Below are 72,089 nucleotides of genomic sequence, written 5' to 3' on the forward strand. Positions count from 1 at the left end.
TAATATGAGGTCAAACCTTAGGAGTTTCAATTTGTATGCAATCAGGCAGGTCCTTGCACTACATGGTTTTGGTAAATCTGAAGACAAAAATCAGCAGAAAATTTGATAGTGTGTATGGGGCTTTAGTCTACGTTTGTACATATAAGAAGTAGCAGCATACTGCAGCATCACTCTTCCGCTTTTCGGACTAAGTTTTTTAGTGCGGCAAATGACAGGATGCTGATATAAAAACAAATTCCAGCTCTGTATAAAAATACATTTCTTATAAATACATACCCAGATTGAAATGGTGGCTTTTAACATCTTCCTGGGATTAAACCTAAATTCCACAGGAAAAAACCCAGTTTTAAATAATGAGGCCATAATCAACTCTGCAGCTAGGTTTGCTTCTTCTCCATAATATAGCATTCCTTTGCTTAACACAGTGACACAGGCTACTTATTTGTTCTCTGAATTTAAAGGCTTAGTTCACATTTACAGAAAAACTCTAAAAAGGGCAACATAACATGATGGCACTATTCAGAATCCATCTGGTCCATCCTGGCAGCACAGAATGAGGAAGAGAGAACAACATGAATTTCAAATCCCCAGACCGGTGGAGTGGGTGCAAAAGCCCTGACAGCTGAGGATTGTGGGCAGAAAGTACAGCGGAGACCGGAGGGGGGAATGGTAATTTGTAGGAGTCGGGCTGTATTTAAGCCCCCCTCTAGCCTCCATTTCCTGTCGACATTTCTTTATTGGACGGTCGATAGGCGTCATTTCCAGACGACTTGCTGACATCACTTCCGGGTTTTCAGATCAACATGAAGGTCGTGCGGCTGCAGCAGGCGTCACTTCTCACCACTTTTTCGCTCAGGGTTACAGGTATCGGGTGTGGGGGGGAATACAGGCAGGGGAGGGGCCGCAGTATCTTGGTGTGCCATGGGGGGGGCCGGGGGGGCAGAGCAAGGTCTGCTTTGTATGGCATCAGGTGGGTACTGTTGGGGGTTTCTCTGTCGGTGGGTGGTTTGTGGCAACTGAATGTCACACACCTTGTCTCCATGAGGGATGGTGTCATCTGACGCACGCTTCCTCCACTGTGACCGTCATAGACAGGTAGGGAGAGGACACTGGGTACTCATGTGAAGTTGGTCAGTCGGGGGTTTGTGTTATTCTTGGCCACGGGTGGCTGTGGTGACCACCTCACACTGGCCATTGGTGGTCCCTGGTACAATGGCCATGTTGCTGGTGCGGGGGTCTCTGTTGGACCCTGGCCCCTCGGTAGGTTTTTGGGCTCAGATCGGCTTTCTTCCGATGAGAGGTGATCAGTTCTTACACATATTTCTTTGGTTTATGTTGGGCGTTTATTTCTTCTGGGCATTGGTTAAGTCAAGTCATCGGGCAGCTCTATGTTACCACCTTGTTTTACTTGTACCAGGACGAGCACTGCTATCGGGGCACGACTCAGGAGCAGCCCACATCCGGCCACGGGATACCTGGGGGTGGGTAAGCTAGGGTACCTCCCAGTACTTGGCCCCACACACCTAGAATGGCTCAGGGGGTCACATGTGCACGCACTGCATCCGGATCATCCCAATCCAAGCTCACGCCATCTACCACTTCTCCTTGTTCATCGGTGGTTTAAAAAAAATATCCTCACACTGTAGGTAGGTTGTTTTAGGTGTTAGGTGAGGAGTCATGCAATTAGCCTCATACGGTCTATATCCCCCTGTATCGGGTACTTTTACCGCAGGTCATGGCTCTAAGTGGTATCTAAGCGTCTTACAAGGCTGCATCTCACACATATATGTTTATTTTTGCAGGTTTCTGGTTGGAGTGTGTATGTGATCAGACAATCAATGTTCAGTTTAGTGAGCTCAGTGAGTGTCATGTATTCAGTCATACACAGTTTGGGTTTCAGAGCCACATTTCTTGTGTGTTCATGTTAGAGCACACGCTTCTGCACGGTGATGGTCGCATGGGTGTTAGGGGGAGGCAGGACACTGGCATGGTTTGGTATGGGTCATTGGAGGTTGTTGTGGGTTTGTGTTGATAGAGCCTTATTGGGTCACAGTGTCTAGTGTGATGAACGCGGGTGTCAGGTCCCTGCCCTCCTCGCTAACTCGCGACAAAGGATCGACCAACCTCACACCACGATGTCACTTACGTAACAATGCCACTCTCAGCTGCGCCCAGCACAAAGATTTTCTAGCTTGTGGGACCAAAATCTAGGTGCCAGCAACCTGAGAGCAATTGTCACTGGACTAATTATGCAATTAACCCTTTAACTGCCACCACTCCCATTTAGACCAAGCCGGGGAAGACTCGTGATTTTAGAAATACCAATTATATTTTTAGAATAAGCGTCTGCAACACACACTGCCACCACAGACAGGTCTGCTCAGAGGCCTTACTCTACAACAGTAGCACTCTTCAAGAGGCAGGTTTGTTTACAGCTTGCATTAAGAGCTTTAGAGACAAGGTTAACACTTTTCAATAGAAGGGTTTATTATGAAAAGGTCAAAGTTGGTGCAAATAAACATTTACAGAAAAAAGAGGTTTCAAAGAGATAAAGACAATATACAGCCACAAAGAAATAAAGGTAGAATCGGGGAAGAAGAGTACTTGCAATTAATATCCGAGGGTTGATCAGAGTTTGATCGATGAGCTGGGTAATCAGTTCTCAAACTTGGTAGATGTTCCTGCTTGGATGGTAAAAGGAGAATTGACCATTGTCTTGGCATCTCCTCTTTTCTGTCAGATCAAAGGGGTGTTGACAGTGACCAATCGTCTGGTCATCTTGTTTAGGGGTTGGTTGCTGGGACGTGTCTACACTCATGACCATGTCCCAGGTACACTTTGTGATACATATTCATATCTCTGCATCTCTACTGTTTACAGACTGCAAATATCCATATTATTGTTTAGCGTGAGATTTCCTTCAAAACAGTTTTAAACGTGCCATGTCTCCAATGTCTAGTTTACCTAGGAGGAATAAGAGGTACCAGTGGTTTCCCATAGGACCTGACATAGGGGCGTCCGGACTTGAAATGTTACAAATTATCTGAGGAAAGTAAATATGTCCATATTATGGCTGTGCTATTATTACTTTGAAAGTTATGAAACATGCTGAAATTTCATACTTATTCCACTGTTTAAGGTTTATGTGCATTCATGTATTTACGACCGGTATCTACTGGTTCTCCGAATTGAGAAGGTGACAGTTTTACGATAGGCCTGGACATCCTGCCAGGCCAACATTAGCTGTTTTTACAGACCTCTCCTGAGTCTGCTTCTCTATGTTGAGTATAGTATAGAAGTATAAAGCCTATGAATTCCTGAACATAAAGGAGGAGGGAGGGAGTTCAGATTTACTGTAATGTTAAACAGTTAGCCAAGCTGTCATGGCTGCCCTAAGGTTCTCAAAATAACATGGCCACTAGCTACAGCTTTTCGTGTGTCCAGTACGTGATATTGTTATATCTAGGTCCACATGACGTGGTCCTCAGCACATAGCTCGTTGCCGCAGTTATTGGTCGGTTGATTGAGCCTCAGTTTAGCATGTGGGATTTTGGGGCAGCACGGCCTACCACCTTGTTTCTACTGTCGGCACAGCTCACATCCCGCTACGTCACTGGGGAGTAGCTAGTAAGGGCACCTGCCAGTTGTACCTAGGCATCTCACAGGTTGGTTGGCAGGGGTCCCATAGTGAGTGACCTCTGAGCGAAGGAGATCCAGATAAAACATGAACTGTGTCCACTAGTCATGTGATGGTTCATTACGATGATGATTTTGTGTTCAAACCTGATTTCGACAATCCATGCATCGTTCGGGTGATAGCTTTGTTCCGCTCAGGTAGGTTTTGTTCGTTTCACCTTATGCCGGTTTCTAAGCTCATACATATCACGTGATCATTTCTTCATGTTTTAGGCCTTACAAAGTTCTACCACTGCGGGGTCACCCATCAGGTTTATGGGTGCTAATGGATTAAGATGTTAGTTTTTAATTGGCTTGTGCGATGGCAAGTCTTATCAGTTTCTCATACGGTTCATGTTACGTTTTCATGCATAATAACATTTCACCACTCATATAGGTGCTTGACACGTCTTCAGGTTTTCCTTAGGGCAGAGCTACGTTTTAATTTGCCTTCCGTGCTTCAGGTTGCTTGGCCCCTGTATTTCAGCGGGTTGACACGTTTCCAGTCCTACTCATACGTTGTATTTCAGGGTTGGCCTCGGTCACCAGGTGCCGGCCTTAAAGGATAATAGAGGAAATCTAGGTCGAAGGCAAGTTATGGTTCCTTTTGATGTACTATTCAGATATCGGTACTTTTGGTTCGCCGCTTACCGGTGTCTCGTTGCCATTTTCATACTTGGCACATGTTTTGCCTTCACGTTTTAGGTCACGGCTTTCACCACTGCAGGTTTACCCATCATGTCTATAGGTACTAACGGATTGAGATGATCGTTTCTAATTGACTTGTGCGGTGGCAAGTCTACTCATCCGTTTCTCATATGACTTACGTTTCATACATCATGACATCTCACTACTCATATCACTTGCCTGAAACGTCTTCAGGTTTCATAGGCCTGAGTATATATTTTTAATTTGCCTGATACGCCTCAGGTAACTTGGCCTTGGTCGTTCTTGAGACTGATACGTTTTCAGTCATGCAAAATGTATTCTTTGTCATTAACCACGATCACTATTAGGAGGTTGTAGAAAAAAAAAGTAAAGAGATTTTCCTTTCCTTAGAGTAAGTTGTGGTACATTAGGTTATAACTCTTGTTTACGACAGTTTATTCTCGGTTGCGTAGGTCTTGTCACAGGCAGAGGATATCAAAGACTTTGCCTCCATCACCGGCCAGGGGTTTGAAACAAGGTAGTACGCCCTCCTTAATGAACCTGGACCCTCCCGAGACTCATGGCGGAACTGTGATGTAGGGGTAGTTGGTATCCATTTTCAGCTCTCAAATTGGAACTATTAAGATTATTATTTCCCTGTACTTCAGGCTCTCATGCTGAGCAGGTTACCCCAAGGACTGTCGCCTCATCCTTTTCACAGATTCATGCCACCCTGAGCTTACTGGCAACCTCCTGTCAGGAATTGCGGGCCAGGGTTGAGGCTTTGGAGAGCCATCTGGGATCCTGCCGTTCCAGGCACATCAGCAGGTTACAGGACCCCCTTGGTACCAAGCCCCGGGCCTTTAGCTTTAGGTAAAAGCACAAGTGCTCCCTCCATTCCCTGGCTCACTTCATTCCTGGGAATATAAAAAAATAAAAAGATTATTTCAGACGGGAAAGACGTTAACTTAGTGTCCCTCTTAACCACTTCAATACTGGGCCTATTCTGGCACTCCTCTCCTACATGTAAGAATCATCATTTTTTTGCTAGAAAATTACTCAGAACCCCCAAACATTATCTGTTTTTTTAGCAGACGCCCTAGGAAATAAAATGGTGGTCATTGCAACTTTTTATCCTGCATGGTATTTGCACAATCATTTTTCAAACTTTTTTTTGGGAAAAAAACGGTTTCATGAATTAAAAAATAACAAAAAACAGTAAAGTTAGCCCAATTTTTTTGTAAAATGTGAAAGATGTTGTTACGCCGAGTAAATATATACCTAACATGTCACGCTTTAAAATTGCGCACACTCATGGAATGGCGCCAAACTTCGGTACTTAAAAATTTCCATAGGCAACGCTTTGAAAATTTTTACAGGTTACCAGTTTAGAGAATACAGAAGAACAAATTGACTCCTGCGCACAAGTGGTCGACCAGATAGATAGAAGAACAACACAGGCCTTGCTGCCCTCAAGGATGGGGAGTCCTACCAGACAAGGAAATAAAAAGAAAGAGGGGCGCACCAGCCATGTGCATTATCTTTTGTAAAACATTTATTGAAATAAAATGATAAAGGAATTACTCACAAGCAGTAGTAAAATCTGGTATCATAGACTCGAACGACAACAAGCAGCTTGGTGAGGATGATGAGCGAAGCCTACCAAAGGTCTTAGAGGAATATGTAAGCTTCACTACTAGTTGACGCGTTTCGAAGGGCACGTCCCTTCTTCATCAGAGCACAGCAGTGAGCCCTCCTTCGACACTCCCTGTATATATATATAGTGTATGTACCAGAAAGCCCAATCAATAGAGTGGGGCGGACTTGTGGGGCCCCTCCCCCTTTGAAGAGTCCCTCCCTCAAGGGCAGCTCACTTTGACAAGTGAAAAGATGGTGATGAATAAAGTATAATAAAATTAAATATAGAAGGTTAAATAATAAATAATAAATAAAGAATAACAAATACATAGTGGATGACTGTAAGTAAAAAATTGCGAATGATGTAGGATATAAATGTATAAATGTATAATCTATAATAAATAATAATAATAATAAAAATAAAGACGAGTGTCAATGTGGTTGAAAATGTCAATGACAACCAACCACAGCAGTATACATTGCATACAGTGGTAGCGGCATAGTGTCCAGAACGCGAAGCCTATTGGATCTTCACCCTCGGGAGTATGACCCCCGGGGGCCTGAATGAGGACCCTGAGGTCCACAAAATCACGTGATCTCGCAGTGCCCACTCATGGTGTCACCATATGCCACCACCATTCTCTCCACACACACTTATACATACACACCTTCCCGTGCCCTTTCTGCCTTTTAGACCAGGTCGGTATTGTCTGTTGTTATAGACTAGGTTTGTACCAGTGTATTATATTGCTCATGTTTCAGCGATGTACGACCAGTGTACTACCATTAGTGTGTTCTAGTTCTCAGCTAAATTTCACCATTAATATTACACCATTGTTGTATTACCATTAGTGATATGTGTAGCATAAATAGGATAAAGGTATTCTTTCTTTAGTGACAAGTTTGTCACTCCGCACATGATGCACACAGTGGCGAGGAAGGGACCGCTTGATACTTTGCCCCCCCCCCCCCAAAACCCCCCCCACCCCCCCCCCTTCCCTGTCCCTGTGGTGATTACTAGCACTATCACCTGCACACTTTCACCAAGCGGTCTTCATGCCAGCCCCTGGTTGTGCCACATGTGTCCACTCCTTCGACACCACCCCTGTGTACATATATACCCATTTCCCCTAATTTACACAACCTCCTCTTAAACCCGGGGTTGGTTCACGATATGTCAGTGATATGGGCATGCATGTGTGCTGATTGGCATATGGAATGTGCACCTACAGCAACTAATATTTAATATCTGATCTATCTATGCACATTACATGTGTGCGTTTTTTATTTGCGTTTTTTATTAGCGTTTTTTATTTATTAATTGTGTTTTTAAATATGGATGTACACTTACATGTGTTTAATATTGACTATGCTATGTGTGATACAATCTAGCTTTTATTCACTTTCCTACTCCCCGTCAGGTGCATAATCTGCACTACACAAGAGAATGAATTATGCACAGTGGATTTTTTTTTTTTTTTTTTTTTTTTTTTTTTTTTTTTTTGTCATCTTTGAATGATAGTAACGTCTTCCATCTCACGAGTATCTCTAGAGTTTGTATGTTACACTTTTAGCAGTGGTTAGCGCAGTTACAGCCAGCGGGGCGGACCCATGGTTGCGCTGGCGTTGGGTCAACTTTACGCTGTGTCAGCCCCCCTCTTTCCACTGAGCTTTTGCCCCCAGTGACATGGCGCCGAACGACTCACTGCCGCTTACGTCACTGGCAGGCGACAGCAGGCGCGGAGGAAGTGACGCGCACTGCCTCTTCCTCCCGTCTGGAACGCAAGCACATTGGCGTGCGTTCCAACACAGAAGAACACGCGGAAATGATCGGAGAGCGGCCCTCATACACAGAGCCGCTCACACAGAGATCTGGATTTGACATAAAAGGTACAGCATTTTGCTACAGTACGCTAGCCTGCTATCTACAATGATTATTTCCCCTGTTAAAGGTGCACCTCCCCCGTGCCATTCTGGACACTATGCCGCTACCACTGTATGCAATGTATACTGCTGTGGTTGGTTGTCATTGACATTTTCAACCACATTGACACTCGTCTTTATTTTTATTATTATTATTATTTATTATAGATTATACATTTATACATTTATATCCTACATCATTCGCAATTTTTTACTTACAGTCATCCACTATGTATTTGTTATTCTTTATTTATTATTTAACCTTCTATATTTAATTTTATTATACTTTATTCATCACCATCTTTTCACTTGTCAAAGTGAGCTGCCCTTGAGGGAGGGACTCTTCAAAGGGGGAGGGGCCCCACAAGTCCGCCCCACTCTATTGATTGGGCTTTCTGGTACATACACTATATATATATACAGGGAGTGTCGAAGGAGGGCTCACTGCTGTGCTCTGATGAAGAAGGGACGTGCCCTTCGAAACGCGTCAACTAGTAGTGAAGCTTACATATTCCTCTAAGACCTTTGGTAGGCTTCGCTCATCATCCTCACCAAGCTGCTTGTTGTCGTTCGAGTCTATGATACCAGATTTTACTACTGCTTGTGAGTAATTCCTTTATCATTTTATTTCAATAAATGTTTTACAAAAGATAATGCACATGGCTGGTGCGCCCCTCTTTCTTTTTATTTCCTTACCAGTTTAGAGAGTTACAGAGGAGGTCTAGTGCTAGAATTGTTGCACACGCTCTAACGCACTCGACGATACCTCACATGTGTGGTTTGAACGGCGTTTACATATGTGGGTGGGACTTACATGTGCGTTCGTTTCTGAACATGAGCTACCGGGGACAGGGGCGTTTTTGTTTTTTTTACTTAATTTTTACACTTTTTTTTAAATATATATTTTTTTTGATCAATTTTATTCCTATAGGAATCTATTGAGACAGGTCCTCTTTATGGAGAGAGGGCACGAGAGAGCCTGGAGAAGCACCGCATGGCGGCGGGAGGGGGGGTGTCTATAAGAACGATCGAAACTGCCGCTATGATCATTCTCATCGTGCACAGAATCACCGGCTGGAAAGAATGATATCTGAATGATGCCTGTAGCTGCAGGTATCACTCAGATATCCCCTCACAAAGTCAAGGACGTCATATCACGCCCTAAGGTATTGAAGTGGTTAATTGCCACCCACGATGTAGCCGACAAGTCATACGCTTGCAGTGACGTTTCCGTGGATGTAAAGACCAGGGGCCACAGGCTCAACCACAAGCTTTCCGTCCCAGAGTTTTATCTGGCCCTTACTCAGACTCTCGGGTCAAGTTAGATTCTGTGGCTCTGACTTGCGTATGTAGGACAAGTTCGCCATGTTCATCCTTGCAGAGTGGGTTTTTCTCCTCAAGTGATGCAGCAGCCACTAAAGGCTATGCGGCTATTTTTTGGCACTCACTGGCAGCTGGGCCATGGCCAGACAAGATCTTGGATATTCCAGGGTTTGCAGAGATATCAGCTTTATTTAAGAGTTACCCCATAATGTTGGCAGCGCAGGCTTGGGGTCGCTTTTGGATAGATGAAACAGTGATTTTCTCCATGGATAATTAGGCTACCTCAGAATTGTTTACAAGGCAGATCCAGGTCTTTACCCATTATGTCTTTCATACGTAGGCTGATTTGGCTATCCCTTCAGTTCCATTTACACATTCACTGTAGGTTCATCTGTGGTGTAGAGCATACAGCAGTGGATGCTCTGTCTCGTTTGAACTACCCTCTATTTTCCGACAGGTCCCAGACTCAGACACCTGTGTCACACTGTCCCCGCTAGCAATGGACTAGATTCCAACTGGGCCGGCGCAGCAGTTTTGATCAACAAGTCATTGTCAGTTAACGTCAGGTAGGCTCATGACACGGCCCGGAATACCTTCCAGGCTTTCTAGTCTAGGTATCCTAGGTGTGATTGTCACAAAATTCTATAGCTACTTGCGTAGATAGAAGAGTAGCCCCCCTACCACGGTTAGCAGACTCCCCATTACAGGGCATTTTTTCCCGGGGAATGTTCGCTTTACTCTCCAGGGCTCCTTTTCAGGCTGCTACCCAGCTTGGTTCTCAAGGTGGCCATGTATCTGGCTTTCTTTGGTTCCTCAGGCCAGGTAAGTTCATTCGTACTGGACGAGATCCCGCATACTCTTGATCTACCAGTTAGTTAGGTACACCTATCATTTCTGGTTGCATCTGGACGCTTGCAAGACACAGCAGACAGGAGCCGGTACTGACGTTAGAGTTTGAGACCAGAGATGCCTAGTGCCCAGTCAGTTTTAGATCAGCTCATGGTGATCACTGCGGATAAACGCAGGGATAGTCCACTTTTACCTTACCCTAGTACTCCCCTCTCCATGGCACAGTTCATGAAACATTGCCGCACCCTGCTGTCAAACCTAGGTAGGTTCCCAAAGCTTATTCCTCCCATTAAATAAGGGTAGGGGCGGTTTCTGCTGTTTCTTGTCAAGGTGTCCCTGTTCACTTAATTAAGAAGTTAAATAGGTGGCATGCAGCATATATCTCTCTCTATATCTATACCTATCCCGGTTCCACATGTGGAGATGTCACAGGCATTTCATGCATTTGGCTGATTTATGTTGCATACGGTGACTTTCAATAAATCTGTTTTGCTAGCTCATCCTACTGTTGTTATTTTTGCCCCCTTTGGGCATACTGACCACGTGACTATGGCATACCCCAGGTCACTTCCTGTTTTCCCTTCATACCCTTCCTAATACAGTCTACTAGAGACTCCGAGTACAAGTGGGAAGGCTGACTGCAGGTCAGCCTGAATTTGTAGGAGTCGGGCTGTATTTAAGCCTGCCCTCTAGCCTCCATTTTCTGTCATTGTTTCTTTCGTGTCCCACCCACCCTTTCCCATTTCTTTCTATTTCTTCTCTTTTACTTATACTTGGGTATGCCCCCTTTAGACATAATGACCAGGGCACACCCCAGGTCACTTCCTGTTTTCCCTTCATAACTTTCCTAATACGGTCTACTAGAGACTCCGAGTACAAATTAGGAGGTCTATGTAACCCCTCCAACTTCTAGCTGAACTCTAGGTACATATAAAAGACACAAATTATTGTGGCTATGTGTTTTTTAAACGTGAGCAGAGTAAATGCCTGAATTTGACTTGGAATCAACCTCATTTAGTCCCTATACAACAGAACTTAGTTCATATGCTGACAAGGAGCATGCAGACCACTGTGCTACACTTCCAGTCAGAGCAAGGATGTTGAATGATACTGATTGTCTTTCAAATCAGAAGACTGAATACCTCTAATGGAGGAAGAGAAAAAGCACTGTGGCAGATGGCTCTGGACTGAAAAAATAAAAGCTACATTTTTTTTTAATTCACCTTTTAATTGGACATTCTGTCGCTTTAATTTGGACTGGGGTTCTGATTCAAATGTTTGATTTTACTTTATAGGACACAATTTTCAGCTGTAGAGAACATTAATAAAAGGTTTTATTTTTGTTGTAAATACTACAAGTCCAATGCCATAGTTATGTGCAAAAATCCGCAAAGTGTGGAAAAGGTAAAGCACCAAGCATTTTGACTACAGATGGTTGTTGCAACTGATCTTCTGGAGTAAACCAGTACAAGAAAGACCTGGGTTGAAATATATTCCCAGTACAGTTCTGTTCACTGCAGAAGCCATAAACAAAGTTCTGCACCCACATAAGACTGCATGCAGTCATTTGCTTAGGAGCGTTCACAAAAGGAGGCAGCTCCACGTTCAAGTGAATACCACTTCATGTACACAGCCTGAAGGTCCAAGTAATCTTTAGTCTGTGGGGTCCTGACACTCTTCACAATCTCTCATATCTTCTGAATAATTTTCTATCTGGATTGTAGTCGTGTGGAAGTGGAATTTACTCTGAAGGCGAGAACTGGCCTCTTTCAGTACCATCTGAGAGTCTGCATCTTCATCTGGAATATAAGGAAAAGAGGAAAGCAATAAGCCATCAAGTATAGAGAGAAAAGTCATCCTAAACCAATGACACACTAAAAAGGGATCCAACTGGACAGGCAATGTCTCTATATAAATTTTATACATGTTCCCAAATCCACCAACATAATGCACTGTACAAAACTGAAACAAGAGAAATGAATAGGGACAGTTGCACTAGGCTACAGCACAATGTCTCTGCATTCTGCTCCTTTTAATATGTTACACAGCACTAGGGGAAGCACTTTCCAAATTAATCATCTGAAATGTCCATTGCATTTTCTACCAAGAAACTATATTTTAGAGTACTAAGCCTTCACATACAGCTTACATGGTAAATAGAAAAAAAAAAAAAAAAAGGGTTTTCTTAATTGGGGCAGCACAGTGGCTAAGTAGTTAAAAATTCCACCTAGCAGCACTAGGGTCATTGGTTCAGATCCCAACCACGGCATTGCCCACATGAAGCTTGAATGTTATCCCTGTGCCTGCATGGGTTTCTGCTGGGTACTCGGTTTTCTTCTCACACTCCAAAGATATGCTTGTAGGTTTATTAGCTTGTCCAAATTGGCCCTAGTATGTGTATGTATGAATGCGAGTTAGGGGTTAGATTGAATGCTCCTTGGGGGCAGGTAACGATTTGAATGTATAATAAAGATGTAAAACTCTGCATAAATTGATGGTGCTATACAAGAACCTGTAATAAATACATTGCACATACTTCTTTTTGAAGCAATATATAAAACAAAAAAAATACAGAGTCACATTTTAGTTTTATTGGCCATCAGTTTCATTGTGTACATTTTTCCTCCAAGTAGTTCATGTTATTTCCAGTGGTATGACCATACTGTCACTCAATCCTTTTCTTAGAGAGTGGAGTACAGTGCAATCTGAGTTTCTCAGACAAAAGGTCTGCTTTTTTAGGACATTACCAGAGGTTTAAACATATTTTCAAAAACCAATATCACCCAACTAATTCAGATCACCATTTACCATTGTACACATTAGCCTGGGAGGGGGGCTGCAGGTGGTCATGGAGGAACATCCAAAAAGAATCCCAAATCCCCATGCAGCCCGTTCTTTTCTCAAACAAGGGATTTTCCCATAGTGCTATCAGTTATCAACAAAGCTGCCTACAAAAACCTCAAATAATCTCCTGAAGCTGACAAAATTCAGAAATCATCCCCCCCTTCTCTACTCAACTGTGTTTGTGTCTTAGAAATATGTTGTGGGTATTGATAAAACGGGATGTTGGTACCTAGAAAGCTGGCAATACATATAATAAGCAATCTAAATAATAATCTAAAATCGCAGGTATGACAGGAATACACAAGCAGTGTTGCGTTTAGGTTGTTTCATTTTTTTTTATTATTTAATTTTATCCACATACACAAACAAATTCCATAGATTCCAACTTGATTACATTTAATGTATACATTTTAAATCCCCCCCCCCCCCATGCATCCTCCTTCAAATCTGTCTTGTGTTTTAATTCTTGAAATGTGCATATTTCCCCTCATCTATTATATCCTTTAATTGTGCATTTCAATTTTTTTATCCAGGCTCCAAATAATTTCCCTTTTCCCGGTGTAAAGTCATTTATTTCAGTGATATGAATGGAGAATTATATTTCCAGTTACCTTGTTTATGGATTAGATCCCAAATTCTAAGTACATTTTGTGTCTTTGTGTGTTTATTTTCACCTAGTGCTCTATATTGAGGTGGAATCCAAATGATTCTACTTAACCGTGTATCACTCAGTCTCAATTTGTACCCATTTTTTAAAAATTTTTTGCCCTTGTCCACTTCATTACTCATGAAATTAACACCGCTTTATAATATTTTTTAACGTCTGATACGTTTAGCCCACCTTCCGTTTTATCTATCCTTAATACCGAGAATAAAATTCTCGGTTTCCTATTCTACCAAATGAATTTAGTTAATTTTTTTAATGTTTTAAAATATGTCTGAGGAAGGGAAATAGGCAACATTTGAAATTTGTACATCATTTTTGGTACTATTACCATCTTTATGGTATTTATTTGTCCTATCCATGAGAGGGACCTTGTTGCTATTTTTCTTATTTCCATTTTTATTTCATGTAATAGTGGGATACAATTTACCTGGTATATATTTCCTAGAGATGCTGTTAATCTTATTCCTAAATAATTTAATTCTGTCTTCCATGTAAATTGAAATTCTTGCTGTAGGAACGATCCTTCCTGTTTATTTATGTTTAGGATCTCTGATTTAGAAAGATTTTTAAGTTTTTTAGTTCCCTGTAATATTTCAGAGTCTTTATCAAGTTGGGCATCCTAGTGTTTGAAATAGAAAATACATAATCAGCGTAAGCTGCTATTTTATGTGCCTCCTCTTCTATCTTAATCTCTCCTATATCTGGGTTGTTCCTTATTGCTGCCAGCAGGGGTTCTAATGATAATACAAATAACAGGGGTGATAGGGGACACCCCTGTCTCATTCCATTGAACAGTTCCAAAGGGGAGGACAAAGTCCCATTAACCTTCACATTTGCAGTAGGATGCTTATATAATACTTTAATCCATTGGACCATCATTGGGCCCATCCCCATGGCTTCCAAGGTATTCATCATGAATCCCCAGTCTACCCTGTCGAATTCTTTTTCTGCATCAATCAACAGGAGTAGGCCTGGGGTATTTGCCCCTCTGATTTTCTGAAGCAAGAGCAATGTTCTCACCCCATTGTCTCTCCCTTCTCTGCCGGGGATGAATCCCACTTGATCCGTGTGTACCAAATTGGACATCAGACCTTTCATTCTAGCGGCTAAAACTTTTGCGAATAATTTTGTGTCTGCATTCAACAGAGATATTGGTCTGTAACTTGAGCATAGGGTACCATCTTTTTCCTCCTTTGAAATATTTGTAATTGAGGCCGACAGGGCTTCTTTTCCCATCTCATAATTTGTTCCCAGCCCATTCATATATGACAGTCTAGGTAACAAATTTTCTTAAAATTTTTTATAAATAGTAAAATCGTGAACCCATCAGAACCTGGACTTTTTCCCCGAAGCCGTTTCTTTTAGAGCTGTATTAAGCTCCTCTTCCGTTACGGGTTTTTCTAATGTAGATAGCTTGTTCTTGGTTACTTGAGGTAATCTTGCACTTTAAGAACCCTTATCTTTTCCAGTCTTGCTATTTCTTGTCGACCCTTTTGTTATATTGAATATAAATGACCCATAATAATTCTGGAACACTTTTGCTATTTGTTGTTGAGAATACCATCTTACCAGTACCATTCTGTATTTTTTCTTCCTCAATACTCTTGCTAGGCGTTTCCCCGTTTTATTTCCGCATAAATATCTTTCTTTTGCAATTCTACTGAAGTCCCTTCTCATCTCCTGATCCAGTAGGTCTTTTTGTTTGTTTCTTTTTATCACTAGTGCCTATAGCCACTACCCTTTTTTTTATGCCCCTGTTCTAATTAATGGATTTCTTACATAAATACTTCCATATTTTTTTCCCTTTCCTTTTTTTCCCCTTGATTCTATCTATCAGGATACCCCTAATATAGGCCTTATAGGCCTCCCAAAGGGTGGCCTCCATTATCTCCTTTGTATCATTTTAAAATATTGTTCCATTTCCTTTTCCTCTTCTATGCCCTTTATTAGTTCTTCATTTAATCTCCATGAAATTAATTGTCTTTGGGCACCTTGTATCATTTACATGCTCACCAGGGAATGGTCTGACAATGTTATTTCAATATTTGTCCTAGTCGCCAATTCTAGTAACCTATGTTTGACCATTATATAGTCGATCCTTGAGTAAGTTGCGTGCACAGGGGAGTAGAATGTATAATCCTGTAGGATTAGGATGCTGCACTCTCCATATATCCAGCAATTGACACTGATACAATTTCTTTTTTATTATTTTCAACTGTACATTCCTAGTCCCCTGTGCCTGCGACGTACTATCATTTCTTGGTTCCAAACAGAAATTTAGATCTCCTGTCATAATCACACTTCCCTTTTTAAAGTCCATTAACTTCCCCAAGACCTGCCTCAGATAATTTGTTGGGTTCTTATTGGGGCCCATAGATGTTTGCCAGGGTACATTCCATTTCATATAGTTTCCCTTTAGGAAGAGGTATCGACCTTCAGGGTCTATCATCCTTTCCTCCAATATGAACCGCACCCCTCTGGCCACCTCGATAGCTACTCCCTTTGCTCCTCTTGTTGCAGAATCCCCATAAAACCATAATGGGTAATCTCTTGTAAACAGCTTTACATTGGCATCATGGGAGATATGTCTCCTGAAGGAACACTACCCCAGCTTTATACCGTTTAACTTCCTTTAATCACTTACTGACCGGCTCCTGTACATATACGTCGGCACTTTAAAGATGGATGTCTCGGTAACGGCAGCAGCTGCTGCCACAACCGAGGTAGCCATCTTTTTCAGGAGCCGGTCGTGTTTACAATAATGGTGGTCTCTGCGCCAGATTTGCCACAAGATCACCCTTATGGGAGAGGTGCCACCTCCTCCCGCTGCTCTTCCGCGCCCTCTGCAGCTTACTGGAGCCGTCGGTAGCGGCGGAGCCGATTGGGACCTGTCATGTCTGTGGTATGGAGACAAGTGAGGGGAAGATGGCCCCCACCCGTCTCAATACCATAGGAGGGCGGAAGCGACGTCATAACGTCAGCTCCGTCCATACGTCTTAAAGGGCCATTTTTTTGTCATTTTTTCAATTTTTTTTTTTTTTTTTTTGCATCTAAGTCCAAATATGAGATCTGAGGACTTTGACCCCAGATCTCATATTTAAGAGGACCTGTCATGCTTTTTTCTATTACAAAGGGATGTTTACATTCCTTGTAATAGGAATAAAAGTGATCCAATTGTTTTTTTTTTTTTAAAACAGTGAAAAAATAAAGTAAAATAAATAAGAAAAAAAAAGTTTTAAAGCGCGCCGTCCCGACGAACTCGCGCGCAGAAGCGAACGCACATGTGAGTAGCGCCCACATATAAAAACGGTGGTGAAACCACACGTGAGGTATCACCGCAATCGTTAGTGAGCAATTCTTCTAGCCCTAGACCTCCTCTTTAACTCAAAACATGCAACCTGTAGAATTTTTTTAAACGTCGCCTATGGAGATTTTTAAGGGTAAAAGTTTGATGCCATTCCACAAGCGGGTGCAATTTTGAAACGTGACATGTTGGGTATCAATTTACTTGGCGTAACATTAGCTTTCACAATATAAAAAGGAAAAAAAATTGGGCTAACTTTACTGTTGTCATATTTATTTAAAAAAGTGATTTTTTTCCAAAAAAAGTGCGCTTGTAAGAACGCTGCGCAAAAACGGTGCGAAAAAAAGTTTTGCAATGACCGCCATTTTATTCTCTAGGGTGTTAGAAAAAAAAACAATATTATAATGTTTGGGGGTTCCAAGTAATTTTCTAGCAAAAAACAGTTTTAAACTTGTAAACACCCAAATCTCAAAACGAGGCTAGTCCTTAAGTGGTTAACCGCTTCCCAACCAGCTGCTGCAGTTATACTGTGGCAGGTTGGCTCCCCTGCGCGAGCCATCGTAGCTATACGTCGGTTCGCTGGGTTGGGATAGCAGGCACTCACGCGCCCGCTGCGAGGGTGCCAATGCTTGTGGCAGACAGTCGCGATGACCGCTGGCCACGAACGATCGTGAGCAGGAGACACAGAACGGGGACAAGCGTTTGTAAACTCACACTTCCCTGTTCTGACAGATCGTGTGTTCCTATTAGCTAGGAACCACGACCCATCACTTCTCTAGTCAGTCACCTCCCCCTTCAGTTAGAATCACCTCCCAGGGAACACAGGTTAACCCCTTCACTGCCAGTGACATTTTTACAGTAATCAATGCATTTTTATAGCATCGATCACTGTATTAATGCCAATGGTCCCAAAAATGTGTCAAAATTGTCCGATGTGTCCACGGTGTCGCAGAGAAAAAAAAAAAAAAATTATTATTAAAAATGCTATAAATCTATCCCCTTTTTTGTAGACGCTATAACTTTTGCGCAAACCAATCAATATACTCTTATTGCGTTTTTTTTTTACCAAAAATATGAAGAACTATACATATTACATATTGGCCTAAATGGAGAAAAAAAAAAAAAGCAAAGGGGATATTATAGCAAAAAGTACAAAATATTGTGTTTTTCAAAATTGTCCCTCTTTGTTTATAGCGCAAAATAAAAACCTTGGAGGCTATCAAATACCACCAAAAGAAAGCTCTATTTGTGGGGGAAAAAAAAGCACATCAATTTTGTTTGGGTGCAACGTCGCACAACCGCGCAATTGTCAGTTAAAGCGGCGCAGTGCCGGATCGCAAAAAGTGCTCTGGTCAGGAAGGTGGTAAATTCTTCCGGGGCTGAAGTGGTTAAAATTTTATGCCTCTTTGCTGGCGTATGCCCGTGATCATTATACAATATACATTTTATTGATGTCATCTTAGATCACAGCACTCTCTTTTTGACCTGTCTGGGAGAAAAATAATCTGATTGATGTAACCCACGTAGATGGAGATCGTCGGGACCCTCTCCCTCCCTCTCCGCCTAGCCAGAGTTTCTGGCGCTAGGTCTGTAAATACTAGGTCTACTCCATCATATTTTAGCAGTGGTCGTTCTTTCATGTTCCCCCATATTTTTGCTTTTTCTTCATATAGTTGAAATCTCACTATAATGTCTCGGGGTAGATCTGTTGATATACTTTGAGGTTTTCTGATCCTGTGAAACTCTCTTGAGTCCACCCTCTACTATATTATCCAAGAGAGGGTTAAATATTTTGTTTATTATTTTTCTTAGGTCTTCTCTTTCTTCTGGTAAGGCACAGATCCCCAAATTCTTCTGTTTTGGTTCCCCTGGTTCTCTGTATATAATATTCTCCTCTGCTCTAATTGCATGTCCTTAACTTGTTCTTTTAGTTTCATTACTTCTTGAGCTTGTTTATCCGTTTTTTTCTTCTGTCTCCTCTACCAGTGTCAGTAACTGACCTAGATGAAACCCGTAATGTAGAGATTTCTGTTTTAATAGAGTTCTCTAGTCTTATGACCTTTTTTTCCCTAGGGTCTTATTCTTATTTTTAGTCCCTTGTTGCTGTTTATCTGGTCCTGTACTCCTGTCCTTTGTCAGATATTTGTTGATCATACTTGTGTTTGCATTTTCTTTTGGAGTTTGTTTCGTTGCCTTTTATAGTTCTGCCTCTCATCATGGTTTTTTCCTTGTAATTCATAGTTTCCCCAGGTTTATTTTCAATTTGATGTATCTTCCACACCTTCCTAAAAGCTGTATAATATATGGTCTCAAATATTAATAAAGAATTTCAAAACTGTGCCTATAGTGGTTCATGGAGCCCTTTACCACTGGCCCTCCTTTTTTTTATTCTGACTAAGTAGTTACTTGTAGCAAGGTTCAATAAGGGGTATATAATGTTTATTCGGGGAATGCCTTTCCTTAAACCCTTCTTAGGAAGTTCATAGGCCTTTCATACACAATTTCGAATGCAGTTCAGAAGCAGTTTCATAGAGATAGTTCATCTGCAATTTCATCCGCTGTTTATATGTGGTTTCATGTGAGGTTTATAAACTGCTTATATGCCGTTCAGCTGTTGCTTCAAACGGATGTAAAGCCACTATTAACACAATTCAGTAAGAAGTATATAGTACTATTCAAAAAATACCTTATCCCATACCAATCATAGACAGACCGTTCATAGACAGATCATAGACAGATCATAGACATGTGTGGTTTCATGGGTAATTTATGAGCAGTTTTATAGTCAATTTATAAGCAGTTTCAGACATAATTCATGCATTCATATATTGTTTCACCTGCCAATCATTTGCAATTTCCTGCTGAATATCTATGCTCTTTTCATATGCGATTCATAAGCAATTTCATGGGCAGTTCATATACCATTTTCCTAGGCATTTCAAGGGTAGTTTCATAAGCAAGTTAGACATTTTCATGACACATCAAAGCGGTTTCATAGGCAGTTCATTCTTGAGTAAAGCATTAAAATGTGTTACTTTAGGTGGAACTTGTCACTCACCCCTTCTTCTCCGCTTGCTTCCTTCCAGTTTCTCCAGAAACTACGCACCTATAGAATGTCTCTGCCTCTCTCCTCTCGCCCCTCCAAAATCTTCAATGAGAGGGGTAGAGAGGTTAAACGAAAAGATGGGGGGGGGGGGGGGGACAAGGAGTACTGCAAAGAGCAGTGGCACCCGTAAAAGCACTCCAGGGGTGCAAGGCTGTGTGTACTTCAGGCCGTTTGCCTTGCCTGGGCTTCTTCCCCTCTACTCAGGCTCCACGTCTATCACGTCACATTGCTCACTGTTCTCTCCTCTCCCTCATTCAATAACGTGCAAGCCGGCTCTGGTGTTGCCTTACAGTTCGTTCACACAGCACTTAACTTTCAGTCCCCCTGACTGTTCCTCCTCCTCCGTCACGACAACCGGCCAAGCCCCGTGTCTCCCCACTCCACTGACAGGAAGTTCCGGGCTGACCGTCCGCCGACTCACTCCTTCGTCTGATTCCCCAGCATGGCTCCCTTTCTCCCAGCCGGTCAGTACAATTCCGTGCAAGCAGGGGCTGTTGCTTTGCTTTTCAGCTGCTCAGCACACTTTCCCATGGATACAGCACAGCAGTGCAGGAGGTTTTTTTTCGCCACAAGCCAGCTTCCAGTATGGGGGGGGGGGGGTAGTGTCCAGCAGGGATCAGCGAGAGCCAGGACTATCCGAAGTGGGGGGCAATGCAGCCTCTCACAGCATGGCTCTCCCACGATCTTCCTCGGATCACCTTCTCATACTCCCTCTCGGCGCCATGTTCAGACCCCGCCCCCCAGCCAAGGATTGTCACGTCACATCCTCATCCTAAAACAGGTCTTGTTTCTGTAAGTTTGTGGAGTCACTGCATATACCATGGGCAGGGAATTATATAATACCATACAGAATCAGTCTAAAACTAGGGGTGGGTGGTAGTGACCCCCCGCCCCCCCTAAATGCACAGGGTTTCCAGTATCTTGTAAAGCTGACAAAGCTTGGACAATAACATGAACATTAGCATATTGTTAAAGTGCAGGGTAACCTCTATTTGCTGCCTTTTGTTCCATTTATTATACCGTTGGATGGATTTTGTTAAACTTCCTGCGTGATCTCAAACAGGCATCCTAGTTCTCATCGTCTACTACAGAATTATTAGCCTCTATGTTGTAAAATTCTGAATGTAGGAGTAGATTATTAGTTTAGCAAAAGGCAAAAATGGGAAGGCCGACAACACTCAAAAATGCAGCGTGTTAGCCCTTAATAGGGCTTAAGAGCATAGTATATTGTCCAGGCCAATTTTCAGCTTTCAGGCCTGTCACACTTTCAATTAAAATTGTGGTCATGTAACACTGTACCCAAATGACCCACGCTGACAGCGCGAGGAGAAAAAAAAAAAAAGCTGATCACCGGCTCATGTTAAAAAAGGGACATCGGTCCTGAAGAGGAAGGAGGCACATATGCCTCATCTGTGCCTGACAGTGCCACCTATCGATGCCCATCAGTGGTGCCAATCAGTGCCACCTAGCAGTGCTACCATCACTGCCGCCTCATCAGCGTACATCAATGAAGGAGAAAAATTACTTGTTTGCAAAATTTTATAACAAAATCTCTCTCTCTCTCTCTCTATATATATATATATATATATATATATATATATATATATATATATATATATATATATATATATATATATATATATATATATATATATATATATATATATATATATATATATATATATATATATATATATATATATATCTGGTCTTTCATTTTTTTTTTTATAAAAACTACAGAGGTGATCAAATACCACCAAAAGAAAGCTCTATTTGTGGGGAAAAAAAAATGATAAAAATTTCATTTGAGTTCAGTGTTGTATGACCGCGCAATTGTCATTCAAAGTGCGACAGCGCTAAAAGCTGAAAATTGGTCTGGACAGGAGGGGGGGTTTAAGTGCCCAGTAAGCAAGTGGTTAAGCTTCCGTTATAAAATTTTGCAAGTAATTTTTCTTCTTCACTGACGAGGCTGCACTGATGATCAGTGTACTGTAAGTGCTGTGCTCACTGAGCCCTGTCAGAACGGCTCTCTTTTCCTCACACTCCGTCTGTGTGAGGAAAGGAGAATCATTAAATTATCAACGCTGTTTACATATGACCAGCTATGATTGGGCACAGTTGATCGCATGGTAAAGGGCCACTGTGATTGGCCCTTTATTCAGATCTGTGAGCCACAGTGTTCAAGGGACACAGCGATAATAGACACTTCCTGACGCGTGCCCCAGGGAGCATCCTTCCAGAACTTGAGAGCCCTGCTGTAGCCTTATTATGGCAACAGCGCGGTGTGCAAGTGGTTAAAGGAGTAAAACATGGGGAAATGTGCATGCATTACAGAGATGTACTATACAAGTTTAACATACACTGTAAGCTCTTAAATAAGTCAGTGACACACTGTGAACAATGTTTAAATCAAATAAATAAAAAAAATCAAATCTAAAAATACAAACATTCATTATAATCACGTTCTCATGCAAACCTCATTACACTACCATTCAATGAATAGCATAAAGGCACAGTAACCATACCCACCAATTACAACATTCCATCTAATAATAGTTTGGGGGGGGATACACACTGCACTTTTTGAATGAATGGTTCCCACAAATTGTGGCACTATGCTTTTTGCATTTATCAAACAAACCTGTCAACCTACACCAGTGTTTCTCAACTCCAGTTCTCAAGGCGCCCCAACAGGTCATGTTTTCAGGATTTCCCTCAGATGAAATGGCTGTGGTAATTACTAAGGCAGTGAAACTGCTCAAATCACCTGTGCAAAATAATGGAAAGTCTGAAAACATGACCTGTTGGGGCACCTTGAGGACTGGAGTTGAGAAACACTGATCTACACAGACCAAGAATCACACACATACATACATATATTAGTGCTGGATTGTCAGATAACTTACTTATTGCTATGTGAACAGAAAGGACAGGCTGAGATACTGTAAGAGCCCAAATATGTAGACTGTGAAGAGCCTTTACGCCACTTATAGAAAGCAGGGTATCCTTTACCATGTTGAAGTCCACACCTTTGGGAGTGCCTGTATGCAAAAGAAAAATGACTAATTTCTTACAGGATCGCACATACTGTATCAGGTTCTTGGTTCTGTTGTTGGGATTCCATTAGCAACACTTACCCTCCATGAGTACAAGCAGGACATCTCTGAGAATAGTCAAGGTTGTTGCCAAAACAAGGACAGAGAACAAAAACGTGCAAATAGGGTCAATAATTTTATACTCTGGCTGAAAAAAAAAAAAAAAAAAAAAAAAAGGAAAGATCAATATTATGAAATTAGCATGGATTACCTTAATGGTGTACTCTCTGTATCATCTATAATAGAAGAGTACTACATCTAAATATCAAAAGACATTGTTACTGCTCCCTTTATCCCAAGCCTCATTCATAAAACATACACTACAAACAGGTTGTTATGCAAGCAGAAATAAAAGTGTATTGTTCAACCAAAACAGTTTTTTGGTCCAGTCAACTAAGGGGGATGTTGAAACTTCGTTAAATACAGTGATACAAATGGTTGGAGAGTTTGGGCGATTTTCTGGTCTGGTTATCAATTGGGAGAAGTCGGCTCTACTACCGATAGACCCACTTGATAACCAGATACCGTCTGGAAGTCCCCACCTGAAAGTAGTTGCCAAGCTGAAATATCTGGGTGTTTGGATTACGAGTGACATAAATCAGTACGTTAATAATCTAGCCCCATTACTACTTAAATTAAAGCAAAAAGGAGACATTTGGAGCCGACTCCCTCTATCTGTAGCAGGGTGTTGTAATCTAATAAAGATGATATGGCTACCACAGATACTATACTTGTTTCACAATTCTCTGACTTGGATAGGACAAAAGTGGTTTAAAAAAATAGAATCCCTTTTTAGGAAATTAATATGGAAGAAGGGCCAATCTAGGATTAGTTTGCAAACCATGCAATTACCGATTAAAGAAGGGGGCATGGCGGTTCCGCACCAGAGATCATATTTCCTGGCATCCCAGTTGCAACATCTAGCGGGCTGTGGAACCCTAGGAGGTGGGAATTCCAGCAATAGAATGATGATAATGGGGGCCCCGCACAGTATACTAGTGGAGGTATTAGAGGCTGACTCATTTGTTCATAGATGCCCGACAATAAAACTAGTTATTAAAGTATGGCAGACAATGAAGGCACTAATGGGGTACAATGGGGTAACACAATATATCCCCTTATGGAATAATAAAAACTTGGCGGAAGTAAGGGGTATAGAGAGGCCCAGGGAATGGGAAAGACAGGGCATTAACTGATTAATTCAACTATATGAGGGTAATTTCATGAAGACCTTCTTAGATTTAAGATGGGAATACAATATACCAAACAAAGCGTTCTACAAATACCTGCAGATTAGACATGCTATTCAAGCACAGTTTAGGTCAAATTATTGAATGGACCCAGATCCCCATACTCCTAAAAATAATTAAACCAGCCTCAACCAGAGGACTAATTTCTGAGCTATATGCCAGATTGGGGGCTAGAATAATAAGTGGAGTAGGACCTTCCAAGCGCAGAGAGGGGTAGGAGAGAGACATGGGGGCAATGACTTCGGAACAATGGGACAAGATCATAGAACAAGGAGTATTGGTCTTGATTTCCCCCTCGCAGAGAGTATCTCATTTGTTTCTTATACACAGAGTTTACTATACCCCCCAAAAAAAGGTTTAAAACTTTGTTGGACAAAATGACAAGTGTCCCAGGTGTAAGGCGACAGGAGATTTTATCCACATAGTGTGGAAATGCCCGAAGCAATTTTTTTTTTTTTTAAAAAGGTACTGGGCGGAGATAGTAGATAGGATAAAATAAAACTTAGGACCACATTAGACCGGAGGCCAAGACATGCCTATTAGGGAGCTTGGAGGAAGGTAGAGTTCTGACTGGTGCTACTGAAGTAGTGTCGAGGTGCCTGTACCAGGCGAGAAAACTAATAGCACAGAAATGGCAGGGACAGATCCCCCCCAACTGTGAAGAATTGGGTTAAGACTATCAATTCAATAGTTTAGAGCAAGAGAGTGGCATGCATTAGGCAAGGTAACCATGGAAAGCTTGAAAGAATGTGGAGGCCTTGGTTGGACGAGATGGGGTGTCCCCTATGAGGAGATGGTGGGGAGCGGATGAGGGTTTCTCCCTCGTTCTCCGCCCCCCCCCCCTCACTTTTGCCTTTCTCACCTACGAGACCCTAGATGTTCTTCTCTTTTACACTTCTTCTACCCCTAGAGGTGGCTTTATCCTTCCCAAAGCCCCCCGCCCCCCCCCCCAAGCCTAAGCAACTAATAGAAGTACATGTACAATTAACGATTGGGTGGTGTGGGTGAGTGCAGGTAGGGAGGGAAGATAAAGTAATAATAGTTCTATGTACTATAAGACATTACATGAAATTTTATGGTGTTGTATGCGCTTTATCTGCTTTTTGAAAAACAATAAAAAGAAAATAATATAAAAGCATAAACTAAGGTGAAAGACAAAATTTCTTGAGTTAAGACTATAAATGACACTATGTTGAGGATATTTAGTCTGCACATTAAATTAGCAAGCTACCAACTCATTTTTTGCTTGCCTATTAACACTTCACACTCATGCTTTCATTAGATAAATTTCCACAACCTGTCAATTTTACCTCTAACATATTCAACTAGTTGTGAAACAGATAGAATATCATAATGGTCTATCAATAGAAATGTTGGCCATCTGTCTATTTTCATCCACTCAGTGATGCACCTGTCAGGAAGATGGCAAAGGTCAACATGCAAACACTAGATCAGACAGGTGACACAAGCTTGATCCCTACATTTAAAGCTAATCAATTCATGTGAGTGGCATAGATGAGTATGCAAACCTCAATACTGAACCCATTTGCTCCCTTTAGGTCTTTTTAATATACTATTGGAAGCATTTTGTTTGAATTTTTTTTTTTTTTTTTTTGCGTGTCCCTTTTGAAGAGATTTCTCATCAATTTGTGTCATTAACAAAGCCAAGGAAAAATCCCCAATAGGAACACAGACAGCAGTAAAAATCTGACAAACACACACTATTCAAAATTAAATCAAGTTTTGCCTGGAGCTGGCCTTTAAAAGGATAAGTTCACATTTTGGAACATGTTACATGCTCCACCTGTATTAAGGGTGGAACATGTAACATGTTCCAGCAGCTGCAGCCTCTCCCCACCCATCTCCAGTGACATTGAGCAGGTATCTTCTCCGCGCGCCCGCTGATGCGGTTTGAAAAATAAATAAATAAATAGAGAAGGAGGGGCCGTGCGGGGCTCTGCCCACCTGGCCAGGTCATTGATTCACAGTCCTCTGTGAATAGGAAACTACAAGTCCTGACAGCCTTTGTGGCTGTCGGCTTGTAGTTTCAATGAGCTACCATAGCACTGTTGAGCGCTCTGGTAGTTCATTCATTCTTCCTGTATGCCCGTATGATGTATGAGCAGACAGATACAGGGACAAGTCTGCAGGAGTCCTGCATGGCATCCACGATCTGCTGATTACGGGTGCAATGCTTTCCAGGCTCCTAGTGAAAAAAAAAAAAAAAAAAAAAAAAAAAAAAAAAAAAAACGCACTTTTTTTTTTTCAACTGCAAAAAAGATGTGCATTTAAGAAAAAAAAAAAAAAAAAAAAAAAAAAATGGACTAATCCTTTAATGTCAGAGTGTACATTCAAAATGATACGAATATATGAAGATTTAAAAGTTAGTAGTAGTTTACCTTGAAATAAATTACATAGGCAGCAACAAGGACACCAAGACTTTGTAGTAAATCTCCTACAACATGAATAAAGGCGGCTCGGACACTAGGGTTATTTAGCTCTCCATGGCTGTGTTTGTGAGAACCGGAATTTCCATGACTGTGTCCATGTCCAGTTTGATGCAATGTCAACCCCATTCTGCAAAAATTTAAAAATATATTATTTTAGATTATGCAAAAATAAACATAATACATATTAGTCTTTCCAAAATAATAAAAATGCAATTCAAGCACTGATAAAAGAGGCGTTTAAAGCTATATTAAATCAGGTGTATCAAAACGAAGGGTATTAAAAGGGACTTCTAGTTTAAAAAAGTACTAGTTACTTACCGGTAACTGTCTTTCTGGGAAATCTTCCAGGACGGCACACCTGAGAGATGAGAGGCTCCTCCCCACAGGAAACACAATCAATCAACAGCTGTTTTAAGACACACCCTTCCCCCTGATCCTCAGTTTGTAGAGAAGTAACTCCTGAACCTGGTTCACAAGGGAAATCATTCCTCATAGGCACTCACCTTCTAGTGTTCTAAAATTTTCCCTCCTCCAATGGGTGGGAAGTAGGCCTGCCGTCCTGGAAGATTTCCCAGAAAGACAGTTACCGGTAAGTAACTAGTACTTTTCTCAAGTCATCTTCCAGGACGGCACACCTGAGAAGATAATCAAGTACCTCAGGCCTACCTTAGGGTGGGACCACTGCAAGACCCTCTTGGTGAACCTCGGTTCTGCAGTAAGCTTTACCTTTACTCCATATGCTTGATGAAGGTATCTTAGCTGGATCATGCGGCTGATCTGCCGGTCTACTCCACCGGTGTCCCTGCCTTCTCGGTTTCGGATGCAGGATCTAGGTGGAGTGGGCTCTTAAAGATGGAATCAGAAAACATGTTAAACTTGTAGGTTATCAATGTTGCCTGTCACACATCTACCAACAATGGCCTATTCTGCCTATAGGTGCTGTTTAGAACCACTAAAAAGATTAATCGGAGACCTGTGTTTTAAGACAAGGACACTACATTGATCCATAAGGGGGCCTGTCTTAACACAACCCTGTCCAGGGAAATAAAACTGCCAAAAAAGGGGGGCCCCTGACAGACAACCCCTTTTTGTTCATTTTTATCTTTACGTCAGCAAAGACTGAAGGGAAACCTACTTAAGGGAAATAGATTAACAAAAACTTAATCCCTGGGTTTAAGGCATGCCCAATCTATAGTTTTACTTACGCCTGAGAGCCTACTCAGGAGTCTAACATCTATAGCAGGAGAAGAACACTCATATTGCTACATCTAGTTTTGCTAGAAGGGCAAAATGAAGGCCATGCACCGAGCTGTAACCTATTTGGTCGGGTATACATGTTTATACTTCATCTTCAGGCCATAAAACTCCTCTGAACCGAACTTCCTAAGTTCTTATTAAACAGGGCGATTCATTATCGCCTTCCTCCAGTGACCCATAACTCTACTGGGCTTCAACCCTAGCAAATGGCTCTGGCATCCCTGAATGTAAGGGGTCGAGGCTTTCTGACATGTGACATCTGCAACCAGAACTCCTGGCCCTTCCACAGAAGAGAAGGCTGAAATACAAAAAGGTGATACATGTATTATTAATATCACAAATAAAAAAAAAAAAAAAAAAAAATCATAGATTGTGGACATAGCACAATAGATTTAGACAGAAAGGACACAAGCATAGACAACAATGTTGTGTATCTGAGTGTGACTAGCTAAACCAAAATATCAAATATGGGAAGAGACCCAAAATCTGAACCTCACAGTCTGGTTTTCTGATGTGCGGCCAATATGTAAGCATTAAGACACAAACACACCTTAAATGCTGCGCATTTCTGAAGTGCAGCTAGCTAGGTCATAACTGGTAAATACAGAAAGGACGGGAACCCCCTTTTATAGTGGTGTTTTACTGATGTACAGTAAAACAAGGCCATAAAGAGAAGACAGAAAGACCCAAACTTCTATGTTGCGTATTTATGACGAACCACCAAGTACAGTTATAAGACAATCCTTCCTGTTATGCAGTTCTGTAGTGCAGTTACATAGAACCAACAGAGAAAGAACACAAGCAACCTACAACATTGTGTTTTTCTGAAGTGCCATAAGGTAAGGCAATATGAAACAGAAAGCACCAACAAGCTTCAATGTTGAGTACTTCTGCTGTGCAGCAACATAAAAAACAAACAAACAAACAAACAACAGACAGCCTTTACAGCTGCGATCTTTCTGGTCTACTGCAAAATAAGGCAATAACTCCACAATGAGTATTCCTGCTGCGTTGCAAAACCTGAACCAGAAGGGACAGATAACTTTAGGGTTCCCACACCCGTGCGACCCAACCTGCCACTTGGGACTGCAAGACGCATGAGAAGTCATATACTATGGCTTCCAAAGGGTACCATTCGTGACTGTGCGACTCCAGGTCGCAGCATCTCCAGCAGTCCCTGCTTACGGAACCACAGACCTCAAGATTACACAGGTCGCAGGAAAAGCAGTTTTCGGGTCGAACAAACAAGGGGTCCCCATGCTGTGGCTCCCTGGAGGAGTGCAGCCAACAACCCCCTACTGTGTATACCCAAGAAGCAGCAAGGAAGATCAATGAGAAACACCACTTACTGCTGTGCCTTTCTGATATACGGACGATAAGGCAGTAAATATAGGACATACAGGACACAATGTTCAATCTTTGTGTATGTCTGATGTGTAGCATATACCAATACTCAGCAGAGATGTCATCACCCTCAATGTATCTCCCTGCTGAGCAGCAAAAACAAATCAGAAAAAGACAAACAACCTTCACTGTTGTGTCCTTTCTGATATGCAGCCAATAAGGCAGTAAATGAAAGTCATAAAGGACAGACAACCTTCAATATTGCATGTGTCTGATGTGCAACAACAATTTTGAATAGAGATAGCACATCCATATTCAAGTGATTTGGCATGTGACTCAACATGTCAAATCGCATGCCTAAAATTGGCAGCCATTGCCATTAATAGCACTGTCTGAATCAGCACTGGCCACTTTGTGGTGCTGCACTGATTACCAATGGCAGTATGTGTACTACCCCTGGCACAGGTTCAATTTTGTATTTTCCAACAAAATCAGGATCATTCATCATCACTGCTGCCTTTCCGATAAGCAACCAATAAGGCAGTAATACAGGACCCACAGACAGACCTCAATCTTGTATATCTCTGATGTGCAACAATCTAACAATTCTGAATAGAGATAGCACATCCATATTGAAGCGATTTGGCATGTGACTCAACATGTCAAATCGCATGCCTAAAATCGGCAGCTATTGCCGTTAATAGCACTGTCTGAATCAGCACGACGCCACGTTGAGGTGCTGTACCGATTACCAAAGGCAGTATATGTACTACCCCTGCCATCAATCTTTCCTGCTGCCTTTCTGATAAGCAACCAATAAGGCAATAATACAGGACACAAAAACCCCACAGACAGACCCCAATCTTGTGTAGGTCTGATGTGCAGCAATAGAACAATTATGAGCAGAAATGTCATCACCAGACTCAATGATGTGCGTTTCTGGCGTGCGGCACAAAACCAGAAAGTACAGACCACCTTCCCTGTTGTATTTTCTGATCTGTAGCCAAACAAAGCAGTACCTTTAGGATATAAAGGACACCCAACAAGCTTCAGCAGAGATGTCACAAATCTCAATGTGTACTTTAGTTGTGCCAAACACCCCAGCAAGGACAAACCTTCACTACTGAGGTCTACTGGTGAGCAGCCAAGAAGGAGTCATGGTGTATCCCTTTATGAAATAACCAAACAGGGGCAATTTATTTCATAGGCATAGCCTGGGCTGTAGATACTAATCCTTCACCACCAGTGAAGGAACCAATCCTAAAATGGTTGGACACCTTACTATAGTAGCTGTTGTCCTACCTTACCTCCGTAGATTGAGCAAACGCTAGCCAGCTCATACACGGGTGGGGCTGATCAGTAACTATAGTCTCAATGAGCCCAGCCCTAGAGACCAATATAAGACCTCTAAAAAGGGTGGTTACCAATTTAGCCTGGAGGTAAATAGCCACCTGCAGCCCTTAAAGAAGCAATCATATAGCCATCTAGCTCTTGCATATGTTGTTTGCACAGAAAATCCTTAATCAAAGGATATAGGAAAAACGATTTATGGTAAATCGCTTTTAGATCTGTCACTGAGTGGACTGTAGCCCAAACCAACAAAAAGGTTTTTCTTACCCCCTGCATTAAAATATAACCACAATGTAAGAGTGGAGTGGGAGGTTGGAGCTTATGAAAAGTTACCCATAGCAAGCAACCCCCAAAAGGAGGCTCTGTCACAAGGGAACCCCTACTGTGCCACACAGAAGCTTGGTCCCTGCCACATTGTTGAAAGTTAGGTCAGCTTTTAAGCATCTTGGAGCAACTTTAAGCAGATTCCTAGCAGCAGGGCTAATAGGGCCAGATAACCTAGTGCACCTGCTGAGCAAGGGAGCTTACTCCTGAATCCTTCAACCATTGCACCATTAATAACTTGTTCAGTGGTATACCTGGCCAGTAAGGAACTCTTTGTTCTACCAGGTCACCCTCTTTGCTGTATTCACCCCTACTAATGTACCACAACCGGGTATGTAGGGAGAGGCTGGCAACCTACTGTTGTGATAACCACAGTGTCTCTGCTATAAGAGGAAGCTGTGGCTGGTGGTTTTTAGCAGTAGCTTCTGGGCTATTTTGTTATGGAGACCCCCGGTCCTGCACTGCACCACTCAGTAAATACAGGTGGAAGAGGAAAAAATGCCTTACCTACCTCTTTCCCATCTGAGGTGGTTTAGGCACACAAGCTCCTCTGCACCACTTGTCCACCATACAGCATCTCTGATGTAGGAGGGAGCTGTGGCTGGTGTCTTTAGCAAAAGCTTCTTGGCCATTTGAATCCAGACCCCAGGGGAGATTATCTCAAATGCCCAGAAACTATCTGGCTGGGATTGGGGATTTTTGACTAACCGTTGTCGTCTTCCCCTTTTGCCACAGCCACCGGGCTTGCTTTTCCATCCTTATGGTCCACACGCAAGGAGGATAGCCGGCAAAGTGCCCCCCCCCCCCCCCAACTGCTGTCCCTTTAGGGAGCTGCAAGGTTAGGCTGTGTCCTGCACTGTCCAGTCAGTATATACACATGGTAGGGGGGGGGGGCAATGCCGTACGTTCCTCATTCCCATCTGAGGTTGTTTAGGCAGACATTCACCATAGTGAACTGGTGCCTCCTCGAAAGGAGGATGTGGGCGCCTGCTCCTGCTGACTCTCAGCCTTCCCTTCTGGGTAAGAACGCGGGTCGTTCAGGCGGTGCCCTCCCCAGCAGCCCACGCGAGCTACCAGGGACCCAGGAGTCAGGGGATACGATCCCCCTGGAAAGAACCGACGGCCAGCACCCCCGTCTGAACGGACGTCCGGACAGGTAAGGGCGGGGGGGGGGGGGGGGGGAGACAGGATAAAGGCCCCTGAAGTTCTGGGGACACCACTGTACCCAGGGGCCTTCAGCTCTCAGGGGGGCTTTCCCAGTTTCTGCTGCCCCCCTGAGGAAAGGATAGGGGAACCCCCCAGGAAGGATAAATATATCCTGCCAGACCCAGAGGCTTCCCAGGCATTTGGTCCGGCTCCCAGGGGGAGACCACCAGCCCCAGGCTTCGGTCATTTGGAAAAAAACAAACAGTTTCGCCGTGTGGGGAGAAACATAATCAAAAACTGAGGATCAGGGGGAAGGGTGTGGACTTAAAACAGCTGTTGATTGATTGTGTTTCCTGTGGGGAGGAGCCTCTCATCTCTCAGGTGTGCCGTCCTGGAAGATGACTTGAGAAATTTCAATTCAGCTTATACATATTCTTCTCTTGGTTAAAGAGGAAGTAAACCCCAATGGGTTTTACTTCCCTTTTGCTCCCCGCAAGGCCTGCAAGTTAAAAGCATTATAGGCCAGTATGCATTGCATACTAGCCCATTATATGACATTTACCTGCAAACGAAGCCCGCGCTGTCCCCTGTGCAGGCCGCGTCCATCTTCGCCCCTCTTCCTTCCGGGGCCGTGGACTACGGCTTTGTGACTGGCCGGAGCCACGGACCCTGGCTCTGCGACTGGCCAGAGCCGCGTGAGGTCACTCGTTTCTTCACAGCGCATGCACTGTGCACATTTAGGAGATATTTCCACTACCTATAGGTAAGCCTAGAATAAGGCTTACCCTATAGGTAAAAGTCAAACAAAAGGGTTTACAACCACTTTAAGTTTTCAAAAAAGCTGTCGCAAGTTCCAAAATGGAGCCTGTTGGCTGGATTTTGCAAAATCTTTACTTCAAGTGACGCTAAACAATATCCTTATTCTCTAAAAATAATCTATAAATACACTCACTACTTAAGGCTATGTCATTGTTTTTATTTCTTACTGTGCTTTTTTGACTTCTTGTATTGTCCTCTGAGCACCCAAAACCTCTCTTTTCCCCCTTACTTACTGGAGAGAAAAAGGGGGGGGGGGGGGGTTCAGGGAGAAAAAGCTGCTACCTTCCCAAGGGCTGGACTCCAAAATAATCATTCCCCGAGTATGGCCTTGTTCACTTGGGCCACACTAAAGCGTTCATCCATTCAGGGTCGTGTTCTGTGCATCTCTATACAGGCAGACCCATTGATGTCAATTGCGACACAGTGGCTGCACAGACACAGCTGTTGCTCCCAATATGACTTCCGTGTGGGTGCACGGTACAACTGTACATCCATGTGCAGGTGAACATGCTCCTGCACAGGTGTACACCATAGTATGCTCCATGTGAATCAGGCCTATGACACACTGGCGCTCTGTCTCAGGCGATGCAGTCCAGTCAATCAAAATAGGCTCTAACAGGCAAATTGTGCTATTTGTGGGGCCACATGTTTGTTTTTACTCAATCACAATCAGATATGCAGCCTCAAAATTGGGAGAGCTGCATTTCTTTTGTTAATAGTGTGGCCTCTATAGTAAAATAATGAGGTAAGCAAGGTTACATGTACCATCATCCAGGAATGAATAATTAGGCAAAATTGGGAGCCTGATCCCCAGTCAGGCGACCAAGAAAATGGGGGGCGTATTGGACTATTACGGTGCAGTACACAAAACAATATAGAGAATATATCAATAATATAAAAATGTAATCGATTTTATTGATGCAAAGGACAAATCATAGGTAATACGTTGAAGCACAAAAAAATAAAAAAATAACAAAGACAATAGGGTCACGAGTTTGCAGTAAGACAATTAATCTCAGAAATATTCCTCGACTAGTTTCGCGGATGAAACCGCTTCGTCAGGAGGGAATCTGAAGATAGCAAGTTCTGACTAAACAGTCTAAACCTAACAATACAGAAAAAGTACAATGAGATTACACAGAAAAAATATAAAATTGAAAATTGATAATAATATTGCAGCATCAGAGTTAAACAATGTAATAAATTGGGGGGGGGGGGAAGGGACAAGTCTGCTTACCCATGTCCCAACAGACCCCGAGCGCAGGGCTCCTTCCCCCCCCCCCCCCCTTTTTTCCTCCCTTTCTTTCCCCCCCTTTCCTCCCCCCCCCCTTCCCCCCTCCCCCCTCATTTCCCCCCCCCCCCTTTTTTCCCCTCCCCCCCTCCCCTTTCCCTCTCTTTCCTTTCCCCCCCCCCCCCCCTTTTCCCTTCTCCCCTTTCCCCTCCCTTGTTTACCCTTTCCCCAGGTTCTTCTTTCCCACGTCTCACTTCCACCCTTGGTTTTAATTTCATCACTCTTTTGCCCTATTCACCCCCCTTCACCTTATCCAACACTATCTCACCTGCCTACCAGTTTCTTCTGTTGTTGTCTCACATTCCCATGCACTACTTTCACCCAATGTGTGCATTACGTAATTCACCCTATCACTCTGTACACTTTCACCTAAGTATCAATTCTTTCTACCATTTATATCACCAGCTCCCCCTGGCAAGCTTACATACCTAACTACCTTATTATTATTTTTATTCTTACTATCCCCGTCATTTTTTCAGCTCCCCCGGGTCGCCGTGGGAGATTACCTGGGGTGGAGGAGCCCTGCGCTCGGGGTCTGTTGGGACATGGGTAAGCAGACTTGTCCCTTCCCCCCCCCCCCAATTTATTACATTGTTTAACTCTGATGCTGCAATATTATTATCAATTTTCAATTTTATATTTTTTCTGTGTAATCTCATTGTACTTTTTCTGTATTGTTAGGTTTAGACTGTTTAGTCAGAACTTGCTATCTTCAGATTCCCTCCTGACGAAGCGGTTTCATCCGCGAAACTAGTCGAGGAATATTTCTGAGATTAATTGTCTTACTGCAAACTCGTGACCCTATTGTCTTTGTTATTTTTTTATTTTTTTGTGCTTCAACGTATTACCTATGATTTGTCCTTTGCATCAATAAAATCGATTACATTTTTATATTATTGATATATTCTCTATATTGTTTTGTGTACTGTACCGTAATAGTCCAATACGCCCCCCATTTTCTTGGTCGCCTGACTGGGGATCAGGCTCCCAATTTTGCATTTCTTTTGTGATTGGTAGCAGCAGCTACTATAGATTTTGGATAAGACAATGGTCAAGATCACAACGTCCTAGTAAAAGTACTAGTTTACAAGCATGTTTAGTGTTTGTGACTATCACTACTTATGACTATAGAACTGTTATTGGTTTACACACATGAGATTAACAGCTACTGCACATCCAGAGGTGATCAGCATTGCGTCGCCTTCAATTTCATAGTCTCCTGAAATGATTCGTTCCACGGCTAAATACACCAAGACTCCAGTTACTACCCAAATGGAAAGGACCGATACCAGGGCTCCCAGGATTTCTAAAAATGAAATGAAATGAAATGAAATGAAATAAATACAATTTAAGCAAGCACAGCAATCAGTTCAATGCAGTCTACACAAGGACAGAAAGAACTGCATTCCTAGTATCCCCACCATCAGCTTCACTTTATATAGTGGTTCAGTACCCAAATGCCGACCTAAAGCCTTATTTGCACACGATTAGTGCCAACTGCGGCAAGAATCCAGCGTACTCCTGTGGCTAGATTCACAGGTAGTTGTAGACAGTTGCGACTGTCTGCAACCGCAGGTAATCGTGCCATGTGCAATTACATTCAAACAGTCTGAGACAGCTAACGTCGCTGTCATATGAACAAAAAATCCCCACTAGAGAGTGGAGAAGGATTGACCATATGAGTGACACAGCATACAGTGTTTGTTTAATAAAATATACCTATTAATCCAATCATTTAAAAAGATCATGTATCATATCCTCCAAATGAAGGAAGATCATATAGCAACAGGCTGGATGTATACCTGAAGGCAGTGTGGCCAATGGATATGGCAACTAAAACAAAAACAGGAGTAAAACATGTAACATATAAAACAATCATCCGGAAGCCAGATGGTCTATGCACAGGTGGCCATGCCACAGCACATCGCCGTATGGTGAGTAAAAATAAAGGCTGGTATATGGCTTGATCCCCTGTGCAGAGGTCCCTGGGTGCTTGTGCCACTTGAGGGTAAAGATGGGGGTGGATAAATAGGAAGGGATGGGGAGAAAAGGGCTAGATGGACAGTCACTATAGCTGCATATATTGGTAGAAGGAGGGAAACTAGGAAGGCGTGCTGAAGGCATTCACCAAATGGAGAACAGCTCTCCTTTACTGAAGGATATGTCTTGCTATCCTGCGGTGCACAATAATAGTGCATATAAGACAATCTGTAAAGGATCTCAAAGTGACTCTCGCTGTGGACATACGGTGACACAATAACTGGTTCCTATCGAGGAGGATGACCGAGAACTGATATTATGGGCAAACCAAACATATTATGCGATCACCTTATATCAGCTGACTTGCCTTTTAAATGAGAAGGGAGTAGAGCCCATATTACAGTCTATGATTTTGGGGTAATGAGCCATACCTCTTGTCCATGTGGTTCATTGATAAAGATTATCCCTGTATGGATCCAGTCTGTAGGGACAATAACCAGCTGTACATTACCCTTTAATGGTTGATTAAATTGGACAGTTCACTCCTCAAAGCTCTTGATTCTGTGAGTGGGTCCTCCCAAAGCAGTTCCATCAGATATGCCGATGCTAGGCGGCCCGTGTGTTCCTCGATCTCAGTTTCCCCCTCCCTGGCTTACATGGGCTCCCTTGCGGGACATGCTGGGAGAGGCGTCAGTGATGTGTTTCGTAATTAGATTGCGTAGCTTTGTCTGGATGATCAATGATCCACATGGACAAAAAGGTATGATTCATTACCCCAACACTATAGACTGTAATATGGGCTCCACTCCCTCCCCCTTTTTGGCAAGTCAGCCGATATAAGGTGATCGCATAATATGTTTGGTTTGCCCATAATATAATTTCTCGGTCATTCTCCTCGATAGGAACCAGTTATTGTATCACCGTTTGTCCACAGCGAGAGTCACTTTGAGATCCTTTACAGATGGTCTTATATGCACTATTCTCATGCACTGCAGGATCGCAAGACATATCCTTCAGTAAAGGAGAACTATTCTCCAGTTGGTGATCACCCTTCTTCAGCACGCCTTACTGGTTTCCCTCCTACCAATATATACAGCTATAGTGACTGTCCATCTAGCCATTTTCTCCCCATCCATTCCCCATTTACCCACCCCCATCTTTACCATCAAGTGGCTCGACCACCCAGGGACCTCTGCACGGGGGATCAAGCCATGCACCATATTTTTACTTACCATACGGCAATGTGCCGTGGCATGGCCACCTGTGCACAGACCATCTTGTCCGGACGATTGTTTTATATATTACATGTTTTAGTCCCATTTTTGTTGGATGTCAACCTTTTGTTTGAGTTGCCATATCCATTGGCCATGCTGCCCAGTGGCATTCGGGTAAATATCCAGCCTGCTGCTATATGATCTTCCTCCATTTGGAGGACATGACTTTTAATTGATTGTTTAATAAATAATATACCTATTAATCCCAACACTGTATGCTGTGTCAATCATATGGTCAGTCCTTCCCCTCCTCTACTGTCAGCCCGCCATTGCTTTTTACAGGTTTAGCATCTGCAAACACCTAAGAATTCAGATGCAGGAACGTGCTGACACTAATGGTATGTGAGAAGGCCTAACTGTGCCATTAGCCAAAATCCCACTAACACCACTATCTTACTATTTCCTAATGGAAAGGACCTTCATACCTGCTCGATGCCAACCAAAATTCATTGTTTTTGTGGCTGGACGGGAAGACATCCAAAGAGCAAATAAACTAATCATCATGCTTGCAAAATCCGTCAAAAGGTGAGCAGCATCTGTCATGATCGCCAAACTGTGTGCAAAGTAGCCACCTGTGAAATAAAGTTTAAAAGTTTAATAAAGTAGTGCGTCAAAGACTAAGTGCTCTTTTTATTAAAAAAACCATATCAATAAAGAAGGCAAATATTATAAAATGAGCTCATACTTTAGAGAACAGTACAAGCAGACACAAAAGGCAGGCTGTTCATCCCTTTTAACCCCCACATACCCTTCCCCTCCCTCTGCTGTAAGAGCCTCTAGAAAATTCTGCATAATTTTAGGTTTCTCTGGAACTTAAGCTGGCCATACACTGGTAGAATTTTCAAACATATGTTGGTACAAACTTTAGTACAAAAGTAGAGCTGCATGATTAATAATCAAGAATCGTTATCGCAATTTTTTTCCCATTGCGATCTTGATAAAAGGGTTTCACGATTCCTGCTATGCAAAGAATTCTCTCTGCTCTTCTGAAACCACAGCCGTCAAAAGAAAGGAAAACTGGGCTGTCTGCCAAGAATCATAACATTCTTTAACAGTGGAACTAAGTCTAAACATTGTAATAATTTGTCAATGAAATAACCACTTAAACACTAAACCTTTTTCTGACATTTGTTGGTTTCAAGATAAAATCATTTTTTTTTGCTAATTACTTGGAACCCCCAAACATTATATATATTTTTTTAGTAGAGACCCTAGAGAATAAAATAGTGGTTGTTGCAATATTTTATGTCACACTGTATTTGCGCAGCGGTCTTTCAAATGCAATTGGAAAAAATGACTTTAATGAATTAAAAAAAATAAACAAAAAACTAACCAGTAAAGAAGCCCATTTCTTTTTATTCTAAGCAAAAAAATTGTGATTCTCATTTTGGCCAGAATTGTGCAGCTCTAGTACAAAGATTCTCAGAACTGTTGACGAATTGATAAATGTCATTTATAAATACTTCAAGTATTTGTCAGGTGAAAAATATGTGCAAGACACGACCGTTTTTCAGGCAGACATGCTCGAAAGGTCCATTCATCCCTATGGACCAGTGGGTGTAAACTGACTTGTGCAACATCTACCTCCAATCCAATAAAGACAAATGGAAGGGGATCCACTGCTGATCGGCACACTGTGCCCTTTGTGAAAGGGGCCTTAGTCTAGGTTCACACTAGTACTGTTGATGTATGATGCGTTTTTCAGTGTATTTTTGTAGTGCAACGTTACTCGTTTTGTTTTTTTTTTTAAACCAAACAAAACTCTGGCAACTAAAATTGCATAAACATGCAGCGTTTACATAAGTGCCCTTTGAAGTCTCTGGGGCAAAAATCATGCCGCAACTGCAACAAAGAAGTGCCTGCACCTTTTAAAAAATAAGCAGCAGCTTCTTTGATATGAACGGGCACCATACAGAATAATGTCATCTCCAGTGTCATACAGTGCAGAGCAACAGTAAAACGCAGGAGAAAAGCGAGTGCAAGAAACTATTTTGGGGGGCGGGGGGAGCACAGTCTTTTCCATGTAATACCACAGCAGCATATGCTGCAGGATGTATTCAAGGAGATAGCCACCAGCTTGGCTCCTGCAGGTAGAGCAGGTTTTAACAGTAAATATAGATAGGTGGGTTGCGCTACAGTAACACCACAACTACAGTAGCTGCTAACACAAAAACGGTGCAAACTCAAAATTTAATATTAAGGTGCTGCATAGGGCTGCACAGATACCGATACGAGTATCATTGCCGATACCGAGCATTTGCATGAGTACTTGTACTTGTGCAAATGCTCCGATGCTTGACCCGATACTTGGACAGTCAGGAACTGTCGGTGGGGGGAAGTTACAATAACCGATCTCCCTGTGTGGCTTTCAATAAAGCAGCCGAGTTCAATACATATTTGTATGAGAATTTAAAACATTTAATATTGTGTATTTTTCCTCTGCATTCCGAAGGCTGTTTTTTCTTTTCCTTTTTTGAACATGTGACCAGTAGACAGGCTGGGAAAGAGCTGGGTCACATGATAGCTGTAAAAATATTATGAAAAAAAAAAAAAAAGTGTACTTCGATTTCTCTTAAAATAAATACAGTGCCATCATCCATATACAGTACATAAAGAGAAGGGATAAGGTAAATTAAACAGCGTGTGTTTAGTGTCACTTTAAGGTCTCAGGTGTCCGTTTATGAAGCAGTGATCAGCGGTGATCCCGAGGATCGCCACTGATCACAGTCCATAAACAGTTTATGAAACAGTGATAATTGGGGGAGAACATGTTTGAACTTGTTCTCCCGCCGATTATCTCTACACACGGAGAATCCTCATTGAATGACACAGTAACGGCCAGTTTATGAAGTGGTGCTCTCACCGCTTCACTGGCGATCTGAGTCAGAATTCACACTCCCAGGTTCACCAGCTCAGAGGTGGTGAATCGGGGAGTGAAGAGGAAATCTGGGGGGATCTGAGGGGGAAGGAGGAAGATTTTTAACTTCCTTATGCCTCGTTCAGACCCCCCAACACTGTAAGCATGTCCCCCTGTCATATTTTTTATAATATATATATATATATATAATATATATATATAATATATATATATATATATATATATATATATATATATATATATATATATATATATATATATTATATTATATTATATTATATTATATTATATTATATTATATTATATTATATTATATTATATTATATTATATTATATTATATTATATATATATATATATATATATATATATATATAATTTTATTAACATTAATCCACGCCGTCTGTTCATGTATTGAGCGGTGATAATTTATCACTGCTTAATAAACTGACATCTCTGTATTTCTGGTACTGTAATCTCGTAAAGTCTCACGAGATTCTAGTATCAGGGGCCGTTCTCCACTTTTGGAAGCGTTTGTAGATCTCTTCACTCCTCCAAAGGTGAAGCGATCTACAAAGCTTCATAAACAGGCACACAGAGGAGAAAGATCTTCACTGTGAATGCCGGAGAATGAAGCAGTGAATAGATTTCACTGCTTCATAAACGGACACCTTAACTATATAATTGTTACAGGTGCCATTCATATTATTTATTACTTCATGCATATTGCTACAAAAGATTTTGACCATCTCTCCTGGAGCACATAACATAGGCAGGGGAACTCCAGAAGCAGAATTTCCCCCTGATCCCTGAGTGTAACCCATTGGAAAATTAGTCTATCCACCTATGATGTCAATCCATATGGGTGACCTTTGACTTAAAGTGATTGTAAGGCTTAGTTTTTATTTCTTTTTTAAATAACAAAACATGTCATACTTACCTCCACTGTGCAGTTCGTTTTGCACAGAGTGGCGGGGATTCTTGACTTCTGGGGGTCCCCCGGCGGCGCTGGTAGCTCCTCCCCACATCTTATAACCCCCTAGGAGAAGCGCTCTTCCAGGGGGTTACCTTGCGGGCGCGCTCCCTAGTCCAGCATTCGGCGTCCATAGACGCTGAATGTAAACCTCGCCCCCACCCCCCCCGGCGCCTGCGTCACTGGATTTGATTGACAGCAGCGGGAGCCAATCAAGAGCCGCGACAACGGGTAGAGGGGAAGAGCGCATCTACGGCGGAGGAATACAGGACTCAGGTGAGTAAAATGGGGGGGGAGGGGGGGGCTGGGGACCCGGTCAGTGACAGAAGTTTTCTCAGCTTAATGCATAGGATGCATTAAAGTGAAAAAACATGAGTGTTTAAAACCCCTTTAACCACTTCCCGCCTAGCCTATAGTCAAATGACGGCCGGGTAGGTGCTTTCCCATCCTAACTGGACATCATATGACATCCTGTCAGGAAGTGCCGATCCCGGGGCAGCACAATCTGTCACCAGCTGTGTCCACGGGACAAACCCAATCAGTATACTGGCTCGCTGCCGGTTACATGTGATCGTCGTGATTAATCACAGCAGGTCACATGACAGTTGTACACAATGGATGGCTTCCTTTCACGCCATCCATTATGTTGCTAGCTGTGATTGATCAATTTGATCACAAGGTACAGACAGGGCCAATCACAGCCCATCTGTACCATTTGATTAGCCTTGACCAATCACAACAAAACAAACTGAAAGATTCAGTTTCATTGAGTAAAATGCTTGCATATAGCAATTATAATTATTATTATTGTAATTACCTGCTATAAGCAAAGAAAAAAACCCTAGTTAGACTTACCGGTAACGGTATTTCTACGAGTCTTTTAGGACAGCACCTGAAGAGAGCGCAGCTCCACCCACTTTTCCCAGGAAACACTGCAGTCAGTTTTTAAAAGACCGGACACTTCCACCATGGCCTCAGTTGTTCACAGAGTACCTCCAGCCATGCTGAAATTAGATAAGCAGAACATAGCAATAACACCACATGTTACAAAACCATTAGGGCGGGTCATCAGTGCTGTCCTGAAAGACTCGTAGAAATACCGTTACCGGTAAGTCTAACTAGGGTTTTTCTCCCCTCGTCTTTCAGGACAGCACCTGGAGATGATAAAAGAGTACTTACTCTAGGGTGGGACCACCGCCTGCAGGACCTTCCTGCCAAACGATTGTTCCGCTGCTGATAGCAAGTACAAAGTCCAACCTGTAGTGGCGGTTGAAGGTGGAGAAGCTTGTCCACGTGGCCGCTTCACAGATCCGACCTGGAGAAGCCCCTGCTCTTTCCACCCAGGACGTTGCTATTGCCCTTGTTGAATTGGCTATTACCCCTGTGGGAGGATCAGCCCCTGAAGCTTTATAGGCTTCACTGATCGCCATTCTTAGCCATCTGCCTATAGTGCTTTTGGAAGCACAATGTCCCTTCCGTGGTCCAGAAAAAAGAATAAAAAGAGAATTTGTCTTCCTAAACTCTCTCGTGATCTCTAAATAATGCAGTAAACATCTTCTCACATCCAGAGTATGAAAAGCCTCCTCTTTAGCGTTGGCTGGTGTAGGACAAAAAGTTGGTAAAACTATCTCTTGTGCCCTATGAAAAAAGGTTGCGACTTTTGGTAAGAAACCCGGGTCAGTTTTTAGCACTACCCGGTCTGGAAATATAAAGGAAAAAGGTTCTATAATAGATAGAGCTTGCAGCTCGCTTATTCTTCTGGCTGAAGTAATTGCTACCAAAAGAACTAGCTTGAGCATCCACATTTTTAAAGTCCCTTCCTGTGGGGGCTCAAAAGGTGCTTTAAATCAACCCTTGTAGCACCAGTGATAAATCCCATTTAGGAAAGGCTCTGAAAGGTACTGGCCTAAGCCTGGCCAATGCTTTGAAGAATCTAACTATAAATGGTTCTTGAGATAACTTTCTCTCAAGAAACACCGACAAGGCAGCTACCTGCACTTTCAGAGTACTGGCTGCCAGTCCCATCTCCATACCCTCATTGAGAAACTCTAGTATTGAGGGTAATTCCTGTGGTGAACATCTTTTAGTCAAGCACCAGGAATTAAACCGCTTCCATGTCTTAAAATAAATACCCCTGGTAACCTTCTTTCGGCTACTTAACAAGGTTGACACCAGTTTATCTGAGAAGCCCCTGCTTTTTAGCAGCTGCTCTTCAGTAACCACCCCGTCAGCTTGAGCTGGTCGATATTTGGATGCTGGAGGGGTCCCTGGGTTAATAGATCCTTTCGAAGCGGAAGAAACCAATGTGGTTCCACTGCCATCCTCTGTATGGTTGCAAACCAAGGCCTCTTGGGCCAAAAAGGAGCCACTAGAATCATACTTGTGGTCTCTCGTTGTAGCTTCTTTAAAACCAAAGGGATCATTTGAAAGGGGGGAAAGGCGTAGCACAAGTGGAAGTTCCATGGTTGTGCCAGAGCATCCAATCCTTTCGCCTGATCTTGCCTGTTTAGCGAGTAATAGGCCTTCACCTTTGAATTCTTGTGGAATGCGAACAGGTCTATCTGAGGAGCTCCCCATTTTTCTGTTAATTTTTGGAATACCTCCGTGTTTAGACTCCACTCTGCCTCTAGTATCCTTTCTCTGCTTAGAAAGTCAGCTACTAGATTCAACTCCCCTTTTAAGTGTACCGCTGTTAGGGACCTTAAGTTGCTTTCTGCCCAAGATAGCATCTGAACGGACAAGGCTAACAGGACCTTGCTTCTCGTGCCACCCTGCCTTGTAACATATGCCATTGCTGTGGCATTGTCCGATAGCACTTGAACATGGTGACCCTGGACTATTTCCTCGAAAGCCCATAGTCCTAAGAGAATAGCTCTTAGTTCCCTCCAATTGGAGGATCTCCTGGCCTCTCTGTTCGTCCAGTTCCCCTGAGCCATCTGTCCTTCCAGGTGGGCGCCCCAACCCCAGGAACTCGCATCCGTTGTTAATCTCCTCTCCTGGGGAAAACACCAGAGTAGGCCCCTGTCCAGATTGGAGTGACTCCTCCACCACCAGAGCTTCCTCTGAACTCGGGGGGGATATTATTATCGTCTTTTCTAGGGATTCTCCATAGGACCAATTTTTTAAAATTGTCTGTTGAAGATCCCTTGCATGTAAACGTGCCCACTGTACTGCTGGTATTGATGCAGTAAGGAGCCCCAAAACGGACATCACTGCCCTGATAGAAATCGGCAGGTTTGTCTGGGTCTTTTTTACAGCATGCTGAAGTTTTACTATCTTTTCCTCGGGAAGGAAGATTCTCTCCTGTATGGAATCGATAGTGTAACCTAGAAACATTATTTTCTGTGCTGGTATCATGTTCGATTTTTCCACGTTTATTAACCAACCCAGGCTCTCCAGATGACTCTTTGTCCTTTGTAGATCCTTCTCTAGTATGTGTCTTGTTTTGGCAAATAATAGAAGATCGTCTAGATATGGGACAATCGAGATTCCCTCTATTCTGAGAGGGGCTCTGCCAGAATTTTTGTGAATATCCTCAGAGAGGATGACAGACCGAAAGGAAGAGCTCTGAATTGAAGTATGATAGACCCTTCCATCCTGATTGCAAATCTGAGGTGCTTTTGTGATGCCGGGGCTATAGGCACATGGAGATATGCATCTCTCAGGTCTATGGATACCATAAAACAGTTCGGGGTCAGAAGACCCTTTACCGAAAAAATCGTATCCATTTTGAACTTCTTGTACGTGACCGCTCTGTTGAGAATCTTCAGGTTCAGGATTAGTTTGAACTTGCCTGAAGGTTTCTTTACCAGAAAGATGTGCGAATAGCACCCCTGTTCCACTTCTTTGGGGGGGAACATTTATTATCACCTTTTGTTGCATTAGTTCCTGTAGAATAGCCGACATTGCTGTAAGCTTTTCTGTGTCTCTGGGAGCCTGAGTTATATAAAACCGAACCGGAGGGGGTTGGTTGAACTCCAGTCCGTAACCCTCCAATATAGTCTTGAGGATAAACGGACTGTCTGTTATCCTCTGCCACTGTGGGAAGAAGGTCCGTAACCTTGCTCCCACAGGCGGAGGACAGTCACTGGCTCTTTGTATTCGGGGTAGGGGGGCGAAATAGCACTCCTGACTTGCCCCTGCCTCTCTGAGACCTCCAAGGTCGCTTATAGCCGGTCTCCTTTGTATCTGAGGTTTTCCGAAAAGGACGAAAATTTTTACTGCCCTGAGGGATCACCTTTTTCTTAATGGGGAAGGCCTTCTTTTTGTCAGCCGTTCTCTCCAGTATGGCTTCCAGACCTGGGCCAAAAACCAAATCCCCTTCAAAGGGTAGACCACACAACTTGGTCTTTGAGGCTGTATCCCCGGTCCAAGTCTTGACCCATAGGGCTCTACGCGTTGGATTAATTAGAGCAGAGGATCTCGCTGACATCCTAACTGATTCAGCTGAAGCATCTGCTATATATCCAACTGCTTTCAGTAGCACTGGTAATGTTTCTAAAAGATCCTTACGAGGGGTACCTGCCTCGATATGAGCTCTTAGTTGTTCCAGCCAATGCTCTAGGTTTCTGGCCACTACTGTTGAGGCCATAGCTGGCTTTAGATTTGTCAGGGTGGAGTCCCAAGCTTTCTTCAGCAGGGAGTCAGCCCTTTTATCCATGGGATCCTTGAGGATACCCATGTCCTCGAACGCCAAGTTGGTGTTTCTCGACACCTGAGAGAAGGCCGCATCTAGTCTAGGTTTTTTGTTCCAGACCTGTGTGCTATCTTCCTCAAAGGGAAACCTGTGTTTGAGGGATCTAGAAAAGAAGGGGGCCCTCTCTGGGTCCTTCCATTCTCTTTTAATTGTTTCTGACAGAAACTTGTGCACCGGAAACACCCTGTGTTTCACTTCACCCATGCCTTGAAACATTTTGTCATGTAATGACAGCATGGCTTTGTCCTCTGTAATATTTAGAGTAGTGTGGATGGTTTTTAGCAGATCATCCACCTCCTCTAGGGACAATTTATATCGAGAAGAAGAAGATTCTTTCTCTTCCTCTGCTTCTTCTTCAGATTCCATAGCCACGCTATGTTTTTCCTCCTCCGAGACACTGTCCCCTCTGTATGCAGAGGCAGAGGACTGGGAACGAGGTACTGAGCTGCTACCTGCAGCTGGACGTTTGTCAAGGTAAGATTTAAATGACTCAAAAGTATCAGCCAAATCCTTTCTAAAAGAGCTCAGCAAATCTTGCTCAACCACAGGTGCATTAGGAGTGGTTTCCTCTTTTACTAAGTCTGCAATACATTCTTTGCATAACACTTTTGCCCAAGACTCTTTAAGCATATTTTTACAAGATGGGAATTTTCTTTTAACAGAAACAGAAGAATGTTTGGTCTTTTCTTTTGCCTTCTGAAATACATAAGCAGATAAACCTATTTTACTCCTACAAACAAAACAGCATGCTGAAAAAATGGAGGAGCTAACACTTTAACCCCTCTACTTCACTCAGCCAGTAAATTCCCCCACAGATTCACTTCACAACATTTAAACACACTTACTTCCTGCTTCAATACACAGGAAGAGTGTTGCAGGCTCTTTTAAAATTCTAACAACAAAAGAGGGAACAAACACATGCCCCTAGGGTAAGTTACAGAGACTGCTGTCCCCGCTTACCTGGGCCTGACTGACCTGTGTGGCTCCTGCTCCGGCCACCACCGATTGTTCCTCCTCCATGCTGCAGGATTTGCAATAGCGTTTGGTGCTTTTTTAAAGTTTCCCGGTCTGCTCGCCGCTGCGAGGGCCGGAAATGACGTCAGCCGTCGGAGGCCTGCCCTCCCCTCCTGCGTTCCAGCGGCCGGAACCGGAAGCCGCGTTGCGCCGCTAGAGGTCCCGTCCCCGGCCGTAGGGACGCGCTCGCCACCGGAGCCCGGAAGGCTGAGCTATAGGGGTGAAAAGGAGACGCCGCTCCTCCCTAGCTAGCTGCCGATCTAAAGGAGCGGAGACCCCCAGCAGCCTAATCCTCGCCGGATATGAGGAGGGGAGGACGCCGGAGCAACCCCCGCACGTCAAGGGAGGAAGCTGGGCTGGCCTGTGAAGCAAACAGAACACAACATACCGGTATGCCCCCAACTCTCTCCACCTGGAGACAGCGCAGCACACCCCTGGTTCCCTGCAGCGCTTCCACCATGGCGGAGGAAACACTACAACTGAGGCCATGGTGGAAGTGTCCGGTCTTTTAAAAACTGACTGCAGTGTTTCCTGGGAAAAGTGGGTGGAGCTGCGCTCTCTCCAGGTGCTGTCCTGAAAAAAAAACAAAAAACAAAACAAAAAAAACACTATGCCTTTTACTAAATACCTTGACTGTCTACTTTCCAAAAAGGGGTCATTTCTACGGTCCTGGCATTTAAGGTAAATTGTAAAGGTTTCCTATAAAAAATATAACAAACATGTTATACTTACCTGCTCTGTTGCAGTGGATTTGCACAGAGCAGCCCAGGTCCTCCTCTTCTTTGGTCCCTCTTCTGTGATCCTGGCCCCTCCCTCCTGTTCAGTGCCCCCACAGCAAGCAGCTTGATATGGGGGCACCCGAACGGAGTCCCAGCTTCCTGTGTCCATTCAGACATGGAGCTTTGACCTGGCCTCGCTCCCCTCTCCCCTGGTTGGCTAGCTGACTTTGATTGACAGCAGTGGGAGCCGATGGCCCCGATGCTGTGTCTCAGCCAATCAGGAAGGAGAATCTCAGACAGCTGAGACACTCGTGAACATCGCTGGCCTGAGAGGGACCTCAGGAAAGGGTTAGGGGGGCCAAGGGGGGTTGCTGCACAGAGAAGGATTTTTATCCTAATGCATAGAATGCATTAAGATAAAAAATTCTGACTTTACATCCACTATAAGGGCCTCAAGAAAAGATAGCCTGTCGGTACATCAGGATTAATACATTTTCAGATACTGTATATACCATAATTTTTGGGACTGACTTTCCTACAGACCAAATATACACAAATATACACTGATTTGGGTTATTTTCACCAAAGAAATGTAATAGAATACATTTTGGGCTAAATTTATGAAGAACCATTATTTATTTGCAACATTTTAACAGTAACAAAAGAAAATCATGTTTGTTTTTTTCAAAATGGTCAGTCTTTTTTTAATTGGCAAAAAAAAAAATCCAGTGGTGCTTAAATACCACCAAAAGAAAGCTCTATTTGCGTGAACAAAATTATGAAAATTGTGTTTGGGTACAGTGTTGCATGACCGCGCAATTGTAACTGAAAGTGTGACAGCGCTGAAAGCTGAAAATTGTCCTGGGCAGGAAGGGGGTAAAAGAGTCCTGTATTGAAATGGTTAAGAATTAACACAAATTTAAAAAGAATTTGACAGCCGATATAGAAATGCAATACAAACGTCACAGGTTTCTCACCTACAACTTCTCCAATCATGAACAGCAGGCAGACACAAGAAGCCACATATAGTTTCCTCCTGGCATGTTCCTTTTCTGTGTTCTGCCAGTCTTCCTGGGACCGATGTGAGTGACAGTGTTTATTCCCTTGGTGACCCAGTTCAATGTCATTCAGGTCTGACACATAGGTGAACACAGGGCCCCGGAAATCATTCCTAGGGACTCCAGAGTACGACCTAGTAAAAAATAGACATGGGATAATATTGATTAAAAAAGGGAACATTGTCCTTAAAGCTAAAGTCTGATCTACTTATAATTAGCCTTCCCTGGTCCCCCCTCCTCATAACTAAAAATTTTTTTAATTCAAAATAGTTATTAGCATTGAAATGGGCATAACATAACACCAATGCTGACAAAATCGTGCACCTGTATTGTACATATTCACAGGAATAGATAAGACGAGGCCTTTTCAATATAGCTTACACATAAGGAATGCACTACATAGACAACTGGCAAGTTATCAAATTGCTGAAGACAAATGAAATAAGAAACCTAATCACAGACAGTTCACGTGAATTAAGCGCAAAACAATATAGCTAAAATTAAAAGTATAATTGGTAGAGAAACTATGAAAACAGAAAAAGACAGCTTGAGTAGATTGAATCTAAACACCACTGTTCAACATGAAGTAGGAGCGGCGTCTAATGTGCAGCAAGTAAAACCTTCTGGCTGCCACATACCCCAAATTGTTCAGATTTTCATTGCATACCTTGTTAGACCCAGTGTTAATACTAGGTCACTGCGCTTCTTTATGCAATATAAGCAGATCATGGCTGGTAGAAGGGGCCAGCAGGGTGCTGTACAACGGCTAATCCTGCATGCGGTAACAATTGTGCAAGTGTTCAATTCACTAAGAATTTGCAGTTAAATATTGCATGTAGTATTTGCTCAATTTAGCAGTAATTACCACATAAGTTAATGCAGTAATTTACTGCATTGAGCTGGTTGCCAAGGAGCGGGTCAGGAAACTGGCCGCCGTGTCCTTAACAACCGATGACTTAGCTGTGAACGGGCTTCCCCAACCCCAAAGCACCTTGTCCCCATGTTTAAAAATAGTTTCTTCTCTCTCCAGCGTTTCTTCTCACTGCAGAGGTTTCTTCTACCTCTTCTCTCTCCGGTAAGGTCTTCTTTGTCTGCCATCACCCGCTGAAAATAAAACAGTCTTCCTCCGGCGCTGGCTGCCTCCGTTGTGTCGGCTCCCTTAGTCTGCCATTTCTTAAAGTGGAGGCCCGCCCACCGCTGCAAAAATTAAAAGCCAGCAGCTACACATACTGCAGCTGCTGACTTAATGGAAAACTTACCTGTCCTTAGAGTCCAGCGATGTCAGCACCGCAGCTGATGTTTCCATCAGCTGTCGGGTGCTGCCGCCACCATTGCGGGTAAGGGAACCCGGCAGTGTAGCCTTACGGCTTCACGCCGGGAACCCTACTGCGCATGCGCAAGGCTCTGCTCCTCTCCCCTACTGACCCGGCAGCAGGGGAAGGAGGAGGGAGCCGAGCGGTGACGTCAACAGCTGTGGCTCCCGGAAGTCAAAGACAGGTATCCTCTCCCCCCAAAAAGGTGCCAAACGTGGCACCGGAGGGGGGAGGAGACAAATAAGCAGAACGTTGCTTTAAAAAGCCATGGGGTGTGGCCATTAAGTGATGTCTCCCGAAGACCCCACCCCTTGTGCCGGCCTTGCTCGCACCATCCCCCTTACCTGACCTGCATGCTCGGATAAGGTATGGATTTTGGAGGAGGGGGGGGAACCCCCACACAGTTATTTTTAATGGTCGGGTTTTTCTTTTGTTTTTTTTGTTTTTTACAATCAGCTGTGAGCGGGGAAGCCCGCTGACAGCTGATGAGTCATCGGTTGTGACGGCCAGCTCCTTAGCAACCAGCTATTTGTCAAAAAAACTGCGTTTTTTTTTTCCCTTTTTTTACAAATACTGCTTGTGATCCCGCCAGCTAAACCCTGGTGGTTATTATTGCATGCTTTTTAATGCTCTGGTCCGATTGTGAATTGGACTTGAGGGACTTTTATGCGGTATTTACCGGCACATTTTTTTCCCCAGTAATTACCGCATACATTTTTTTTTGTGAATTGGACTTCCTTTACTGCATGCAATAATGTATGCACATGAGTAATGATACCCTTATCACATGCAGTAAATCTTTGTGAATTGACCCCTTAGTCTCCTGAAAACACAACAGCACTCTGCCTATTTCTCTCAAGTACCTTCAATGCTGATGAAAGAGGTGGACTGGCTCTTGGGGAGGAGTTAAGCAAATAAAATGCCTTGATGGGTGGGTGTCAGACTGGACTCCTGTCTTTTGCTCTCTGAGTTATGCAATCTTGGCCCCTGCACTATGCACTGCTGGCTCAAAGCAGCATAGGCTCAAGTTTAATTAAACCCTACCCCTTTAAGCCCTTCCCACAATTTACCGAGGCTTAAAAACATTTGTTCTGGTAAAGAGCAAAATTTTCAGGATAGGACAGGTAACTTAAAGTCTTTTTTTTGCAGGGACAATTTTAATTTTTTTTAAATGGTCATCACTCTTGAACAACTATTGAGAGAAGGCATTAGTCACATAGGAAGTGCATTGTTTTCATTAAGTAACCCGCCCCAGCTGTCCCTGGCTCACCATAACAAGCATGCAGATTATGAAGTTTGGAAAGAAGCAAAACCTGTTTACTTGTAAAGAGGTCAAAAACACATAAAATACTGGAGCAAAAGGATCAGCATAGATACCAGGGAAAAATAATTCCTCCGAAAAGGGTCAGCGGCAGCCGCCATACTTGTTCAGCCTAGATTTTCTTTAGGCTGCATCCATGACTGAGCTTCATGTTTTTCGGGGCGTTTTGTTGCGTATTTTTGTACAGCTTTTTCCAAGGCGCTTTGGGGTTTATGTATTTGCCAAAAGAGAAAACGATCATCTGTTAAATCATTTGTTGCTGTGCGTTTCTGCTTTCAGCAGCTTCAAAAACACACAAATCTATCCAAATCAAGCTACAAAAAGTAACGCCAAAACGTTTTTTGTTTTTTTTTGAGTTCCAGACATTTTGGAGTAGAGATATGAACCACCACCATAGAGAAATAGATTTTTTTTCTCCCTGAGCAATTTTGGAGCTTTGAGCTACAAAACGTTCAGTTGTGAATGGGGCCTAAAGCCTGATACACACTGGCTGAATATCGACCAGTATCGGACGGTTCAACAGAAACCAGCCGACATTCGGCCCGTTTTTACACCAGGCATTTTGGAAAGCCAGCATCCGATCAGCAATGACCGGCGTGTTCTGGCGTGGGGGGGATGGGGTACAAAGTTGCCCCTGTCAGAACACAATAGTTAAGCAGGGAGATTGCTGTACAAACATTGCACAGTTAGTACAGCGAGCTCATCCTGAGCACTACAGTTTTTTTTCAGCCAGCCCGCTGGGTTGAGCAAAAAAAAAAAAATCTGATATAGTTTGTACCAGGCTTTAACCACTTCAATACAGGGCACTTAGACACCTTTTTTCAGCTTTCAGTGCTGTCGCAGTTTGAATGACAATTGCGCGGTCATGCTACACTGTATCTAAACTAAATTTTTATCATTTGGTTCACACAAATAGAGCTTTCTTTTGGTGGTATTTGATCACCTCTGCGGTTTTTATTTTTTACGAAACAAATAAAAAAAGACCGAAAATTTAGAAAAAAAATAAAAGTTTTGCTTTTGTTTCTGTTAAAAAAAATTTTGTAAATAAGTAAGATTTCTCTTTCACTGATGGGCACTGATAAGGCAGCACTGACAGGCACTGATAAGGCAGCACCGATAAGCGGGCATTGACGATGGGCACTGATATGCGGCACTGATGGGCACTCATGGGTGGCACTGATGGGCACTGAAAGGCTGCAAAGATGGATTCTTATGGGTGGCACTGCTGGGCACTGATAGGCATCGCTGGTGGCACTGGCAGTGCTAGGCATCGGAGTGGGAACTGATTGGCAGCTGCCTGGGCACTGATTAGTATTTCCCTGGGGGTCTAGGGGGCATAAATGGTGGTCCAGTGTGGATGGTTTCCCTGGTGGTCCTGGGCGGCTTCCCTGGTGGTCCTGGGTTGGATCCGAGGGGGGGCTGTGCTGATAAACAATCAGCACAGACCCCCCGTCAGGAGAGCAGCAGTCTGTCAGACGCAAGTGAGGAAAAGCCGATCACCGGCTCTCCCTATTTACATCGTGATCAGCCGTGATTGGACACGGCTGATCACGTGGTAAAGAGTCTCCGTCAGAGACTCTTTACCTAGATCAGAGTTGCGGTGTCAGACTGACTACCCGCAACAACGATCGCCGCGATGCGCGCCCCCGTGGGCGTGCAGCGGCTCAATATCCTGCGGACATCATATGACTCCCAGTCAGGATATTGAAACCACTTTGCCACCATCATTCTGCTATATGGCGGGCGGCAAGTGGTTAAGCTCCATTCACACTTACAGCAATTCTGTCCAAGATCTCAAAACACACTACAGTCGCAAAACGCATGGTTCAGGTGCCATTATTTTCAATGGCACCTAAAATGTAGTGCAGTTTTGTCGCAATGAGCTTTGCCGCAATTGTGCGACAATCACGGCAAAACCACACTGCGTTTTAGGTGCCGTTGAAAATAATGAACCTGAAGTTTGTGCTTGTAGTTAGAGCTGGGCAATTTTCTACAAAAAATAAAAAATAAAAAAAAAACTCGATTCACGATTCGAATCAAGTTTTTTTTTTTTTTTGATGGACACCATGCCGGTTCTGAAGAGCTGTGGGCAGGAGTTTAGGAGAGGCCGCGGCTTCAGCCTAGTCCACGGCGTCCGGCCTCGCAGACTAGACCGAAGCCGCGGCCTCACCTAAAAACTCCTGCCCGCAGCTCCTCAGGACCGGCGCGGTGTCAGCGCCGGTCCTGGTGAAAAAAAATAAAAGAAAAAAAAAACTAAAACGATTTGCTGAAAATTTGAATTGATTTGACCTCTCAACTCGATTCAAATCAATTTTTTCCCCAGCCCTACTTGTAGTGCATTTTGAGATTGCAGGCACAATTGCAGCAATTCTGCCCAAGATCCCAAAACGCCAAGTGTGAATGGAGCCTTAGGCCCATAATAAGTATTCCGCACTATTGGAAACTTCCCGGTGGCTATGAATTTGTACATGAGGCTCACTCCCTTGAAGATAGTGAAATTCATTTTTGACCCTTCTTTGTTACAATTTTGAACCTCATTTGTGTCCTGAAGAAGCCTCACGGCGAAACGCATGGCGCATAAGTGCTCAATGTACAAATTGTATCATTTGATTCATGTTTTTATCTCTCTTTTTTGAACACTCTTCATAAATTATTGTATGTATTTTTTTCAATAAATATTTTTTGATTCAATAATAATTGTTTTACCTTCTCCATTGTTTCCATGCCTACAAAGTCCGAATTTTTGGTTACTATTTAGTATCCCCTTTTTCTAATAAAATACTGTATTTTCAAATCCGTCACACTCTGTGCAATGCAAGACTTGGGTGGCTGTAAAAAGATGTTGGCTGCCGCCTTTTGACTGCAGGCTCAGTACGGCGAGTGTAGGGTGTAGCAACGGGGCAGTCGGTCAACAAATTTGACATGCAGTGTCCTGACATCAGTGATGACGCACTGCGCATGCGCTGATGACGTGGTGTGCATGCGCAGTGTGTGTGGTTTTCTGCAACAGGAAGTGATGTGGTTTGATATTCTGCTGGGTTTGACATTTTGTCAGAACACCGGGTTCACACTTAGATTTTCTGCAGATTTTTGTCTTCAGATTTACCAAAACCATATAATATGAGGTCAAACTTTAAGAGTTTCTATTTGTATGCCATCAGGCAGGCCCTTGCACTACATGGTTTTGGTAAATCTGAAGACAAAAATCTGCAGACAATCTAATAGTGTGTATGGGGGTCTGAGGCCTGATTCACTCCTATGCGGGTTGCAGTTTGCACACTCCAGGTGCATTTTGCGTTTTTCAATACATGCTTTTGATCCATTGAAATCTATGGAACCAAAAATCAGAAAAAAAGTCCCTGGCCCTTTCCATAAAATGCACAGATGTGAACTACATCCATAAGAAACCATGTTAAATGGACTGTAGTGTGTTTCTGCAAAACTGAACACGCACAAAAAAAAAAAAAAAAAAAAAAAAAAAAAAGTTTAAAAATGCATAGGTGTGAACCAGACCTCATGTGTATTGTCACTGGCTCTCAATGAAGCCAGTTCACACAGTGGGGCGGCCACGGTCTGCATTGGAAAAGGGCCCTGTGCATCTTTGGCTCCATTTCAGTTGCAAATTCAGGCAAAAAAAAAAAAAATCTGGCCTCGTTTGCACCTGAATCATTGTACAGGGACGCACTGGACCCCCTGCTGGGACCCGCCGCTGCATAAGTGTGAACCCAGCCTAACAAAACAAAAGCGCCTGAAGCTTGTAAAACACATGAAATTCACCTCTAGAACGCTTGTATGAAAATGCTCAAAATTTGACTGGATAAATCGCTCCACTCAGGCGTGAGGGTGATTGCACACTATAGGTGGCGACAGACCGCACAGCAAAATAAACGTCCGTCGCAGCAGGGGCACGCAAGAAACAAAATGGTCACCTATCCACACTGCGCTAACATGCAGACATGAACTTATTCTCTCTGTAGAAGAGACATGATTTCAATCTATAGATACTGTACTGGTGACCCCACAATAGGGATAAAACTTTTTTGCGGAAGGGAGTTTAACAAGACACCTAGCCACTCATTAAAATTAGAAGAAAAGAGGTTTAACCTTAAACTATGTAGAAGGTTCTTTACTGTAAGAGCGGCAAGGATGTGGAATTCCCTTCTACAGGTGGTGGTCTCAGCGAGGGGCATTGATAGTTTCAAGAAACTATTAGATAAGCACCTGAACGACCGCAACATACAATGCGATACTGACATAATCACACACATAGGTTGGACTTGTGTCTTTTTTTTCAACCTCACCTACTATGTAACTTGCTGCATTTTAAAAACAAAATGTGTACAGCAGCGTAGTGCATTGCACAGCTATACATAGTCACGCATGAAGTCTAGGTTTTGTAAAACTTTAAATAAAAGTTCATACAAAAACAAAAAACACAAAAAAAAAAAAAAAAAACACACAAAAGACAGCAAAGCGCTGCAGCAGCTCTCCATTGTGCGTGAACGTACCCCAAATTGAAAATAAACACAATATATATATATATATATATATATATATATATATATATATATATATATACATACATACACACACACACACGTACATACATACATACATACATACATACATACACACACAATTTTATCACACTGGGTGGACGAGACTAGTTGTCCATAGCAAAGTTTCAGTTGTTGTTAGGAATCTATGTTGCTATGGACAACCATTGTTGTGGTTTCTCTACATAATGAAGGGTAGTAGGGTGGGCCACACATGGTGGAGGTGGGGGGGTCCACACAGCATGCATGGTGCTCAGCAGGTGTGGAGGAGATGAATGGGAAGTGCTGGGACTGTGGGAAGTTCTCACCGTGAGTCTCCTTTGATGAGGTGCAGCGTCTCGTCTCCGTCCATCCTCCTCTCCCAGGGGTATACTCAGCGCTGTGTCTCTCTCTCGCTCTCTTTATCTCCTAGGGGGAATTCGTGTGAATGGAGCGCCGGGTGCAAAGAGCCGGCTGCAAAAGCCTCGGAATTCCCGAACAGCGCCTCCCTTGTAGAAGCCGGAGACCCCCCTGTGTGCTGCGGGCTCTCACCCTCCCACCAATCAGCGCTGCACACGGAGCCCTCCATGCCTGTACCTGACCATGGCCCACACACACACACACCACACTCCTCAATCAGGAGTATCACCTCTATTACCTGTGCTGACACAAACCCCTCCTATGCCATTACTGAGCCCCTTCCCTCACTCTTACAGCAACCCCCCTCTAAAAAGTCATGTGTTGCCTCCTCACTGCCTGTTTTAACCCTAAAAGCATGGCGCGACATGCTTTGCGGCCCCCTGTTCGCTTGAATGGGTCGTGTTTGGCAGCCGAGACGCCCGCCGGTTGGCGACACAGGGTATCATTTTTGCCTTGAATAGCTGCCTGTTCTCCTTTAGGCTACATTCACACCTGAGCGTCGCGTTTTCGAGGGTTGATTTGGGCAATTTTTCAGGGGTTTGCATTGGGCGTTTAAGGCTGGCTTCACACTGAGGAACGGAGCGGCTCATTCACTGGTTCAGGTCCAATTTCAGCCTGAATTTTTGGGGTGAAAATGCACAGAGGACCCCCCCCCCCCATGTAATTTGCACTGGAGCCTCTCCGGAGATGTGAATCAGATCCAGTAATAGGGTTGTCACATCCCTTTAAACCCAAACACATATTAATTACACAGGTTCTATGGCTGATTAAAGTGGTTGTAAACCCTTTTTGGTGACTTTTACCTATAGATGAGCCTAGAATAAGGCTTACCTATAGGTAGTGGAAATATCTCCTAAACGTGCGCCGTTTAGGAGATATTTCCCTTGTAGTGCGCTGATGTCGTCATCGACGCATGCACTGTGAAGAAACCACCATGCCATTTCTTCCCCCAGCGTGTGCCGTGACTGATGGCTCCTACGACTCCGGCCAGTCACAGAGCCGTAGTCCACGGCCCCGGAAGGAAGGGGGGGAAGATGGACGCAGCCTGCTCAGGGGACATCGCAGGCTTTGTTTGCAGGTAAGTGTCATATAATGGGCTAGTATGCAATGCATAGTGCCCATTATGCTTTTCATTTGCAGACCTTGCGGGGAGCAAAAGAGGAAGTAAACCCCATTGGTGGTAATTAAACTCACTTAGGGCCTTATCTGTATTTAATTAGCCTCAGAACCTGTGTAATTCATATGTGTTTGGGTTTAAAGGGATGAGGTGGCAACTCTAGATCTATAGGGAGTCAGTCACACTCTCCTGCCATGCGAATTAGATGCGGAAAAATCCACATCCAATTTATATGTGGGGAAATCCACATCCAATTTGCACTAGTGTGAACCCAGCCTGAGTGTTTTTATAAAGCGTTTTTTTTAATTTTTATTAGCCAATAGAGAAAAATAATACGTTTCGTCATTTAACCACTTCAGCCCTGGAAGGTCCCCCCCCCCCCCCCCACACTGATCAAGCCAATTTTTGTGATACAGCTCAGCGTTGCTTTATGGATTTATTTACATTTGGTTCAAAGTCAAAGCTCCCGTCACTAAATAAAATGGTTAGCTTACAGTCCTGTTTATACCTTGCTTTTGCTTTGCTTCTGCTTCGCTTCAAAAATTATACCCCATGTAGCTTTAGTGGTGCTTCAAAGCGTCTTCAAAGCCTCCATAGATGTCTATGACAAAGCATTGCTTGAAGCCCCACTAAAGCCCCACCAAAGCCTCATCGAAGCACCAAGCAAACGCAAAGTGTAAACAGGACTGTAAGCTAACCATTATATTTAGTGACAGGAGCTTTGACTGGCTTTCAGAGAGCTTTAACAAAGCCTGTCTGACGCCATGGTTTGAAACAAGTGTAAACTAGCCCTTACTGACAATTGCGCGGTTGTGCGATGCTGTACTCAATTTAAATTGATGTCCCTATTTTTCCCACACAAATAGAGCTTTTTATTTTGTGCACTATAAACAAAAAAAGAGCAGCACATTTTAATAAAAAACAACATTCCTTACTTTCTGCTATAAAACATAGCAAAAAAATTGGTTTGCATAAAAATTATAGTGTCTACAAACTATGGGATATATTTATGAAATATTTTTACTAGCGATCAGCGTTTTTTTTTTTTTTTTTTTTTGGGACTGCGACGTTGCAGCGGACAGATCTGACACTCAGCGCTGTTTCACATTGGTACGATTTGAGATGTGATTTGACATGTCAAATCACATCTCAAATCGGTGGCAATGGCACCGTTCTAATCGTTGCGACCCTGCAGTTGCAGCGCTGCACCAATTTCAAAAAGTAGTTTCTGTACTACTTTTTGTGATTTTGGGCTGCGATTTACATTGACATCGGTGCAGAAACCTGCACAGATGTCTCTGAAATCCTGGGCAAAATCGGGACTGACATGTGGGAATGAAATCGTGCAAGTTTAGCTGAACTCACATGGCTTCATTCCCACAGGTCAGTGTGAACATGGGATCAGTGACATATTTTGGGGACCAGTGACACCAATACAGTGATCGGTGCTAAAAAAAATGCACTGTACTAATGACACTGGCAGGGAAGGGGTTAACATCAGGGGCGATCAAAGGGTTAAATGTGTTCCCTGAGAGTGCTTTCTTACTGTGTGGGGGATGGTTTAACTGTAGGAAGGCAAAGATCAGTGTTCCTGCTTAGCAGAAACACAAGATCTCTGTCTTCCTTACTAGCAGAACGGCGATCTGCCTCTCTCAGAATGATCGCCAGGCAGACATCAGGTACGTGATTTTGCACTTAAGGGCCGCGCTGCTGCAGTATATGTACGTGGGGCGGTCCTTAAGTGGTTAAAAAAGGTCAAAACAGACATTCAAAATACATAGTGGGTCCCTCAGGACAGTCACTACACCTCTAGTATAGTGACCATCCAGAGGGACCCACTATGTATTTTGAATGTCTATTTTGACCTTTTTTATATTGTAATTTTGGCTATAAACATTATCTTGTGAGTACACCCCTCACATTTTTGTAAATATTTTATTATATCTTTTTATATGACAGCACTGAAGATATGACACTTTGCTACAATGTAAAGTAGTGAGTGTACAGCTTGTATAACAGTGTAAATTTGCTGTTCACTCAAAATACCTCAACACACAGCCATTAATGTCTATACTGCTGGCAACAAAAGTGAGTACACCCCTATGTGAACGGGGAGCAGGTGTGTTAAATTTAGTGTTATCACTCTAATTCTCTCATACTGGTCACTGGAAGTTCAACATGGCACCTCATGAGAAAGAACTCTCTGAGGATCTGAAAATTACTGATTAAGACCCATTTATGTGAATGAAGCTGGCTGTGCAACAACCACATGCAATGCATTCAGTTGAGGGGTGGTGGGTTGGCATTTTGAAGGTTAAAACAGGTGGTGAAGAGGCAACATTTTACCTCCTTACCACCTGTGAAACACATGGAACGCCCATGTGAACGAGCCCTAATATGTGGGCAGTCAGGGGATGGTAAAAACTGTGGCCCATCCGCCTGTTTTTACTGCCGCCTGTGCAAGCAAGCCTCTAGTAAAATGGTAGGTGCTGATTTTTTTTTTTTCACCATTACATTTGGTGGTTTGGAAGTCCAGATCTGTTTATTGCTGTATTTGTTTCAGGTCAGTGGTTGAGGAAGTAAGGAAGGCAGCCAGATAGCTGGCATTTTCAGATGGAGAGGTCAGTGAAGTTAGGCTTCATATTTCCTTAGATCTTCAAGCCCTGTTCCCACCTGAGTATTTTGAAGCTTCTCTAAAAGTGCTTCAATACTCACCGCTGGATTTCTGTACTACTGACTGGTGTACCCAGCCTCATGCCGTGTACCCACGGTTGGACTTGCCAACGGCATTTCCGACGAAAAAATTTAGAACATGTTCTCTATCTAAGTCCGTCGGAAATGCAGACAGAAAAAGTTGATGGGGCATACGCACGGTTGGAATATCCGACCAAAAGCTCCCATCGGACTTTTTCTGTCAGAAATTCTGACTGTGTTTACGGTGCATCACTGTTTGACTCCAACAGACTTCAATAGGAGTGCCTGAAAAAAAAAAAAAAACTTTTTTGTGCATTTTCTTGATTAGTAACTAGCCTTCTATGGGAAAAAAATATTAACTATAAAAAAAAAATGCCCAAGCCTAAAACAGGGACAAAAAAAGGCTCTACAAATAAAATGTAAAAAAAAACAGACAAGACCAAAGACACTCAGGTCAAGTGTGAATGGGTTCTACATCCTATAACAACCAATTCACACATTAGGGTTTATTTGCTAAAACTAGAGAGTGCAAAGTATAGGGCAGCTGTGCATAGAAACCAATTAGCTTCCAGGTTTTATTGGCAAAGCTTAAGGCCCCTTTCACACTTGTACAACTTGTCCTGTGACTTGGGACTGCAAAGTCGCATGACAAGTCGTTCCCCATAATTTCCAATTACAACAATTCATATTAGTAGGACTTCAAGTCCCTGCACTACTTTGGTCCGACTTTGATCCTACTTGCCCATTGAATATCACTGAAGTGGGATCAAAGTTGGATAGCTGTCTTAACTGATCCAACTTTGACAAGCGACTTGTGCTCTGATGATCTAGAAGGTGAACTCCACGCCAAATAAAAAAAAAAAAAAAAACGGCATGGGTTCCCCCTCCAAGAGCATACCAGGCCCTTTGGTCTGGTATGGATTTTAAGCGGAATCCGCACGCCGAAAAAACTGCGTGGGGGTCCCCCCAAAATCCATACCAGACTCTTATCCGAGCATACAGCCCGGCAGGTCAGGAAAGGTAGAGGGGATGAGCAAGCGCCCCCCCTCCTGAACCGTACCAGGCTGCATGCCCTCAACATGGGGGGGTAGGTGCTTTGGGGCGGGGGGGGGCCCTGCGCCCCCCCCACCCCAAAGCACCTTGTCTCCATGTTGATGAAGACGAGGGCCTCTTCCCGACAACCCTGGCCGTTGGTTGTCAGGTTCTGCGGGTGGAGAGCTTATCGGAATCTGGAAGCCCCCTTTAACAAGGGGGCCCCTAGATCCCAGCCCCCCACCCTATGTTAATGAGTATCTGGTACATTGTACCCCTACCCATCCACCTAAAAAAAAAGTGTCAAAAATAAAACACAGTACACAGGTTTTTAAAGTGATTTATTGGCAGCTTTCATTTGGCATGGAGTTCGACTGTCGTACGACTGCTGTGTAGTACCAGTGTGGGGCCGAACAACCTGAAGTTAGAAGCTGATTGGCTACCATGCACAGCTGCACCTGATTCTGAATGCTCCAGTTTTAGTAAATCTACCCCTATATGCGGTGACAGAAGTTTTACCGCATGTATACATACGAAACCATTGTTTCCTATGTGTCCCATTCACACTGCAACGTAGCCTAGTACTGTGCTAAAATGCAGACATGCTGCGTTTTATCGCAGCGCACCAGCCTGAATCACACTGCAATATAAATGAAGTGTACACTCAAATAAAGCTTGTACACCCCCCCCCCCCAAAAAAAAAGGGGGACGGTGCTGGGCACTAAATTGTGCACCACACTGCCCCCTAGCCACCTGGCAACGCAGACGGCAGGAGGGGCGGGGTCTCCCGGTTACCTCACTGGGTGGCCCCACCCTTGCCTATACAAGAGCTGTCAAAGTGAAGAAAGAGCATACAGCAGGTAACCTCCCATGGAGGCGGAACGTTTTCAATTTTTGCTATTTTTCGGGTCCGTTGTGACGGCATGATTGATGGTGGATTTACATTGCGGGACACTTTTTAAATTTTTTTTTAACTGCTTAAGGACCAGCCACCACAGTTATACTGCAGCAGGTTGGCTCCCCTGCGCAAATTGGCGTCATTGTACGGCGGCTTGTGCAGGCGCGCACCGCCGGGTCGGCAGACTCGATGTCTGATGGCAGCCCGCGATTGCCTTGTACGCAGGCAGAACAGGGAACTGCCTATGTAAACAAGGCATTTCACCGTTCTGAGAGGGGACGTGTCAGAGATCTACTGTTCCCAGTAAATCTCTGGAACAGTGGTCTCTGTCATGTCCCAGGCAGCCCATCCCCCCTACAGTTAGAACACACCTAGGGAACACAGTTAACCTTTATCAGAACCCTTGATCACCCCTTAGTGTTAACCCCTTCCCTGCCAGTGTCATTTGTACATTGATCTGTGCATTTTTATGTCACTGGTCCCCAAAAAGTGTCATTTGGGGTCAGATTTGTACGTTGCAATGTCGCAATCCCACTAAAAATCGCAGATCGCCACCATTACCAGTAAAAACAATAAAAAATAGTCCTAAATCCATCCCATAGTTTGTAGACCCGATAACTTCTGCGCAAACCAAACCACATACGCCTATTGCGATTTCTTTTTTTTTTTTACCAAAAATATGTAGAAGAATATATATCGGCCTAAACTGATGAATACATTTGTTTTTTTTATATATTTTTTGGGGATATGTATTATAGCACCTGGCCTTTGGCCAATCATGGCTCTCAGAGCACATCGTGCTGTGATTGGCCAAAGCATACAGGTCAGGTGCATGCTTTGGCCAATCAGCAGCCTTCAATGCACTGCGATCTCACAGTGCATTATGGGGCTCTCGTGCATTATGGGGCGCTCGTCGGCGGATGAACGTCCCGCGAGCACCCCACATGTTCGTTTGTTTTACGGACAAACGAACAGCTGACGTTCGAGTCGAAATTACGTTCAACTCGAACATCAAGCCCATCACTACTTACCTGTAGGTAAAATGAATATCTCCTAAAGGCTACTTTCACACTGGGGAGCTGGCCGCGTTGACAGTAAAGCATCGCTAGTTTTAGCGGCGCTTTGCCGTAGTTTTAGCAGCGCTTTTCGGACGCTAGCGGGGCGCTTTTAACCCCCGCTAGTGGCCAAAGAAGGGTTAAAAGCACCCACAAAGCACTGCTGCCGAAGTGCTTTGCAGGCGCTTCGGCAGCGCTGGCCATTGATTTCAATGGCAGGGGTGGTTTAGGAGCTGTGTGTACACTGCTCCCGCACCGCTCCAAAGATGCTGCTTGCAGAACTTTTTTTCCTGTCCTGCAAGTGCACTGCCCCAGTGTGAAAGCCCGAGTGCAGAAGAGGCAGTTTACAGATGCTTTTTAGGCGCTATTTTTAGCACAAAAACACCTGTAAAACGCCTCAGTGTGAAAGTGGTCAAATGTGCACTGTTTAGGAGATATTCACCCTGAACGCAGCTGGTGACGTCGCTAGCACATGCGCTCTGAAGGTCCAGTGTACTTTGCCAGACCTTCAGAGCTTTGTGGTGGAACCGAGGGCTCCTGCGCACATGCGTGGGAGTGACATCATCACGGCTCCGGCCAATCCCATAGCCAGAGCGTGCAAACTTAGGAGAAAGACTCTGTCAGCCCTCTCAGTGGTGACAGGGTGCCACTGGAAGGCTTTGTTCCAAGGTAAGTATTTCATAACGTGCTAGTATGCGATGCTTACTAACACATTATGCTATCGCTTTTTGCCAGCCACAGTTTACAACCGCTTTAACCTGCAGGGGGACATTTTCTTTCAAATGAGTTTACTACAGCTTTAAACTCTTATAACAGCAATCCACATATATGCAGCGGCAGGGCAGGTGGGCTGCCCATATAGGCTTTGTGTTCTTGGGCACGCTGCATCGGTGCACCCAGGAACTGTGACTGAGCTGTCACTGACAGTTCACGATCAACCAACAATGATTGGGAGCCAGTAGGACAGTTTCAGTACTACTTGATTGGGAACGCCCTCTACCAGCCTCAGGGGAAATGGCCCATTTAACCGGTTCCTGACCGGCTCACGCAGATATACTGCGGCAGAATAGCCCCCCTGGGCGAAATTTCGTACGGGTGTGTCCTTCCGCTTTTCGGCCACCAGAGGGCGCATGCCCGCTGCACGGATTAGCTGGATCAGTGGGCTCACTGGAGACCCAGACACACATCCTCTGTTGGACTCCTTTTTGATGTCTTGGGTGCTAGTGCAGACTTTCTTACACATGATGGACTGGACATCTAATGGAATGTTCCTTGCTTTGTGGTGCATTAACTCTGATGTTGTACCTAGATGCAAACTTCTAGCTCGGTTTTCTTCTACTAGAGTTTGAATTTATGTGTTCCTGTCACCCCTCTATACAGGTGTGTTTTTTACTATAGCCCACACTATACATGGTGACCAAGTTTCACATATGCTCCATATCAGTGAGGTAGAGTGTCTTTTTCCTTGCTTGGTCTCCCCTTACCCTGAACACTTCCAATGTTAAGGTCTCCTTCAACCATACACGGGTGCTAGAAAATTAAGATCTGTGAAATAATATTTAAGCAGCAGATAAACTAAGTGAAACAAAGAGATTAAGCCCAGGTCCACACTGAGCTGCGGGAATGAAACCGTGCGAGTTCAGCTGAGTTTAAGACCTCTAGGTCGAAACGCGTTGGTCCTGCTTCACGTGCTTCCCACATTGCTTTTACTACTACATTTTTGTGATCACATTTTATGCAGCCAACTGTCATTGATGTTTGTATATTTTTATTAAGATTAAAAATCTTCTCCTTTTTATGACCTGCACCATATGGAGCCTTTTTTCTTTTTTTGCGTCATGGTTCAAACTCTCCAATTATCACTGGCTCCCAGCACGGACCCTTCATTGAGGTCTAATCTCTATCTGCTTTGAAGATCTGTCTGAGCTCCGGATATTTGGTTGTGCCATACCTGTAATCACTCCTGTTGATTGATCAAAGGTCTGCATATAGAATGATCCCTCTACAGGCTCCATCTACATCTGAGTTGATACCACCGATGATCATCTGGCTTTCGGCCAATTATTGTTTTCCTTACCCTCATGAGGTTTTTGAATATCACACCATTCTTATTTTGTCACAGCACTTATATTCACCATTTGTATTCATTTATATACCTTGGTCCACCTTTAAATGGTGTTCCATTTTGGTATATTCAGCGCTACACTTTTGTTTATTTCTTTCACTTGGACTTTGTTTTAGAGTTAGCAGCTTTGTATTGAGTGGTTCAGGGCAGCAATTTTCTTCATTCTTCACATTATGCAATTGCCTTTTGCCAGCAGCAGTTTACAACCGCTTTAACCTGCAGGGGGACCTGTTCTTTCAAGTGAGTTTACTACTGCTTTAAACTCTTATAACAGCAATCCACATATATGCAGCGGCAGGACAGGTGGGCTGCCCATATAGGCTTTGTGTTCTTGGGCACGCTGCATCGGTGCCCCCAGGAACTGTGACAGAACTGTCACTGACAGTTCACGGTCAACCACCAATGATTGGGAGCCAGTAGGACAGTTCCAATACTACATGATTGGGAACACCCTCTACCAGCCTCAGGGGACATGGCCCATTTAACCGGTTCCCGACTGGCTCACGCAGATATACGGCAGCAGAATAGCTCCCCTGAGCGATATCACGTACGGGTATGTCCTTCCGCTTTTCAGCCACCAGAGGGCGCATGCACGAGCGCTAGCGTGGGGATTTGTGTGTGTAAACACACAAATCCCTGTGCTGTCAGGGAAGAGGAAACATATTGTTTATTCCTACTAAGTAGGAAAAACGATATGTCTCCTCTCCTAGTCACTCTCATCACCACACAGTTAGAACACACTGAGGGAACACACATTTAACCCTTTGATTGCCCCCTAGTGTTAACCCCTTTCCCTGCCAGTGACATTCACACAGTAATCAGTGCATATTTATAGCACTGATCGCTGTATAATTGTTAATGGTCCCAAAAAAGTGTCCGATCTGTCCCTCGCAATACCGCTAAAAATCACAGATCACCGCCATTACTAGTAAAAAAAAAAATAATAATAATAAAAATGCCATAAATCTTTCCCATAGTTTGTAGATGCTATAAATTTTGCGCAAACCAATTAATATATGCTTATTGCGATTTTTACCAAAAATATGTAGAAAAATATATATTGGCCTAAACCGATGAAGAAATTTGTTTTTGTTCTTTTATTTTTGGGGATATTTATTATACCAAAAAGTAAAAAATATAGTTATTTTTTTCAAAATTGTCGCTTTTTTTTTGTTTATAGCGCAAAAAATAAAAACCGCAGAGGTGGCCCAAAAGAAAGCTCAGTTTGTGGGAAAAAAAGGACACAAATGTCGTTTGGGTACAGCGTCGAACGACCACGCAAATTGTCAGTTAAAACGACGCAGTTCCAAATCATAAAAAGTGTTTTGGTCAGGAACGGGGTAAAATCTTCCAGGGCTGAAGCGGTTAAAGCACCACCTCCTGCTGTTGTGAAGGGGTCATGCCCTATATATTTGTCTGGTGCAGCAGGGTCTGGCCAAGTTTGTGATCATCCCCGCTCGACAGGAGTCAATCCTGTAATCACCTTCTGTTGAAGGGACAAGCTGGAAAACTTTTCTCAATCTGTGGATTCAGCCTATCAGCTGCAGACGCTGATCAGTGTATTCTGACAGTAGTAGGTGCATCTGTCAGAATACAATGTTTAGGGAGTGGGATTCCTCCATCCACATCATTTGGGACCGATGGCTGAACAAAAAAAAAAACTAACAGTGTATGGCCAGCTGTAGACTTGGATTTAGATTCATCAGATCATTAAATGTGGTGGCTGCAATTATTTTCTTTTTTTAAGCTTTTTCCCCTCTGTTTTCACCTGGTGATCTGGCCAGTATCACACCTCCTGTATTAGAGTGCCCCTACTCTGGATGAAGTAGCACAGGGGGCATCTTTGGACAGCAGCATTGTCAGTCTGGGGGGAGGGGAATGTTTAGATGTACTAGCAGATTTAGATATGCTAACAAACTGAAGCCAAACTCCAGTTCACCCTGCAGTTACAGCAAAAGTTTTGTTCCTGAAACAAGTTTTGTTCATTAAAGGTTTTTCATAAATAAATAAAAGTTGATCATTGTAAGCACTCCATCAGTGGTAAATGGTTTGTCTCAACACTCAAACTGCTACGTTTGCAGGAGGGCTTGCTCTGTTGAAAACCAACAGAGTTACTGGCTAGATCACCAGACAAAAATAAAGGAAAGGAAGCCTAAAAAAGAAACGGAATACAGCCATCATTTCATAAACTGGTAAGCTGCAATATAACAAATCTTTGGGAGGGGGGGTGCTGCGCTAACCAGAGCAGCAGGCTGCTGTTAATCTCTATACGCACTCAATTAAAATGTATGTGAATACCCCATAGTAAAAAATCGCATAGATCTGTCTGCACACTGAGAACCTTGTGCAATAAAAAGAGGTGTTGAGATCTTGTGCCAGACAATGTGCAAAGGCAACTTCTTATAGATAGTACAGGTGAGTATTTGCAAAGAAAACATTCAGTTCATAAAATAAAAATGAATAAAAAAATATAAATGCATCCTTCATATCTTGTGCAAAAAAACTAACATATAAAGTGCAAGTGCTGTGGTGATTTAAACATCTCTATTAAATTGAATAAATCAGAAAATCAACGTAAATAATAAATGGGTAATATAATATCTCAACAATCGTGATCATGAAATGCTCGCTTGATCTCAAACTAAAACCAATAAATAACATGCAGATGTGTACAACAACTTAAGGTGCAATGTGCTGATATCCTTTTAAAGTGCAAAAAAGTCTTAGTGCTCAAATAAACAGCAGTAGGGTGTCTGGGGTGCAATTCACTCTGTGTCCTCTTCGTGCATAACACACTAGTGTGGGTAATGGCCCCTTACCTAGCGGTGCTAGGGAAACCGCAAACTTGTAGCTAAACCGGAGGGTCCTGAGTCACCATCAATCCTGTCTCTGTTTCCACGCTTGGCGGCGTTGAATCAACCTTATAGCAGCTGGGTTTAGATGGCTATAGTCCTAGCTGGGGTCCTGGACCAGCGCAGGTCCTAACTCTGCCTCCACATCTCAAGTGTATATAAAAGACGGGTATGAAGGACAAAAGTACTGGATAGTGAAGTACGTTTTAACAGGGTGGAGCTTTCTTTAAAATCATATGTAAATGTACTCACATTATACAGTGTACAACCGAATCCTTACTCCTTCGAGCGGCGAGCTCGTTATGTCTCAGACAATGTGAAAAAGCCTATTCCGTCCCTACCTGTGACGTCACCGATCACGTGACTTCTTCATCCCCATTATTGTAATATAGAATGAAATGATTTAACTCACCATAATGCAGAATCAGTGGGAACCCTGAGCGTGTCACCTGCCACGTCGCCTGCCACCAGATGCCATCAGGTGTCCCCAGCGGAGTCCTCCCTTACATCAGGCATTTCCAGCTGACTCCTCCCTTACATCAGGCGTTGCCAGCAGAGTCCTCCCTTACATCAGGCATTGCAGCGGAGTCTCCCCTTACATCAGACATTGCCAGCAGAGTCCCCCTTACATCAGACATTGCCAGCGGAGTCCCCCCCCTTACATCAGGCATTGCAGCGGAGTCCCCCCCTTACATCAGGCATTGCAGCGGAGTCCCCCCTGACATCAGGCATTGCAGCTGAGTCCCCCCTGACATCAGGCATTGCAGCGGAGTCCCCCCTTACATCAGGCATTGCAGCGGAGTCCCCCCTTACATCAGGCATTGCAGGGGAATCCCCCCTTACATCAGACATTGCAGCGGAGTCCCCCCTTACATCAGGCACTGCCAGCAGAGTCCTGTCTTTACACCAGGCATCCCCCAATGGAGTCAGGCATTCCCAGCAGTGCAGAATGGGACAAAATAGTTGGGTGGCTGCCAATAGCAATTGAGCTGCGGCGCCACCCACCCCTGCCCCTTCCCACATCAGGTCGCAGCGGGGCGGGAGGTGGACGGTGCCACAGCTCAAATTCTATTGGCAGTCACCCGGCCATTATTAAATAGTCATTTGGCCTCCGGGAAAATGGCGGCCGGTGGAGACATTGTTTCCGTCGGCCACAGACCTCTAGCGGCGGGTGGCAGCCAAAAAAAAAAATCGGTAAAATTTAGAATGGCTAAATCCGGGAAAGGGGGCTAAATCCCGGGAATGTCCCGGGAAATTCGTGACAGTTGGTAAGTATGCATTTATACCAGTCTCAGGTTTATTGCAGTGAATTTTAATGTATGCGGGTAAATCACGCATTAACGTGGGTTGTATTAAGGCATTATGTTTACCTGAATAGGCTGCCTAATGCATACTAATAAACCAAAACGTTAAACCTGCTGCATTTTTGCTAGTGCAGCTAACTGCTGAACATGATAGTGCGTTGCAGTGAGCTGCAATGCAGGTGCTGTTGTGAAGGTGCATTGGGGTGTCATTCACAAAGTGCCACTCATAAAGAATCAACACACATACTGAGGGGAAGTTAAAATTGGGAGCAGCTATGCATGGCAACCAATCAGTTTCTATCTTGTTTGTACCATGAGTGGGTTAGGCCTGGTTCACCTCTATGGGTATCTCCCTTTGTACGGGGGGGGGGGGGAGTTGGCCCCATCCACAAGCTGCTATAGATGGACAGGTGGAGGGAGCGCAAGGTCTCTAGCATCCACCAGATCCATGATGTCATCATGGAGGAGTGGAAGAGGACTCCAGTGGCAACCTGTGAAGTTCTGGTGAACTCCATGCCCAAGATAGTTAAGGCAGTGCTGGAAAATAATGGTGGCCGCACAAAATATTGACACTTTGGGCCCAATTTGGACATTTTCACTTAGGGGTGTACTCACTTTTGTTGCCAGCGGTTTAAGGCCCATACACCCAAACCGATTTTGTATGACGAGCTGTCTGTCGATTTTCAAATTGTTAGTACTGTGCTTTCGACAGGCGATTTAGCTTTTTCGTCAGACGTTCCCCATTGAAACTGTTAGTTATGACGAAACGCGTCTGAGAAGGTACGCGCTGACGTCACCACGCCGTCTCGTTGAGGAGGGCGGGAACTTTTGTATTGTAGCCGGCCGGGTTCGTATCCCTATGCAAGATTTTAACGTTTGTTTGTAAGTGTACCTTTTTTTTATCATATTAAAACAAGTGTTGACGTTATTACGCTATGGTGTATTGTATCCTCTCTTGGGGTAATACCAACTGACACCTACGACCCATACGCATTACTTGGTTCTCCGCTGAGAGTTTTCCTTCCATCCATCAATCAAGCTGCATGTCTGTTTCCAGACGAGGATTTATTTTCTTAAAGGGACATCTGCTTTTTTGGTTTGGCATCTGGTAAGGAGGCCCTCTGTGTGGTGACAGTACACTCAGTCGTAATTTATCCACTGGGTGGTTTTCTGTCCGTGCATTTTTTATTTTCTACACTGTAAGTGCAATTGCATATATTGAACATTTATTCATTATTTTTGACAATATTACGCTATGGTATATCTTTTTCCTTTTTGGTTGATATGAAATTATGATTTGTGGAATCAATGCCAACCTGTGCTAAGAGGCTTGCAACTATACATCGTAGTATCGTATTAGTGTGTCTTCTTGCAAAACCAATAGCCCGGGCTGGGTTAAAGCCACCTGTGCAATTGACTTACAATCTGGTAAGCATGTTTTTCACAAGGTGATGGTACACTCTCTTGTGGTTTAGTCACTGGGTGAACGTTGAACTTATCTCCAGTTGTTCAAGCATTTGGAACACCATATATCATATTAATCTTTTGGACTGTAAATAGCGCGATTTTCTTTTTAATTTTTATTTGCGCTTATCTCACATTAATTGCCGCTTTGGGATTGGTTCACCCAAATTAGTTTTATTTGATTAGCGCAGTTTTTTTTACCCTCTAAAACAGTGGTTCTCAACCTTCTAATGCCGTGACCCCTTGATAAAATTTCCCAAGTTGTGGGGACCCCTAACAGTAAAATTATTTTCATAGCGTGGGTTGTCAGCACCCAAGGCAAGACAAGTAATTTGTGCCCCTAACCCACAGATATTTAGCTCTCCCTGAGTCCCTTCCACTCGTACAGTATTAAAACCCCTTATGGTAAATTTTAGGATGTACCACTCTCTCTTTGTCCTCCTTTCTTTCCCTTTTATCTCTCTCTATCCTAATTTCTTGTTTTTTTCCCCATCCCTCTCTCTAGCCAACTTTCTTGTTCTTTCTCTTATTCTTGCTCTCCCTTTTTTCTTTGTTCCTCCCCCTCTTTTCCTTTCCCTTCCATGTATTCTCTATTTTATTCCTTCTCTTACTCCTTGGTGGGGGGAATGGGATGAGTGGTAATGCTGGGGTGGGAGTTCTGATCATCCAACTTAGGTGCTCCTGATCAAGGTCATCTGCTGATCTGAGAACTGTAGTGAGGACTTTTAATGGCAACTATAATCACAGGCAGTGTTACTCACTGTGTCTCTGACTTTGTGGTGTCTCGTACCAGTGACACCTATGCCAAAATCAGGAGATAGGGTCTCTTCCAGCCCCTCCCACTTCACATTCCTCACCAGTCAGCTGACCTCTAGTCTCTGACCCCCAGCCATGTCGTGAACTGAATAGGTGGCTGCAAAGAGGCTGAGTGGGCTCCAGGGACAGCCTTGCTGGGCGGCCACAAAAAGGCTGGGAGATTGGCACAGACTTCAGGAACAGCCCAGGATTCGGTGACCCCTGGCAAATCATCATTTGACCCCCCAGGGGGTACCGACCCCCAGGTTGA

At 43.5% G+C, this 72,089-nt stretch overlaps 1 protein-coding gene across 1 annotated transcript; it reads right to left on the reverse strand.

Annotated features, from left to right (window-relative positions):
• Positions 1 to 11,272: 11,272 nt before the first annotated feature.
• SLC30A2 (solute carrier family 30 member 2) lies at positions 11,273 to 56,765 on the reverse strand. Its single transcript, XM_073616126.1, has 8 exons — positions 56,392 to 56,765; positions 48,813 to 49,027; positions 37,983 to 38,129; positions 35,456 to 35,609; positions 26,722 to 26,899; positions 23,115 to 23,220; positions 22,884 to 23,018; positions 11,273 to 11,855 (listed from the first exon to the last, which is right to left on the reverse strand). Exons 1-8 carry the CDS (start codon positions 56,433 to 56,435, stop codon positions 11,710 to 11,712), a joined length of 1,125 nt encoding a protein of 374 aa, XP_073472227.1. The 5' UTR covers positions 56,436 to 56,765; the 3' UTR covers positions 11,273 to 11,709.
• Positions 56,766 to 72,089: the final 15,324 nt, after the last annotated feature.

Source organism: Aquarana catesbeiana, linkage group LG02, assembly GCF_042186555.1.
Source record: "Aquarana catesbeiana isolate 2022-GZ linkage group LG02, ASM4218655v1, whole genome shotgun sequence".
NCBI classification, from domain to species: Eukaryota; Metazoa; Chordata; class Amphibia; order Anura; family Ranidae; genus Aquarana; species Aquarana catesbeiana.

What these genes read in the sequence shown, in the direction of transcription:
- SLC30A2 (XM_073616126.1), bottom strand. Translation starts at nt 56,435, where the DNA reads ATGGACGGAGACGAGACGCTGCACCTCATCAAAGGAGACTCACG. An exon ending in CATGATTGGAGAAGTTGTAG is followed by an intron (nt 38,130 to 48,812) that starts GTGAGAAACCTG and finishes TTTATTTCACAG; the next exon opens with GTGGCTACTTTGCACACAGT. An exon ending in CCTATGTAATTTATTTCAAG is followed by an intron (nt 23,221 to 26,721) that starts GTAAACTACTAC and finishes TTTTTTTTTCAG; the next exon opens with CCAGAGTATAAAATTATTGA.